This window comes from Coffea arabica, chromosome 11e (assembly GCF_036785885.1).
Source record: "Coffea arabica cultivar ET-39 chromosome 11e, Coffea Arabica ET-39 HiFi, whole genome shotgun sequence".
Taxonomy (NCBI): Eukaryota; Viridiplantae; Streptophyta; class Magnoliopsida; order Gentianales; family Rubiaceae; genus Coffea; species Coffea arabica.
Window position 1 is genome coordinate 14405336 of NC_092331.1, and position 72089 is coordinate 14477424.

At 36.9% G+C, this 72089-nt stretch overlaps 3 protein-coding genes across 4 annotated transcripts in view; 2 read left to right on the plus strand and 1 right to left on the minus strand.

Annotated features, from left to right (window-relative positions):
• Window positions 1-2414: 2414 nt before the first annotated feature.
• Window positions 2415-2864, minus strand: LOC140021148 (uncharacterized). Its single transcript, XM_072071919.1, has one exon. It carries the CDS (start codon window positions 2862-2864, stop codon window positions 2415-2417), a length of 450 nt encoding a protein of 149 aa, XP_071928020.1.
• Window positions 2865-10984: 8120 nt separating this feature from the next.
• On the plus strand, window positions 10985-40238 carry LOC113717768 (TATA-binding protein-associated factor BTAF1). Of its 2 annotated transcripts, XM_027242573.2 has the most exons (29): window positions 10985-11121; window positions 11814-12027; window positions 12296-12390; window positions 14921-15138; window positions 15246-15300; window positions 17688-17769; window positions 19489-19820; window positions 22705-22810; window positions 22889-23492; window positions 23831-23963; window positions 24060-24128; window positions 26240-26451; window positions 26783-27023; window positions 27196-27366; window positions 29911-30339; window positions 30460-30894; window positions 31009-31128; window positions 31214-31696; window positions 32308-32846; window positions 35076-35568; window positions 35655-35723; window positions 36552-36656; window positions 36781-37005; window positions 37079-37342; window positions 37468-37517; window positions 37710-37819; window positions 37908-37990; window positions 39389-39598; window positions 39720-40238. In XM_027242573.2, exons 2-29 carry the CDS (start codon window positions 11976-11978, stop codon window positions 39888-39890), a joined length of 6156 nt encoding a protein of 2051 aa, XP_027098374.1. In that variant the 5' UTR covers window positions 10985-11121; window positions 11814-11975; the 3' UTR covers window positions 39891-40238. The 2 variants fall into 2 exon arrangements, with proteins under 2 accessions (XP_027098374.1, XP_027098373.1); XM_027242572.2 differs by lacking the exon at window positions 10985-11121 and having other exon boundaries at window positions 11842-12027; window positions 22702-22810.
• Window positions 40239-70491: 30253 nt separating this feature from the next.
• Window positions 70492-72089, plus strand: part of LOC113719104 (aspartate--tRNA ligase 2, cytoplasmic) — a 4854-nt gene continuing 3256 nt past the window's right edge. The window contains exons 1-3 of the mRNA XM_027244141.2: window positions 70492-71188; window positions 71458-71568; window positions 71785-71898. Of these exons, the coding sequence (XP_027099942.1) occupies window positions 70679-71188; window positions 71458-71568; window positions 71785-71898 (735 nt within the window). The 5' untranslated portion in view covers window positions 70492-70678. The remainder of the gene's footprint in view (window positions 71189-71457; window positions 71569-71784; window positions 71899-72089) is intronic.

A 72089-nucleotide genomic window follows, 5' to 3' on the forward strand; every position in this document is an offset into this window, starting at 1 on the left:
TGAAGGAAAGACTCCTCGTGGGAGGAGCAACAATAGCACTGAGAAGGAAAGGCTACCCCCCCCCGACGAAGGGTAAGATCTAATGGCAGAAAATTATGTAAGGCACGTCACGAAAAAAACACGATCTTCAAAAGCAAGAAGGTACACCACACCGCCCTACATACCACAGACGAGTTCTTCTTAGTTCGAAGTAAGTCCCATGCTGATTTAACCGTAAAGAGCCCCTAGGAGGAAGGCAACCAAACCATCTTGTCCTCCAGATGCGGGAAGACCTGCGTGTCAAGTATCCGACAAACCACACGCATAGGCAGCCACTGGAGGAGCTTAGATACATTCCACTCGTTTTGGATAATAAATTTCACAGCAAACATGTGCGGGGGATTGTGAAAACCAAGCATCTCCGCCACCGTCTCCTCCCCCAACCATATGTCGTGCTAAAAGTCCACAAAACCTCTCCCCAAACACCAACGAATCTGCCTCTCCACAACATCTCGAATCGCGACCAACCTCCGCCAGGAGAGGGGAGGCCTGTGGACTGTCGCTTTGCTAGGATGCACTCCCCAGATGTATTTTTGATGTATGAAGTTGGTCCAAATCGAGTCATTCACCCTAGACTGCCACCAGAGTTTACAAGCAAATGCAGAGCACATGTCTTCAAACAATCTAAACCCGAGACCACTTTCCGCAACCGGAAAGCATAATTTATCCCAGGAGGACCAATGTACTCTTTGGGCGTCTACACCATGGTCCCATAAAAAACTATTACAAAGTCTCCCCAACTTGATGAAAATCGCCTTTGGCGGCTGAAGTACCTGCAGTATATACATGAGGAGGAAAGAAAGAACATGTCTGAGAAGTATTAACTTACCCCCTGCAAATAGCCCTTTGGAGCTTCAGTTGCTCAGTCTAGCTTGCATCTTAGCGAGAATCCCATCAAACAATAAACACATCGAACGGCCTCAGGAGATAGGTGCCCCTAAGTAAGTGAAAGGGAAAGATTGTCGCTGAAAGCCCAATGTTGCCGCCACCAAATTCCGTTGTTCCTGGGATGCCCTGTTTGACAGTAGGAAGGTACTTTTACTAGCATTAATCCGCAGTCCAGAGAATAGTTGGTATTGAGAGAAAAAATCGGAAAGACTCCCCACACAATCAGCGGAGCACCGTGCAAAGACCAGAACATCGTCCGCCAAGGCCAAACAAGGAATATAGGATCCAGCAGAGGCATAGAATATCCTCTCATTCTGCAAGAATAAGTGATGGATACCCCGAGTGAAGAACTCTGCCATGAGCACGAAAAATGCTGGCAAGAGCGGGTCATCTTGAAGGACACCCCTGGACGACTTAAAGAATCCCGACGGAGCTTCATTAATAAGGACAGAAAACTAGCAGTTGGACAGTGTACGGAATAAAAGGTCGACACACCATTTCTCAAAGCCAAACTGGCGAAGCATGAATATTAGAAAACTCCACTCGATCCGATCATGTGTCTTCTCCATGTCCAACTTTAGAATGAGGTTAGAATGATTCAGCCGTTTATCCAGATCCAATATGAGCTCTTAGGCAAGCAAGATATTATCTGAAATACTGCGATCCGGAACAAAACTAGCTTGCTATGGGGAAATGAGCTTAGGGAGGAGTTAGCTAATATGGGACGCTTAAATTTTTTATAGAATTTTAGAACTTACATTGCATAAGTTAATTGGCCGAAAGTCCCTCCATCTCGAAGCTTCCACCACTTTCGGGATCAAAACAATAGTTGTACTGGAGAAAACTCGCGGCTGCTGCCTACCCTGGAAAAAATTCTTGACTGCTAGATACAGATCTTCCTGGATAATAGGCTAACACGACTGATAGAACCCGGCATCGAAACCATCAGGGCCGGGGGCACCATCTACTAACAGGGAAAAAACGATATCTTTGATTTTCTCTCGCGATAGGATCTTCTGCAGGGTATCGTTGTCCACTGCCTGCACCCGTGGGATCGAAAAGTTGAGGTGTGGGGCTGCTTGAACGTCACGATCGAAGGAAAGGAGATTCGAGAAAAATTGGACTGCCGATTGTCTAATCTGGACATCACTCTCTAATCAAACATCTGAATAATTCTTAACTTGAGTAATGTAGTTGTTGCTGCACCTTTGTTTAACATTGAGATGAAAAAATTTGGTGTTGGCATCACCAGTCTAAATTCATTTAATTGAGGCCTTTTGACGCCAAAATTCACACTCGATGGAAAGAGCACAAGTGTGAAGAGCTCTTGTTTTTTCCAGCCTAATTATTGATGCAACATCCCTAGAGGTATTATATTCGGTCTCTCGGCACCGTAGGTCCTCCTCCGCTTGTTGTACTGACTGAAAGATGTTCCCGAACGAATTTCGACTCCAGATGCGCAATTTGGCCTTGACATGCATCAACTTCTAGAAAAATCGTTCCATTCCCGATGCCTGGATGTGGACGTCCCATGCCTCCTTAACAATTTGTACAAACTGAGGATGACTTCTCCAGACATTTAAAAATCTGAAGGAAGTACCCCGCGAAAAACTCGAACCACATTTTAGTAAGAGCAGCGCATGATCTGATCGTCCCCGATCTAAATGCGAAGTTTTCGAAACCTCAAATAAATCTCCCCATTCGTCATTTATCAAAGTTCTGTCTAGTCGCTGCCACAACACCCCATTCGTCCAAGTATGAATTGGACCATCAAACTCTAATGAAGACAGGCCACAAAGGGATATAGCTTCATTGAACTCCTCCATATTCCGGGTAATAGGAGGAGAACCACCTGACCTTTCATCCACTGTAGTAATTGTGTTGAAATCCCCCGTTACCATCCAAGACCCAGTGATAAGATTTTCGATATTCTCCATAGCAACCCACAAAGCTCACCTAGCCACTATTGTATATTTCGCATAGACAGCAGAGAAATGGAAAGAATACTTTTGGAGGTAAGTGACGGACAAATGGACCAGTTGATCACCAAATTCTTGAAAGGTAATAGAAAAGTCGTCAAACCAGAAAATTCAAATCCTTCCGTCTAAGAAACATCGAGCTTGGGAAAATTTCAGCAATCGACGAATCATGTCGATTTGTGATGCATCAGTAATGGGGTCAATTAAAACTAATATACGAACATGGTACTTGAAGCATAATCTAACTAGATACCACTGGGAGTCACGGCGTGACACCCCACCGACATTCCACACCAGAAAGTTCATAGGGTTAATCATTGGATAGATGGAAAAGACTTAGCTAGAGAGAAGAATAACTGCAGCCTCTTATTATAGTTTGTTGATCTGCCTCCTTTCTTGATACGTATGGCCGCAATACTGTTTAAGAGTTCCATATCCTTAATGCCCAGAAATGCACCCCGAGGGTATTCGTCTCCAAATAATTCTAAATGCAAAACATGAGTATCCAGAATAGTTTTGAAGTCACGGAGCTGCCCCGTGTTGATATCCACATCGCGAAGATCAGATGTTAAATGCCGCCTTCCGAAGTAAGCATCCTGCGTACGTGGGGACGAGACTGGAGTTGCCCCTGCAGAGCGACTAATCCCCTTTCCAGTCGTAAGGACCACGTCATTCCCCGTTTCAGCCAAACTTGTCAGTGCAGCAAATAAATTAGCAAGGTCCAGCGTGCTAGATACCACCCCAGAGCTGGTAGAAGCGATCCCACCCTGATCGCCCTCGCAAATGGCGAGGTCAAGTTCCGCCAGATGTCCATCATGCATAGCCGTATGAGTGATCATGGGCAGAGCCACCATTGCATCCGTCGATCTGAATCGCTGCAGCGAGGGGTCGACGCGTCTCTGTCTATCGCAGGGGACTATCCCCAACTCCGCAGCAATGGGTTCATCACCTGGTACAGGCTGATGCGTCGCCCTGGGTTCGGTGAAGTCCTTAGCAGGTGTGCCGAACACCTCCAGCACCTATCCCTCCTTTAAAGCCTTATCATTCGAAGCCGCTGTCTGTGACACCTCGTGCCCCTTGTCATCCACACCTGTTTCCTTAGACATGTACACCAGATTTTCAGCTCTCCTACCACTGCTCACCGCTCGTAGGGGTTTCAGGGAAGGGTTTTTCTTGAAGCACTCAACCTCCGAGTGTCCAATCCTGGTGCAAAAGGAGCAATACTTTGGCCATCCCTGATATTCCACCATCTGCCACCAACCGTGAGTGTCGTCCGCAATCCATACTCTACAGGCAGGACTCTTTGCCACGTCAAGCTCCACCAGAATTCAAGCCAAGGAGGGTCTTTTAAGGACTGTAGTAGCTAAATTCACTTGGAGCGGTCTGCCTAGCAAGAAGCCAATCTTGCGCAGCAATGGCTTCTCGAAAAAAGGCAGTGGCAGTCCTAGGAGCGTAACCCAGATCAGGGTAATGGAGGACTCATGACGGGTGTCAAAATCCAAGGTCCATTTGGCGATAGTTATGGGAGAATTACGTATGAACCAAGTGCGTCTGACGAACAATCAGGTGTAATCTTCCTCCAGAACGGGTCGGATGAACACATGACTAGCATCCAGGAGCCCTACCGAGCACTCTTCTTTCAGCTCAAGAGCAGTGAAGAATTTACGGATCATTTCCATGGCGGCTTGCTGAACGCAAATCTACCCACCAGGACATTAAGGTAGGGAGCTACAATGTTGTCCAGGTCTTGCCGTGAGAGAATCAGGGCCGGCTCTCCCCTATAAGAGCCAAGTTTGCCCACTGCCGCAGCGCCGTCTTCCATCATTGTGCCGTCAATCAAAACCTCCGCAGGAGACTTGTGTTGCATAGTTATTAAACCCAGCCCGGTCCGGCGGTTCGACCGGTCAACCCGGCGAACCGGCCACTAAACCGGGCCGGTTCTTCAATTGGATCGTTTCTGCATATGAACCGTTGACTTTTCAACGGACCGGCGGTTCAACCGGATTAAACCGGAAACCCGGCCGGTTTTGTGGACAGACCGGGTTTGAGGAAAAAATGTTTGTCCAAACCTTTGCTTGGATTCGAACTTCAGACCTTCGATATTGTTTGTGCATAGCTCACCACCAGGCCACTTTGTCACTTGTTCATTAATGGCCATTCTTATGCTATATGAATGTTTTGTTAATTTCATCTTTATTTTTTTAAACTCTCCAAAACAAATGTATTTGGAATCTTTTAATAAAACTTATGACCCTTATATTCTATAAATTATAAAATAGATTTCAAAAATAACATATTACATAATTTATTTTAAAGACAAATATTGTTTTTTAAATATTTTTTTGCATTTAAAATTTGTAAATAACCTAGATAATTACAATAAACATCTACACTTGAAGTTTGGTGGATTACTAATTAAATTTATGTTTTGTTGATTCTTATATGAATTAAATATTCTATAGTAAATTAAATTAAATGAATATTTGTTATGACATTATTTATTACAATTTATCTCATATATCCTATATCAAAATTTATAAAATATAATATTTAAATATATGTAGTGACCCACTGGTTCAACCACTCACCCACCGGTTGAACCAGTGACCTGTTGACCCACCTCCTTCGCCGGTCTCCTCTCCGGGCCGAGTTTAATAACTATGTTGTGTTGTGTCCCTCTAGATGAGGAGGCTGGCGGCCAGTTGGCCACCATGCCAAGGCTCAAAGAAGAAACCCTAGAGAGACCTAGAAGAAGGAAACCTTAGAAGCCGGGTCAATTGTTTCTAATTTATGGTAGTGATCATGTTATCATGTTGTACAGATTGACTTGAAAACAAACTAATATACTATGCACTAGACAATTGTTTATTGCTTTTCTAAAGGTTTATGTATTAATAAATTAAAGTTAATAAATAAAGGTAAATAATATAATATGAAATGAAAAAGATTTAAGATCAATTTCAAAATAGTGATAAAAAAAGAAGAAAAAATTGAATAAACAGTCAATTAACATGGCTTTCAATTAAAAAAATTTATTAGTCAATTTTTGTTAATTTTGATTAATCTTTTTTCTACAATTATATAGATATAAAAAAAGGAAAAATTACACCAATCGTCCCTCACATATTAGCGATGAGAAAATTTCATCTCTCAAAATGAAAATAAACGATTTTAGTCCCTAACAAATAAAAAACATTCACTTTTAGTTCTTGGCCATCTCTCCGAAAGAATTTTGACCGAAATTAGCCACGTGCACATCACGTGATTAAATTTTAAAAGATAAATCTAGTAACTCAATTAACTATTGATCCAAAAATTAAAAAAAAAAAAACATATGCACCACTTATTCCCTTCCACCACCACCCTCCCCCCCATTCCCACTTCCTTTTATTGGCATTACCACCCTTGAATCCTCATTACAGTCCCTTTTTTTCCCCTCCTCATCTTCTTTCCTTACTTCCTTCCTCTCTCTCTTTCCTCTACCACTACCCGCCCCCTTTTCCCCTCATTACCACTTCTCATCCTTTCCCTATTCAAATAAAATTTACATATTCATACACTATTGAAACAGTCTACTATAGCTTTTTTGTTTTTGAAAAAATTCAATAAAAATAATCTTTAATTAAATAAGTAGTAATCTAATGGAGCTGTAGCTTTATTGGTTGAGCTTGTGCAACAATATAACAAAGACCCAAATTTTCTTCCCTAAATTTTTGCTCAACATAGTTATAGAGCCTTGCCCCAACTTGAAATTGACCAAAAAATAGAATGAAATAAAAACTTCAAATAGTTAAAAATGAGGCCTCATCTAGTTTCTATAGATCTACTTGCCTCCACTGGCAGTTTACTCACCCTTCTTGTTGTGCTTCCTTGCATTCCTCTGGTTCTTCAAGAACTTAGGATCCATTCCTTTGGCGGAAAGTGTGGCAGTGCTTACTAGGCTTCTTGATGCCATTTTTCTTAGCCTTATAGGACTACATACGAGCATTGGAGTGGATAAGTCAACGTCATTTGGTTTATGAGCATTGGAGTGGATAAGTTAACATCATTACTAGTGGAATAAGTCTTGTGTTAAGGGATTCAAGTCATGTTTGCTACCTTGCAATAGAGATTTCAAAAATACTTATTACTTTAGCTTCCCACCAGCCATAGCTTTTGAAATTTTTAGTTAGTTTAATTTGAGGAGGGTAAGAGTAGAACCCATTAGGGGCACCACCAATAGGAGGTGAATAAGAACCAGAAGGGAGCATGAATAGGCCACAGATCAAATTAGGATTGTTAGGATTTTGGGAATTAGAAGAAGGAGAAGAAGATAAGGGTTTGAGACAACAGTAGGAGAGGATAGTGAAGAGTGGTTTGCTATTTTTTAAAAAAATTAGTCATGTGATGTGCGTGACTAATTCCGGCAAAAAAATCGAATAGAAAAGTGATCAGGGACCAAAATTAATCATTTTTATTTGTTAGGGACTAAAATTACTTATTCTCATTCTGAGGGACTAAATTTTCTTATCAGTGATATATGAGGGACAATTGGTGTTATTTTCTCTCAATAGTAGGACAAGTTTTAACACAATCAAACACGTGCAATGCACATGATCTTTCCTAGTGTTTCCAAAATATGTAAGTGACATACCTAGATTTGCTTGTGTTCTGCAAATGTGATTATATATTTGAAATTAAAGTTTTGATTGGAGATATATTTGTCTTAATTTTGTCTTCTGTGAGTTGGGAGTTCCTTGAAATTAACTTTGTTTGCTTCACTAAAGGAATAAAATTTTAGAAATGCAAGATCAAGGCATAGTAGATGTGTTTATTGTTAATGAATTAAAGTAGCAAGAGAATGCAATTATTGTGTGAAAAGAAGAAAATTATGAGGAAAAGTATTCATTATCAAACATTTGAAGGACTATAATTATTTTTTATGACGTTCAAACTTTGAAATTCAAGGTAGAAAATGTATTATAAGCCGAATCTTCCTTTTATGTTGCCATTTGAAGGAAAAGTTTAATGTTGATTTAACTTAGTTTGTAACATTAACAACAATTATCATGTGTAACATACCCGGACTATGACTAGTTTAGTTGAAATACTAGACATTCTTATTATTTGCTATCAAGCTACCAAAAAATTTTAGCCAATCATAAACTTTTTAATAGTGGACAAATAATTTCTAAACAAGTATTATTGTCTCAACTTTACAATTTTGTATCAAATGCTAATAATTTCAACTTAATCTTTATATGAATTATGACTAATATTCTTGTAATTAAAATTTACAACTTAAGACATGTTGGAATTTAATTTGAAAGCTTTTGAAGTTTTATGGATAATGTAAACAATATCCAAAATGTAATCAATTTATATAAACCATTTCCAAGAGAAATATGTAAAACAAAATATCAAATATATAGATAGCATGAATTTTTTTTATCCTCCTATCTCTCCCATGCCCTTCCTACGCACAATTTACCCTCCTACCACTCCCATGCCCTTCCTACCCCCAACTACTGAGAATAGGATTTGAACACTGAACCTAGTAGCGACAAGAATTTTAACAGTCCTGCCTTAGTTACTAGATAGATAGCATAACTAAACACTAAAAATTCAGCAAAAATAAAATACAAATATTTTATTTTATGTTAGTATGACCAAAACAAACCAAGAACTTCAAAATAAGAGATGAAAGTACTGACCTAAAGAAAATGAGATTTTACAATAGCAAATTTCCAATAACATAAGAACCAACTAGCAATTATTCTAACATTAGATGAGAAGACATAAACTCAAAATTAACAAAATAAATGAAAAATTTTGAAAAAGTATAGTAAGGTAGCTCGGGGAAGAAGGAACTTACCGCAAAAGAAAAGAGCAATATCAATGACCAAATCCAAAATTCTTACAAAAAAAAAAAAGAAAGAAAAAAAAGCTATAAAGCAAGTAAATAACTCATAGACCATGATGTTGAAATGACAACAGTATGGGCAAAAGGTGAAATAAGTAGAACATGAGGTTTGTAACTTCCTAGTTAAATGGCTACAAAAGATTTTTGAATGTTGAATTGGATTATATACATTTATATCCTCGTAATTAGAAAGAAAAGGAAATAATTGACCACAATCAGCCTATAAGGGTGTAAATGAGCTTTCTAAGTATAATTTTGGAAGACTCCTAGAGACAAAACTTATTATAAAATGTATTACATATCTAAACACACCAAATATTAAATCAATTGTATTGCCAATGAATTGTAGTAATTGAAAAAAAGAATTTCTCCAATTTGAAAGTGACCAACAACTAAAACTATATACATATAAATGGATTAGATTAGAGTTAAAAATACATATATACTAAATTGAGGGAGGGCTAAGGAAGAGTTGGGTGGTTTGGAGGGAAAAAGTGTAAGTGAATGGTTTCGAATTAGAACCCTCCTGCTTAATAAAAAAAATTTAAAAAAAAAACCAAACTAAATGGTCAATCTTAGTGATAAAGGGTTACACACTAAATAAACTCCAAAACCAACTCTTGTAGCATTTGTACCAAAAGCTTCAATATTAGATCATGTGGGCTGCTAAATTGCCAAAATCTACACCTTGAGAAAAAGACAAAAAAAATCTTTACCTTAGAGCAAAAGTACTTTTTGGTTTTATATCCTAACTATATATATAAGAAGCACTTGCACTTTTAACTGTTCACCAACTTTCATTCTATCACTTGTGCTTTGAAAGCTTGTAGCGAATTTCATATGATCACTTTCATTGTTTCGAACACTTGTACGCTGTGCCATGGATAAGAGGCCACGGAAATTGTTCAATGCATGTGCTACTATTTTTCACTAATTTACTTTGCCGTCCTCTTTAGATCCTTTCTTTTAGTCTGCAGGCAGTTTATCATTGGTTTTTTGGTGATTTCTATTGGATTTGATTGGTAGTTAATTACTAGACACCATAGTGGATTGTGAAATTATTCTTTTGCCCAGATAGGTGGTATTTTTAATGCATAGCTTTATGGTGAACTTGTGTCTTTTAGTAATTTCATATGAGATTATGGTGGATTAGCTTTTGGAAACCATAATTTGTACCCATCACAACAGGTCTTGTCTGCTGCCTTAGTAGTCTATGCTTTTGCACGAGTTATTTTCTTCTATTTAGATCATCATCTCATAGTTGCTTTGCTGGTCTCTGGAACTTTCTCCCGCTGGTATGCTATATTCTTTTTTCTTTTATTGCATATTTTGCCTTTTGTTTCTTAACATATTTTGTTGGTCTTGGGCAAAATTTTGTAACGTAGTTTTTGCGCTATGTTATCATTTGCTGTTTGTTTGGTTTTCACTCCTTTTGTAGTTTGTTTTTTGAGCTTGGTTGCTTTGAAATTTTTTGTATCCTTTATACTTCACCATGTGCATATGAAGAAACCATGTGAACAAACTATAGAAATGTACACTTCTACTTCTGACACTTAGACCAAAGAGTTTTACTACTACAAATTCTTCACAGGCACCATCGCCCGCGCATCCCGTTGGACTCCCTATGAGTGTATGTATGTGTGTATATATATATGTATATATAGGTAGGATTTTTCTATTTTTTTTTACATCACCCAAGTCAATTTTATATGGCCCACCCACTAATCAAAACCCATCTCGGAACCCTATTTACCATCCTCCAATAAACTCTTAGCCTTCGTTTGGGAGTTGAGGATTTGGACAGAAAAGAAAGGAAAAGAAGAGAAAGTTTAGTTTTCCTTTGTTTGTTAGTTTTTAGTAAAAAAGAAAAGAAATGAAATGAGAGGATTTAGAAGGATGAATAGTAGCTAAAACTTTTCCTCCCAAATTGGACGGAAATGGAAAGAAACTTTGAAAAAACTTGTCAAAATTTTTAAAATACCTATTTTGTCCTTAAAATGGTCTGAAACAAATATATAATAACTTTCATATCTAAAATTATTCCACTAATTTTCAAAACTTCCAAATAACATAACAATTCTTTCTCTTCTCAAATTTTTCCTTCTTTTATTTCCTATCCTAAGCTCCCAATCTATGCCTTAAGCCCACTAGCCCAATCCCAATAGCCCCTTGCCCACTTGTCTCAACTAGAGTCCAACCCAACTGCTACCTCCCCAATTCTTCTCCAACAAAACGTCCACTCTCCTGAGCGATAACTTTCTCCTTCGTTCTATCGAGGGTTTTTGTGGAGACAATTTTGGCCTGAAAAAATTGGTATGCAGATTAATTTTTCTTTGGTTTTTGGTGTATTTTAATTTAGCATTGATAAATTTGTCCAATGGATTTTGCTTGTCGATTTTTCTTGGATGTTTTCGAGGAATTTTCATTGTATTTTCGTTAATTCTAACAAAGCAGAAACTTTCGTTGATTTGGTCCTGATTTGAACGACTTAGACGATTCAGGTGTTGTGTGACCCACTGAGTTGGCACACCGCGAATCGTCTGAGTCGGATGCAGCCAAGTTCCCATGACAGCTCGTCCGAGCTAGCTCTTACTCAGACTGGTTTGGGAACCATGGTTTTGTTGGTGTTTGGTAGGAGATTATTTAGAAAGAATATTATAGTTTTAGAAGAACGTTTATTGCAAGCTTTTTTCTGGGAAAATTTTATTCACACAATGAAAATAGACATAGATACAAATGTTAATTTGTGGATAAGAATTTCTCGCTTAATATGCTGAAGAATTTTTGTTGTTTATCATCATATGAATCTAAAATTTGTTTTAGATTCTCGTAATCATTACGTGAGCTACACAGCAGTCACATTTTTTTTTTGGTTTTTAGTTGATACAAAATATTAATTTGTGATAGTGGAGATGTGGTTTAGTTTATGCAGCGTGATTTTTTTTTCTGGGAAAAATGTTAGTGTGATTGGTTTTTTTTTTTTTTGTGATAAATTGCTCAATTAGGTAATTTATTGGCGGTGCTGATAAAATGTTGTTGGTGGCATGAGTGACGTGCAAATGGTTGAAATAAGTTCCCAATGTTGTCCGTGGTTCGCCGGGTATTGTTTGCTATCATTGAGAATTTAATTGAAGTTATGATTGAGGTTAAAGAATTGGAGAACGAATATGGCTCAGCAACAATCATCACGTCTTCACCGTCTGCTTACTTTGTTGGACAGTATCCTATGGTTCATTTTCTGCTGAATAATGCTTGGTTTACGTTTACATTGAATGCAAGATATTATGTGTTTATCAAGTCTGTCTTGCTGATATCAACTTGTGGATGCATTTGATTTTAATTCTGGGCTGGCATTCTAATTTTTCTTAGGTGTATTTTTCTTCTTCTTTTTCTTTGGCTCTGCTTTATTTGATCGTAAAATAAAATAAAATTCAATATGGGTTTCCATTGGCTATTTGGGATCTGTGTTTCTTTAACAAATTTTAAGCGGGCTCGACCCAAGCGACGAGGTTTACTGCAGCTAAGCAAATTGGGGAAATTGCAAAATCACATCCACAGGACCTGATCCCTCTGTTGAGTAAGGTACGTATTTGATTTTCAAAGTTCATATGCTTTTTGAAAGCTAGTCATGCTACTTTTTCCTTGTCATTCATCACCATATTTTTTTTCCTTTTTAGTATCATCTTTTTGCATTTTATGTGTTTTCAAAATATTCTTTTAAATGGATTATAGATATTTTGGTTATGCTTTTGTGCCTTGTTATATTTCTTGCCCTGGAAGTAAGTGACTCTTATGAATGTAGTGATTTGACAATTTTTTGCTTCATTCTTGCAAGTATCAGTTTTTCGTATGGAAATATCCTTCTTGAATTTTTGGACGCCTTTGTCAGTTGAATAAATGGAGCCCCTTGTAGCATAAGCTTTATTTACGGCAAGGCACTTGACATCTGACCATATTTCAAGCAAAGAAATCCTTTTGCCTGGTTAGCTCCATAGCACATACAAATCAGTAGCCCCCAATTCAAAGAACATTGTACTGTAAAGTTGATACATCTAGAATTGATATTTGTGGCAGTAGGCACAAGTACTTGAAGGGGTAATTCATGTCGCTTTGTAATTTTCCAGTTTGCCTCAGAATAGGTTATCAATGGTTGCATACACATTATACATATAAGCAAGTGGTAGAATTGGGTTTGGAGTAATGGTTGTTAAGCTTAATAAGAAAGAGAGGAAAGTATGGTGAGGTATACTGTTATCACAGTTTGCAATAGTTGGATTTTTGAAGAGGAATAAATAAAGGTTTTAGGTGTGCTCAAAGATGTAAATTGTCATTTGGAAACTGTTTAGCGGAGCTCCTTGGAGCTGTAGCCTGCTGCAGAATTGTCTACCTTTGACTCCTGATTTTTTTTTAACCAAACTCACTCAAGTATAATCTAATACCCAAGAGTTGTATTTCCAGTAAAAAAGTTGTTTAGTAAAATAAGATTTGTGTTGTCTTAGTATGCAGGCCTCCTAGATATAAACTTATACCCGAAAAACCCCAAAAGACAACAAAGCTTTATCACCAAATGGAGTTATGTTCAATAGGGATTCCACAAAAGTTAGGCACTGCTTTTGTTTAAGGAAGGGAAACATGAAGACATGATAACTTATTGAGAAAGTAAAGGAACACGTGCGGAAGTGGCATTCATGTTCCTTGTTTCCTTATACATTGAAGTGTAAGAAGGAAATGTAAACAGATTTTTTGAAGAGGAGAAAACAAAAAACAAAAATGAAAAGGAAAGGTATAGATATGAATCAAAAAAGAAAGGAAATGCAAGATACATCATTTGGACATACGAAGGGAAAAAGTTAAAGCGACCTTGTGTCTTTGCCCATTGATTTAAGAAAATAGTAAACCAGGAAACATTATCTATTTAATTTGAAATATATTTTCTGCCTCCCCCTGCTCTTTTTGTTTTCTAAATAAATTCAAAAATTTCCTTGAAATGATGTTCTAAATAAATTTGTGAAACCATAGGTAAGTAGTCATCCATTTTACAGCAAAAGAATCCCTCAACAGTTTTCTCCTGTGATATGCCCTGTACAATTGGTTTATCTTTTAGATCATACGCTATACATGCTTGATTCGGGCGGCTTTTCTTTTTGAAAGTTCAATTTATTTCCAGCAAAAAATTTGTTTTATACATTATAGGACAGTACATCTATGCCTTTTTTTTCCCTACCATTTGCTTCCACATTTTAAAAGGAAACATAAGCTGAACTTCAAAGCTTAAGAATTCCTATATTCCCTTCCTTTTCCCCCTCCTTTGTTAAAAGAAACTTGAACCACACAAGTTACCCTGTGGTTCTCCTTTCCTTCTCAGTTCCCTGTTTTCAGAGGTGTGTTTAAACAAACTAATTTCAAATGAAAATTTTTCTTATGTGTAACGACATGTTTTTGGTAGTAAAAGCAGTGATACTTATGAAGCTGAAAATCTAGTGCTCTTTTGCTATTGACTTGTGAATACAGATGATAATTTTATTGTTTGTTTTTACAAGCAATTGTTGTAACACTATCTATTCAATCGAAAGTAAGGTATGTGCTATATATGTTGAGGTTAAGTTATTTTATGTTACAGGTATTAACATAAATAATTCAGTTTCTTTCTTGATTGAGGTGTTATGGGCAAAGCTTGACAATTGTTCTTGTTTATTGGATGAAGGGATTATAGTCAAATTTCGATTGTTTTCTAAACATGTTGAGGTTTGAATCTAAAATTTCCTCAATCTGGATTCTTTTTTTTGGTCATTATCTTATGCAGATTTTCAGCTAGCTAAATTTCATCTGAAGTTTGAAATTTGTCAATAATCAACAGCTAAAATTAACAGAGCACTTTTAATTATTCATTTACATTTTGGTTTCTTTCTGAAGGTAAAAATTGTAAAAATTACTCAAATGATACTGAATAAGTGTCTCGGAACTTAAATATGCCTGTTTTGTACCTTGACTTTGTAGTTGCCATCTTTATGGAGCCATTCTGTTGTTCATTTTCTCTTTCTTATGGAGTGAAGATAGTTACTTCTTTCACCAAAATAACTCGTTCAATTTGGTAATGCTTGAATATGTGTAGGTTTCTCAATATCTTTGTAGCAAAAGGTGGGATACTAGGGTTGCTGCTGCTCATGCCATTGGAGCAATTGCTGAGAATGTTAAACACACATCTTTGACTGACATAAATTCATGCCTTGAGATGAAGATGTCAAAGTTGGGGGTTTCTTGTCCTGTTGGCGATGTGCTAGCGTGGGCTTACTGTTACCCTAAATTTGTAGCAAATGCTTCATTTAGAAGGTCATTGTCTTACAATAGTTTTTCCTTGTTATGCCTATGTTTTGTTTGGTGGTTAGTTTTCAAGCCATTTCAATGCAATTAAGAAAGAAAAATTGCACTTATTGCAGTTTTGATCTGAACAAAGTATTGGAGTTTGGAGCTCTATTGGCATCTGGGGGGCAGGTACTTTTAAAATTGTTTTCCCATACCTTGCATTTCTGTATTTGGAGTCAAACACGACCATGGTTGTGATGACTTACAATTACTTTGCATTCCTCTGTTTTGTAGAACAAATTGATGTGCCATTGTTCCTCATTGGCTTTTCAAAAGTATAAACGCCTGGGAAACAAGTTTACCATGAGAAAGATACTTAGCTTAGCTGTTTAAAAAAAGGCTAAAACAGTACATATGCTATTTTTGTTTCATCGTTACACTAGTGGGCCTTATTTTCCTTGGAGCTATAGGGACTCCGCATGATGGGTCTTGTTGAAACTGGAATATTTTACTATTAAAAACTTATACATATGACTTCTTATTTTCTGATGAACAACAATAGACAAACTGTGTCATAAAACTGTCAACTTATGATTGTTGTACCTTTAGTTGGGTTTGATAGGCATTTTAATATTGTCATGTTATCCTGTGAAATATCAATGGTCAAATCTGGTTTCTTCTTCACCTTTTCTTGTTCAGTCAAGATCCTGATAGAATGACTATGAGCAGGAGAGGAGAGGTGGGGGCCATTTGTATTCATTAGAAGTTCCAAAGAAAAATACATCCTTGTTCTGAATACATGATTTAGGGGCTGGTTGATAAGAGGGTTTTGGAATCAAGAATTGGAATCACTACCATAATTGTTGCTTGGCGAAGAGGTATGGGGATTGAAAAGTTGGAATGAAATCTAGAAATCTGGTGACTCTCCATTCCTAACCATATTGTGAGGTTTTGGTTGAATACCAAAGTTGACTTCCAAATGAAACACAATTTTTTTTAAAAAAGCAGCAATTTCCTCTCTCCCAGATATCTTCTCCTTTGGTACTTATCTGTCCACCTTTCTGTATCTCCACTGCCATCTCTCCCTCACCATCCCTCCCTTATAATACACCACCATATTCCACCTTCGTTGCCACTGACATGTGCCACCTCCTTGCTCGCTCATCTTGCCCTCCCATCAAGCAGCAAGGAAGTGCTTTTAAAAGCATGACTAGCAGCAAAAATTTCGATCTAGTCACAGCAGTTGACAAGACTTCTGGTGATGAGGTTTGGGGGTGATTTTGACTGTAAAAAGTATTTACCCCTTCTCAAACCGAAGAAGATGATTAACATTTTGTCATTTTGGATATCTAGTTTCAATTTACATCTATCTTTGATAGGAAAATCTGAAAATCTTGGGATTAAATATGATTTCAGGAGGTTAAAGTAGTGATTAGGTCTGAATTTCTCTCGAGTTTGAAAGTTGATTGGTGGTGGTCAAGGAAGAAACGTTGTCTGTCAATGGCCAAAGCAGGTGGAATGTGCAGGAAGGGGGAAAAAGGGGGGAAAAAGAGGAAAAACTGTTAAAAATATAATATCTTATTCTGATACCCAAACCTAAAATGATTTTCCCAAGAAATACATATTGTAATGATAACATAAGGCTATACCCATGCTAATTATTTGTGTATGATACCAATTCCAATTCCAGAGCATGAACCAAGCACTCCTTAAATCTTCATATTTTATTACAAAAAGAAGTAGCTCCTGAAAAGGAATAGGACACTCTAGTTAGTTTAATATTTCCTTAACTTGAAATATTTGAGTATAAGACTAGGCATGATGTTAAGTGTACAAGACCTAGTGACATGGATTCCAGAACAGGTACCAAATTTTATCATGAACGCTTGTTCCATACATTTTAAAGTATGGGGAACTCCAGTCTCTGTGTTGTACTGGCATTTTTGTGTTAGTGGCCTGTCTTTTGTAGCTTTTGCCAATTTTCGGAGCATAAATCATGCAGGTGGTTAGTTTTGCTTTTGGAAGTCCTGCCATTTCTTTTCTGCCATGTACAATAGATAGTTGTACCGGGGGGGGGGGTCTCTTTCTCATCCTGCTTCAGCAATACTCTTTATGGATCCAAGTTGAATTAAACTTGTATTAAGAACTTTTAATTGAAAATATTGCTAAAAGGAAAATTTACTACTAGAAAACGAGAAGGAACATTGTTTGTTTTGGAATTGAGATGTGATTGGTTTTATTTATTTATTGTCTATCTGTTTTATCATATTCATCCATTGCACCATTACTTTGTGGAGTGGGAAAACGACTTCTATCATCTATAACTTGACATCATGCTCATGGTATTCATTGTGTTATGGCCTGATCCTGGTCATTACGGGTTTCGCCCCTTTTATGATCTAACTTGACATGCATACTTTCGAATTGAGATGTGATTGGTCTCAATCTTCTATAACTAGACTGGGTGCTCATAGCTGGTCTTACAACTTGGAAGAGATAGCACCAATATGGGTGCACTTGCTTCTTGTGCTGATTTTGACCTCCTAATCTGAATTTCCATTTTCACATGATTTTAGGAGTATGATATTGGGAGTGAGAGTGGCAAGAATCCAAGAGAGCGATTGGCTCGACAGAAACAAAATCTACGGCGTCGTCTAGGTGAGTTTGCAGATATAATTCTCTTATTAAATCTGTGTTCTGAATTTTTATTGTTGCTTGTTTATTTATTGTATTTTCTAGGCCACAACTAATGACTTTGAGATAGTACCACTTTTGAATCTCTATGGTGATGTCAGACTTTGGCAGCTTGATGCCTAGTGTGAGTTTATGCTACTCTTTCTGAAGAAAGCTTCATTTCAAGTTAAGTGGTTCTGCAGTTCTACTGTTGACCAAAAAGCACTCCAAAATATATCGATTGATGTCATATATTCTCTCTTTTGGTATCGCTCCTAACCACAGTAGCACAAGGGAATAGTGATGGCTCAGTTGGATTTTGCTATGTTCAGGCTTTGTACATTGTTGAGTTATTTGTACATGAATATTTCCTGAAATGGTACTTAGTCATCTGTGACTAGGCAACAATTGAAATGGCCAACTTTGATGCATGAGCAAGATACAAAAACACACTAGAAGTAAGCCACAGGTTTTTTAACTAAAGAAATGAAAAAGAAACAGGTATAGTACACGCTCCAACAGAAGCATGTTTATACATGTGTATATTCCCTTGTGCATGGACGTTCATATTTCTTCAAATGGTGCTGGGAACTTGTGTATTATTATGAAAATAGCTTTAAACCTATCAGGGTGCAGAAAATTGTTCTCTGTTGAATAAGTAACTGAAGAGAACTGAGCCAAAGAAAATAGAGACTTGGGATGAATGAAAGTTGTTACGTGGAGAAACAAATGAAGTATTATAATCTTTGACTTTTTTTTTTTGGTTGGTGGGAGGGGTTGGGGCTTTATTGGTGTGGGTAATGGGCTCCTTTTTTTACCTACACCCGTGATGGGAAATATGCATATTGTCCTGAGGGATGATTTGAACCCAACTGTGGAAAATAGGAGATCTAGGACATGGGAAACCATGTAAATGAGGCGTTGCTAAGGCTTGAATATATTTGACTGGAAAGATGAACCATCTAAACCAATAGTTGAGCCACTAAGTAGGTTTTGTGAGGCCGACTAACTAATGAAACATAGAGGCTATTATTGGTGCATGCAGCAATAGTTTGTAGCTGTTGTGGCTTCTTTTGTGACATAAAACACTATAGGTTGGTTATTTTATGAGACTACTTCCTAGAATGTGTCTAAGTACAGTTAGTTTGGTACTCCTTAATGTTCTCTTATGGAATGACTCAGATGGACAGGTGCGCTTAAGAGTTTGTCAAATTACCATGGACTATTAGCTCACTCTCCGTACAAATTTGATTTCAATTTTGCATTAGGAGGTGGTGACTTTTGTGGGGGGGGGGGGTTAATACCAATACTTCATTGTAGTTTGGATTTGTACCCTTTCTGCAGCACTTTAATGCAAGTGATTGTTTTGAATCTTTTAGTAGCAGTTATGTATTGAACTCCTATTGCTTCTTGATTCAAGATGGAAGTCAATTGATCCATTAATTCATTGTTGGTCAAAAGATTGCTACAGGTTGACATTATTAATGATCTCTGAACCAAACAAGTTGAAATGCAGAATTTTGTCCATGTTCAATGTTTTATTGTTCATTTTCGATTGGTTTCTCTGTTGTTTCAAGTAAATGCTAGAAACTACTGTTTAATGGTAATGCATTCTGGTTATCATTCAGTTTTGTGCTGTCTTTGATATTTATTCACTGTTTTTTCTAGAATGATTTTCACAAGCTGACTATTATTCATCTGCAGGTTTAGACGTATGCGAGCAGTTCATGGATGTTGGTGACATGATAAGAGATGAAGACCTGCTGGTGCAAAAGTTTCACTCCGCTGGCAATGGTCTTGCCCCTCAATATAGGTCTATGTCCAATTTCCAGCAATTTGTGGCAAACATGGTCCCTGGTGTTAAATCTAGGAGGCCAAGTGCAAGGGAACTGAATCTCCTAAAACGCAAAGCAAAAATAAGTTCCAAAGACCAATCAAAAGCATGGTCTAAGGATGGAAATGCTGAGGTCCAACCACAAGAGCTGGATATGGCATCGCCAAAAGGCCCTTATCGTGACATCTTGAGCTTGAACAAGGTAGAAACAATATATTCTTCTCATCTATTCATATCTTCTATGCATCTAGGCAACTGGTTTTTTAGGTACTCTTGATGTGTGGTTGTACATATATGGTTCTCATGCTTTGTTTTCACGTTACGTTAAGTGAAGATCTTCTTTGATATCTTTCCTTGAGAAAATAGGCAAACTTCTGCTACCTACATTTCCTGTTAGCTTTCTGCATATGTGTAAGTCTTAATGTTTTCGCTTCTTATGTATTGGATCCAAAGTCCTATTAGGTCCGTTAGCTCAATTACTGGAAGTAGACTCTTTTAACTTCTTGTTCAAATACCAAAATCCCCACAAAGAACTTCTGTAATTTGCAAGAGGCATGATAAAATACTGTCCAAAACACTCTTATTGCCATGGGAATAATTGAATTCAAATTTTACTAACTAGTTTATCTCAGCTAGGGGTTCTAGGGGTGTACATATGGAAGTGAGTTATTGGTGTCTGGTGGGAATGCTTGGCTGCAATTTGGTGGGAGAAAGAGGGCTGAAGTTTGCAGAGTGGAGGTAGTTTCAAGAGGTTTGGGAGCTGGTAAGAGGTTAGTTGTATTGGCAGGTGGGGAGAGGTGGGATAATGCTTTAATCCCACGTTGAGCTTGCAGGAATAGCCTAGAATGGAAAGGCCTTTCCAACTTATCTATTCCATTCTCATGTTTTGTATGGATCTTTTAAGTTGGAAAGCCTGTCCCTTTGAAAGTTCATTCCAACTTCTTCCTGGAAACCCGATTCCTTGACAAAACCTACCTTTCCAGCTTTGTTCTGGAAAGGCCATAATTTTTTTTGTTGGGGGGAGGGGGGGTCAAGTTTTATCCTAACTTGGGCGATTCAATTAATAATTGAATGTAATTCGTTTTAATAACAAGCTGTATTTTTTTCTGCTATGACAATAAATGTTTAAGACACTGCACTTTATTTTTAGATATTGTGGAAATGTGTATGAATTTAATTAAGTTTCACATAGATAATTTAAAAGATAATGATAAATTGGGAACATGGATGTTTGACTTTATTACTTTTTTCTACAGTGATTTATTTTGCTAATAAATACAAAAATTTTATATTGTAGACTTACTTAGATATAACAATTAAATTATTGCAATAAGAACAACCAAGTTCCTTGTAGGTACACAAATAAAAGCGTAGCACAAAGAAAGAGAACAGAAGTAGAGACATGTTATGTTCTACAAAGAATCCTGCGCAATTAAGTGAATCTTGTACAAATTTTATTGCTTTGTGACATCTAAATATTCAGCATTCCAAACATTGGAACAGGAATGTACATTCAATTTTGACTTGGTTACCAAATAGTGGAAAGACAATTGTTTTTCCTGCCCATTCTATGTGGAAGGGTGTTCTGGGTGGAAAGACCTTTCCATTTTGAGTTATTCCTGCATACCAAATGCGGGTAAGGTGTCTAGCTGGAGGGTACAATTTTCTCCTCTGTGAATGGGGTTCTTACGTTTATAGTTAATATCAGAATCCATGATCCTCTAGTGGTCTCAGGTCATCCTCGTACCCTCTTCATACCAACCCGTTGCATTAAAACTTCTACTTAGTCTATGCTTGTTTTCTCATTGTTTAGAATGTTCTTTGAAGCAATAGAGGAGGGGACGGAGGGAGGGTTGTAGGCAGTGGCGGTGGTGGACGGGGGTAGGGAGGGAGGGTTGAGGGTCGGTAGGGGTAGTAGTGGGGCTAAGAGGCAGGGGTGGGTTGGAAGAAGCAGGTGTGGTAGAATTGGGTTTTTTTTTTTTTTTTGGGTTTTTGGTGTTTATCTTGGGGTATTGCTGTAGATTTTGTGTGTAAAACAAATGTTTTTTGTTAAAAGGGGATCCAAGCACACCAAGTCTGTTGGGATCTTCCATTTGCTGAATGTGTCAAAATTTCATTATGTGTTCAAGAATCCTGTTATTCAATTGAAGCTAGAAAATTAACTATGGAAAGGATAATGTTTAGAAAAGCATGGATACAGTTAAGAAATTTTGAACATTGAAAATTAGCTCGCTATGTTGTATGCTGAAGCTGAAACTTCTCTTGTTTATTCTTTCTTGTTTCACTTAGAATAACTAAGAATAACATGCATAACTGTAGAATAACAAAGAATAGTATGTGATTTTCATAGGATTTGTGAAGGTTTTTCCTGAGCTGGAGCGTGCTTTGTGCCTTTAACTACTATCATGTTTGTTAGTCTCATTACTATATCTTTTGAATAAATTAGAACAATAAATGCAACTTGGAACAAATTTGAAAATGTCAGTCGAAGACCAGAACATAACTTTTTCCAATATAATGAACTTTTTGCGGGAAATATATCTGCTGGATAAAAAATATTACGTTGGCTCCCCATCATCTGCAGTTTTCCATGCAGTCAGATCTTTCAAATTCAACTTTAGACCTGAAATAGCCTGAAACAATTTGAGATTCCCTTAAAGTTTTGCTTCTTTCCCATTACGGTAGAATATTGCCTCATCCGTGCAATAACAAAGATTCTTGAATTCCTTTCTTGCGTCTAGAGGGAATAGGGTCATTTGATTGTGTACTATAGTTCTGTGTTCATAAATGAAATTCTCTTGTCATATTGCCCATTTACTGTGTCCTTATATGGATTAATGAAGAAAGCATCCAGCAAGCAATGTCTTCAGTAAGTAGGAAGATGGTGCACTCTCTATGAGATTAGGAATATCAGTTAGCTTCTTAAATGATTCCTGTGTAGGTGAACCTTTTGTGCTTCTCTCTCTGTAATATTGAAGTTTTTCCTCCCATTGTTAAAAAATTGCAGTCTTGTTCAATTGGTTTATTATTTTTTCTTTGGTGAGCTTTTAAATGCTTTTATCTGAAAACATATTTTGCTGCAGCAGTTTGCAGATGCTGTTTCTGATGATGATAACTTTGATAGTGATGGTGATGGCGGTTGGCCTTTTCAAAGTTTTGTTGAACAGCTCCTAGTTGATATGTTTGATCCTGGTAAAGCACTCATCCTTTAGTAGTTCAAACTTTTGCAAAATTTTTTACTTAACAATATTATCTTGTTTTATTTCTCAGTCTGGGAGGTCCGTCATGGAAGTGTTATGGCTTTGAGAGAAATATTAACCCATCAGGGTGCCAGTGCTGGAGTTATCATGAATGACCTGAACTTTGATAGTGCCCTGAGTTCTAGTTTCAATGATATGGGTGAAGAAAACACAACTAAGAGGGAGAGACAGATTGATCTGAATATGCAAATCTTGTTTGAAGAGTCCCAACCTGTTTTGAAGAGACCAAAGCTTGAAGGTGCATCATCTCAACTGACAGATACGATTGTTGATTCCACCAAAGATGATAATCTTGGTATTCATGTAAAAGTTGAAGCCCCTGGATGGGATTTGCCTATGGGGCATGCAAATGGTGAAGTTGTTAGTTCTGATAAGGTGGAGGTGGGGCATCAATCTCACCTTAGTAGTGCATCAGATCCTAATAGTTATATGTCAAGTGCAAAGATCTGCTCTGAGGATAAGGGGTCCATGGAAAAAGCAGATCTATTTAAAGATCTTCCTAACAGTCCTGAGCTGCTGAACTTGCTTAAAGTGGCTAGGCATTCTTGGGTTACAAATTGTGAATTTCTTCAACATTGTACAATCCGATTCTTGTGTGTCTTGTCACTGGACCGGTATGATCCTCTTTTGGCATGAGATTTTAGTAACAGCATTTAGCTTTCTATAGGAGATAGGAGCCTCTACCTAGAGGTAGAAAAGACTAAATGGCATTAATTTAGGAAATGAAGAGTAATAATTGAAATCGCTAGTATACTAGTAAATGCTTCTTGTACTTTCTACCGCTGTACATAGACTTACTTGGCTTTTACAAGGTTTGTTAAGTGTTACGTTTGGTAATTTTTGTTTCTGTTTGGTGATGACTCGTTATTTTACTGTTTATGCATTTTGTGCTTTTAAAATATCCTCAAGCAGTTTCGATGCGGATCTTAACTTTTTCATTTTTCTTCTACAGTTTTGGAGACTATGTGTCTGATCAGGTAGTTGCTCCTGTTCGGGAAACCTGTGCACAGGCTCTGGGTGCTGTCCTCAAGTATATGCACCCATCGTTAGTCCATGAAACTTTAAATATCTTGCTTCAGATGCAGGTAAGTATCTAGTGGAACTTGTTTTGGTAGGGATCTTTTTTTGTAAATATTCTTCCTTTTAACATCCAATTTAATTAGCGCTCCCGTTTCTTTCAGCGTAGACCAGAGTGGGAAATTCGTCATGGAAGTCTTTTGGGAATAAAATATCTGGTTGCTGTGCGCCAGGTGAAATTTGTTCTGTTGAATAGTGTTTGTTAGACAACAGTTGTTGCTGACATATGCACCTCATTTTTTGGGTCATAATCTGCACAAGTTTCTGGATTTTTGTATGTGATATAGGAAGCTTTGGTTGTACGAATTAAGATGCTTTAGCTAATTGGAAGTTTCTAGAATTTTGTCTTTGTATAACATTTATCTATTAACTACATCTTGTAAAGAATAGGAGAATGAGATTATTCAGTGCAAATACCTTGATGTAGTGGGGTTATTTCACCATGTTGGTCAGTACTCTTTTCTTCATATGATAATGGCGCTCCAAAATTTGACTTCTTTGCTGTGTCTCTTCTTGTTTTACCTGGGAAGATCCTTTTATAGACAGAAGGAGAAGTTTCTTTTTTCTTTTGGAAAATCATGCATTTTATGATTTTCAGGAATCAAGCTTTGTTTCAAAAGAAACAATTGACTGTTTTGAGTTCCTCTGCCTTTGAGGAATCAATGAACTTTGTTTTGGTTTCCACCCCATTTTTAACTTATTTGCGCTTCTAGTACCATAAAGATTTTTTTTTTGGGGGGGGGGGGGTGGTGAAACGTTGCATGAAACTTTGAGGTGAATGCAGAATCCTTGTTCTGATGTTCTCATCAATTAAAAGTTTAATTACTTCTTTTCGATCTACCTTTCTGGTTTGATGGCCTTTGATACTTCCTCCTTGTTAATGAGTACGGGCATGCAGAAAATTAGTTATTATCCATGTTTTCTTTTTCCCTGATTTGGTTACTTCTCTATATCAACAATGATGCATGAAGTAAGTCTGGACTACTATGTGCCCTCAGAAATGTTCATATTAGTCAGTGAGCCAGAGAGGTTAGAAGTCTCTTTTGCTTTTGTGGTGATTCGTCAATTCAGCTTACCAAAGGTTTTAGCGGAAAGCTCATTTGAACATCTGCCCTTTGCTTTGACTTTTTGTAAGATTTCCATGGGCCTGCTTCTGTAGTCTGCAGCTTTTTACTCTGGCACTATCTTTTTAAGAATTCAAGTGCCAATTTGTGGCATTAACATTGAGTAGATCTCATATATAGGAAGATATGAGATGAGTATAAAAATTGAGTAGGGATTGCTTCTAGTGTGTGTTCTTTGCCTTGCTTAAGCTTTCCATATCATCATAGAAGAGGAGACCAGTAAATTATGTCCTTATAGATCTCTTGTGGCTTCAAAACATGCTTCAAAAAGAAGAGCTAACTGGCCAATTTGTCTTTCTTCCTACGTTTGGTGTGATGGAATCAAAATTTCCTTTTTCAAGTAATATTACGATATAAATAGATTGTGGAAGATGAGGAAGCACATATACAGATTGATGTACATGTATTCCTGAAAAGTTGTGGATTTCCTTTCTTTCCCCTCATCTTGATTTTTAAGGCACCTGTATACCCACCATGTTAACATTTTTGTTGAATTGAAAATCCTTGTATAAGAAAGGGTTTCATTTGCTCTTGTTAATGGAAAATCTAGCCCACTTCTTGTGTGCTCTTGTGATAATAGACGTCTCTGGCTGATATTTTTCCACATAAACTGCATTTTGTTGTTGTATTCTTTACAATTGCTCCAGGAAGTTAGATGGAAGATTGTTATGTTAAAAATTTCGTTATTGATTTCCTTGATCATTACCAAGGAGGAACTAAGAGATATGCAGTTAGAGTGGAAATCTCCTAAAACAATGAAACATTATGGGATATAAAATGCATTCATATTGATGTAAATGAATTTTATATGCTTGAAAGGACAGAATTTCTTGTTTTATTTCTTTTGAGTATTTGTTAATCTCGCTATACTTGGTCCTTTATGAGGCCAGAATATCTTGAGAGAGTTAGTGTTGTTCAGAAGCCAAGGGCTCTTTCTATTTGGTCAAGTACTGATGAAACACAAGTGTTTTGTGCTATTCTGATAGCTAATTCATCTTTTTGATTTGCTGTTTTGTCTGCTTGATTAGCACCTTGATTTTGTAATCTCCACATTCTTTTCTTGAGTTTGAAGACTTTAGATGATATTCTGGTGCATTTATGAAGTATAGTTTTTAGTGTCAGCTATTCTATCCAAGTAACTATCCTTCTGTTGGCTCCAGGAAATGCTAAGCGATTTGCTTGGTTTGGTTCTCCCTGCCTGTACAGCTGGGCTTGAGGATCCTGATGATGATGTAAGAGCTGTGGCTGCAGATGCCTTGCTACCTGCTGCAGCTGCTATTGTTTTTCTAAAGGGCCAAACTTTGCATTCCATACTTATGCTACTCTGGGATATATTGCTTGATCTGGACGACTTAAGCCCATCTACTAGCAGGTAGTTCATGATGTTGGTATGATCACATGTCATCTTGCATTTCAATCTTAATGACCCGTTGATTCTTTTTTTTTTTTTTGCCTCGTTGATTCAAGTAGTTTAATAAAGTTTTATCTATGCTTTTGTTGCAACCATTGCTATTATGTTGTTTTTGAATATCATGATTGCACCACGTGTAAAAGATTAGGAGGCTGATTGTTTGGCTCTTATTTCATTGATTCATCGATGCATCTCTTTTGGTTTAGACCAAATACTTTGATGTTTTTCAAATTAATGGTCTACATGTCTTTCAAGTTAATGAACATAATTTGATGTTTGTTTTACATTGCAGTGTCATGAATCTCTTGGCAGAGATATATACTCAAGAGCATATGAATCCAAAGTCACTTGGAACTGTCACATCCTGTGAAAAACAGGAATTTGATCTCAATAAAATTGGTCGCCTAGATGACTTGGGAGAAGAAATAAATTATCTTGAAAATCCTTATATGTTATCAACATTAGCACCAAGGTTGTGGCCATTTATGAGACACAGCATCACCTCAGTCCGCCATTCAGCCATTCGAACTTTGGTAATTTCTGTTTTTTGTGCTTTCTTTTAGCATTTTGTGCATGTGAAGGTGCTTATATCTGTTGAATGAAATGCAGAGATTTTATTTTCCTTTTCAATCTTTCTGGTGACAAATTCTTGCAGTGAACCTTTTATCACAATCAAAATGTTAAATCACTGGAGTTCATGTGCAGGAGCGTTTGCTTGAAGCTGGTTTTAAGAAGAGTATTGCTGAGTCATCTTGCTCGTTTTGGCCTTCTTTTATTCTAGGTGATACACTAAGGATTGTTTTCCAGAACTTGCTGCTTGAATCAAACGAGGAAATTTTGCTTTGCACTGAGAGAGTTTGGAAGCTCCTCCTTCAGGTGGTACTTAGACTTGTACAACCTTATTGCCTTCTTTACACATTTGCTGTTAAATAGTGTTTTTTTTTTCTTTTTTTTTTTGGTTGTTGTGGGTGTTTTGGTGTGGGGGGGGGGGGAGAGAGAGAGAGAGAGAGAGGGTACCATGTGGAGGAGCTAGGGATGATGGATAAGGATTAAGCAGGGAAAGGGCAAGGAGGAGGCCTCCAGGTTGGGGCAGTAGATAGAGGGAGAAAGGAGAATAAAAGTGTGGTAAGAGGGGAGTGAGGCTGTATATGGCTTTGTAGAATGGGTGACAGGTGACTGCAGGGGAAGGAGGGGGAGGACAGAGGGAAGAGAAAGGTGGCAAGGTAGCAGGAAGGGGCTTACTTAGAAAAATGGCAAGGATGTTGGGAGGTGATGCATTTCTGTCTTTTCTTCTTTTTTCTTTTCCTTTGTTCTTTAATCGCCTTATCAACTATTGTATTATTTGGGTAACTATGTCATTTAACTATTGCTTTTATTTAAAAAATAATTTAATTGCTATACTTTAGAAAGCATGTATATATGGAGCATTTTTGTATGCTCTGTATCATTTATTGACAATGATGGAGTTCATGGAAAGAGAGGGGAGGCTAGATAGCAGAATGGGACTCACTTAAAAAATGGCAAGGATGTTGGGAGGCGAAGCATGTGTTCTTTTTTCTTTTCCCTTTCTTCTTTCATTGCCTTATTAACTCTATTATTTGGGTAAATATGCCATTTATCAATAGATCCTTTCTAAAAATAATTTAATTACTGAATGTTTTGAGGAATAATTTATCATGCTCTATACCTTAGAAAGCATGAATGTTTTGAGTGTTCTTGTATGTTCTGTATCAATTTCCTGACGACGATGGAGTTCGGGGGTTCTTTTGGTATGTCCAATTCTGAGGAATAATGCCGGACAAAAACCTTGGAAACGTGAATGTAGTTAAACAGATTCTATATTTGAATGCATGCAAATGGAGGAATAGAACTCTCTAAGGCTGTTTCGTTTGCAACGGTGTTTTCTTTTGGTATTTTCCATTTCCTCTTGTTAGTGCAACAAATCATTCTTTGTTTGTGGAAATTACCAGTAACCCTTCATTTTTGGTACCCAATGTGCATTAGAGTAAAAAGAAAATCCAATTTAACAGTGTTTTGCAGTCTTGTACCTAAAAAGTGAGTGATCTAATGTAAATTTTTGTGTCCTATTCTCTGCTACTCTCTCTTAATCTTGGCTGACCAACCTCCTCCATTTCCTTTCTTCTTCCATGCCTACCTGCAACTCTTTCCTGCCCTTTCTCTGCCTAAACAAAGTACAAGTATCTCAATTCATTTCTTAGCATCACATTTTTTGATAAAGACTGCAATAGAGCAAAGAACTCGAGCACACCTCCATAAAAAAAAAATTCTAACTGGGCTGCTAAATAGGATCCTTGGGCTGGTTGGGCAGCATAACCATGGATTGCTTTCACAGAGATTTGCTTTTCAAATTTTCTTGCTCTAGGTTTGACTAAAACAATCAACGGATGTAAGTGGTACAGATGTTTTTGTAAAACTACTTGGACGGATTTACTATTGTAAATACTAGTGGTTGTGCTGTAATAAATTGTTTTAAATTTTTTGCTTCTGCCTTACAAATGGATGAGATGAAAAATGGTAAATAATAATTGAGGGAGAAGACGAAGTGGTGCATTCTATCTTTTGGCTAGTGATATAATCACCTGAGAAATCAATGGCCGTCATCAGCAAGCTGATCTCCCTACAAATCAACGTGTTACTTGAGCGATAACTCTATGGTTCTGCAGATGTGTGAGCAAAGGGGAGGAGAAGCATCTCAAATGCGTTTTTTCTTTATGGGATTAAATTAGTCTTTGTGCAAAGAAAGTTTATTTAATGTTTTCCATCCATCTTATCGTTTACTCTAAAGCACATGGGAGTAAATGGTGGGGTTTGAAACTAAATAGTGTTTATGGTTTGCAACGTGTTGCAACATGGGGTTTATTGTTTTTGAACAAATGACAATTACTTCCTGGCAGATTTGCAATTTTTGTTGTTTTTCTTTTCTTCAGATGAATTTCATCTAATATCTGCCATAAGAAGGATACTTTTGTTTGTCCTTATTGCTTCGAACAATTAATGCTTATGAAGGTATAGGCATCCAGATCTGATTTAGGGACACAAATTTGTATAAATTCTCTAGATTTATGTCGTCGTGAATCTTAGTTTCAGAGAAATAGAATTGTTAGTTCCTTCTTACACAAGTTTACACTTGTGACTTTATTTTGACTTTTGGAATGTAGGATCTTATGGATATGCACTTACATATTTATGTATTTGTGGTATTCTTTTAACGTACCCCAGTTTTATATAATTTCTTTTTCCCTGGCGAATTTTTGCTCTTAATAGCTACTTCTCTGGTTAAAGAGTAAATAATGACAATGTTAGCTAATTTCTCTCCAAAGTTTTTGCTCCTTTCTCTATACTAATATGCTTCCCTCTGCCCCTTTTTTCTGCATAAATTACATGTTCAATCAATATCAGTGCCCCGTGGAGGACTTGGTTGGTGTTGTAGAGTTGTACTTTTCTTCTTGGATAGAGCTGGCAACTACTCCATATGGTTCACCACTGGATGCCACGAAAATGTTTTGGCCTGTAGCGCTTCCTCGTAAGAGTCATTTCAGAGCTGCAGCTAAGATGAGAGCTGTTAGGCTTGAAAATGACTCTTATAAGAACACACGCTTGGATGTTCCAGACAGTGCTATTTCACAGGATAAAGTTGGAGATCCTTCTTTCTCTAGCCCTGCTAAGATAGTTGTTGGTGCTGATGAAGACATTTCGGTCACTCATACACGGGTTGTTACAGCAACTGCATTGGGCATTTTAGCTTCTAAGTTGCATGTGACAACCTTGGGATTTGTCATTGATCCATTGTGGAAGGCACTGAACTCTAAATCTGGTGTTCAGCGGCAGGTACAAGTCAGTTCATTCGAATAGGAAATGCTAGCCGTCCATTGTCATTTTTCTTTGCCCTTCCTCTTTGATGTATAGTGATTGGTCTGCATGTTACCTTGAAAATAATTTGAATATCAGGTGGCAGCGATGGTCCTCATATCTTGGTTCCAGGAGTTGAAAATGAAGGATGTTTCTGTGTCTTCTGAAGTTGGTCCTTCAGCTTTGATTGGTTTCAGGAATTGGTTGTTAGATTTGTTAGGTTGCACCAATCCAGCTTTCCCGACAAAGGATACACTTCTTCCTTATGCTGAACTTTCAAGAACATATGCTAAAATGCGGAATGAGGCTTCTCAACTACACCGTATCACTGAGGCATCTGGCATGTTTCATGATCTGTTGGCTTCAACCAAGTTGGATCTAGAAAATTTGACTGCAGATGATGCAATTAATTTTGCATCAAAACTGCCTTCTCCATCTAGTGCTGAAGCATACACTGAAAGGGATGCTTTTGACGAACTGGAATCATTAAAACAAAGACTTTTAACAACATCAGGATATCTGAAATGTGTTCAGGTATATTTAATAGATGATTTGAAATCAATGGCATTTATTATCTGCGAATGCTTTATGTTTTTCCTTTTCATCTCTGTGGATGGTTTGGTTTTTTATTTCTACTAAAATATGCAGGGTAATTTGCACATCACTGTCTCTGCTTTACTAGCTGGGGCAGTTGTCTGGATGTCAGAGCTTCCTGCAAGACTCAACCCAGTTATATTACCTTTGATGGCTTCCATTAAAAGGGAGCAGGTAATATTCACAAGGGATCGTGTGTTTTGTGAAAGAAATACTTCAATTTGTTTCTTACTTATTTTCATGCTGCAATTATTTGCAGGAGGAAGTGTTGCAAAGTAAGGCTGCTGAAGCCCTTGCTGAACTTATTTCTGGTTGCATCTCACGCAAGCCTGGACCCAATGACAAGTTAATTAAAAACCTTTGTGGTTTGGCCTGTTCGGATCCTTGTGAGACACCTCAAGCTGCTGTCCTTAGTTCCATTGAGATAGTTGAAGAGCAAGAATTCCTGTCTTCTGGAAGCACTTGCAGTAGACAGAAATCAAAAGTTCATATACTTGCCCCTGGTGAAGACCGATCAAAGGCTGAGGGCTTCATCAGCCGCCGTGGTTCAGAACTAGCACTCAAATATTTGTGCCAGAAGTTTGGTGGTTCATTGTTTGACAAACTCCCAAAGCTTTGGGATTGCCTTGTGGAAGTCCTTAAGCCTGGTAATCTTGATGGGTTGACTCCAGAAGAAGAAAAGTTTATTGATGAAGCTATTGATTCAGTTGCAGATTCACAAGTCTTGATAAATAATATTCAGGTGATGACCTTGTTTAGTCTTTGATAAATTATTAATGGCATAATTTGAAAGTATGCCCGTGCCCTCTGTTTTACTTTATCAAGCATCATTAAATTCTTCCACATTCTATGCAACCATTGCCTATTTGATTGGAAAATAGATTGTCCCAGAAAAGGGCAATCTATTGTCCACTAGCTACCCTCTATTCAAGCTTCAAAGACTCTGAAATTAGTGTCTTTGAGACTCCAAAGATTCAAAGAGTTAAAAGGTGGTACATGATGACCAGTATTAACTATTGTTATTTGAGTTCTGATATTAATAAATTTTTAGACAACTTGAATGTGGGCAATAAAATGTGTTGGTGGTTTTATAGTTTGGCAAAGTAGAAAAAATGTTGATAAATAAGCTATCGACAACCTCCTCTGTTTAAAAAAGTAATACTTCTTGTATTAACTATACAGATAATTTACCTCTGTTACTAATTTATGCTTTAGTTGGAATCAGGGCCTCCTTTCTACTGTGTGAAGCCTAGCCAGTTGCCACAGAAAACTGGAATAAATACTTATTTTTCCTACCCAGTCTTTTTTAGTTTCATACTTCATAGTTCATTCCTTCATCTATTTGTATTGCAGGTGGTTCGATCTCTTGCACCAATGTTGGATTGGACATTGAGACCAAAACTGCTCACACTTCTTCCATGCATATTTAAATGTGTTCGTCATTCTCATGTTGCTGTTAGGCTAGCTGCGTCAAGATGTGTGATGACTATGGCCAAATCAATGACCTCAGATGTCATGGGTTCTGTAATAGAACATGTCATTCCTATGTTGAGTGACATGTCATCTGTTCATGCTAGACAGGGTGCTGGCATGCTTGTTAGCTTGCTTGTTCAGGGACTTGGTGTGGAGTTGGTTCCTTATGCTCCTTTATTGGTGGTTCCACTACTGAGGTGTATGAGTGACATTGATCATTCTGTCAGACAGAGTGTAACACATAGTTTTGCTGCCCTTGTGCCTCTTCTTCCACTTGCACGTGGTGTTCCCCTACCTTCTGGCCTTAGTGAACGTTTATCTAGAAGTAAAGAAGATGCACAATTTTTGGAGCAACTGGTTGACAATTCTCACATTGATGATTACAAGCTCTCAACTGAACTGAGAGTTAATTTAAGGAGGTAAGCCAGGCTAAGTGCTTTGTATACTAGCTTTCTTATGTTCAAGGTTGGATATTTCTCATCACATCTTGGTTTATCATTTGGTTGCCTTTAGCTCTGATACCAATTGCTGCAGGATTAAGGCAACTTAGGTGGAAGCTGGAGATTAAGGAAAATTGCTTTGATTTATGAGCAGAAGTTATGTTTTCTTAGCAATCTCACTAGACCAAAATGGATCGACTACCCATCAAGTTCAATAGTATCCACATTTCAAATTCTGTAGGTTTTAATCTGGTGAAGTCATAACTTGAAAGACTGATTGTTGATTACTTTCTTCAAAGTAATCAACAATCAGAAGACGATGTGGTCTAGTACTAGCTTGAACTTCAGAGTTAGCATGTTCACGGGCATCGTAATAAGAAATAGATCCTGGTCCACCTCCAGGCTGTGTCCCCATGGACCCAAAAAGCGTGAGGGGACACTGCACTTTAAGGTAGCAACTGACTGACCTCCGGAGAGATGATAGAGAAACAGTGTGTGATCCTTGTGTCAGGGTACCAACTGAGGATGGCTCGGGGAGTCATCCTAGTGGAGGGAGTGAAGGGTCTCTCAAGGAGAGGCCCTAGCCACTGACAATACATTCCTTTCAGCAAGCAGCTTCAGGCGAAATGTGACAACAGCCATCCACTGAAAAGACAAATGGGTCGATAGTGCTAGATATCGGCTACTTGAGATAGGAGTGAATAGAATTCCAGGAAAAAGCAGTAGAAATCTGCTTAGGGGGCTAATAAGCACAAATCATTGGAAGTTCTATTGGAAGAACTTGAAGGAATAGATAATTGTCATGGATGTCAAAAATTGGATTAGTGTACAAGCTAGACCTGAATATTCAAGGTATAAGATAAAATCTTAATCTACTCAACATCTCATCCTAATTCTCTAGTTTATTGAATACCAGACTCAGCCTTATCCTACACCTGCTGCAGTATTTATCCTGCATCATTTTGTCATCTCATACTTAAGTACAAAGATGATGTCCTCTATGTAATGTAGGAATCAAGAGAAATTGGCTTTTACCCATTTTTTGTAGACATCCAATTTGAAAGGCTGTCCTTTGATTCATTGGCATGCCAATTAAGTTAATGGCCGAGTAATAGGTTCTACAAGGGTGAGCTCCTTTTTCAGGGCCTTGAATGTTTTGTCTTTATAGAGTATCCTTGCCCATGAAACACTTGTTACCGTATGTCTTGCTTTTTTTCCATAAGGTCTCCTGTATGAGCATTCTCTCTTATGAGCAACTCAGGAATCATTGCAGCTATTTAGATAGCATAGCTTGAGGGAATCTGTCACTTAATCGTTGCAACAACTTAAATAGCATGGGTTGGATTAACCATGGGCGATAGCTGCCGATTAAACCTGTCAAATCCTTCATGAAACTGAAATACCCACATTTAAATGGCTTAAAGAAACTTGAAGCTAACATTTGTTGAACTGAAATCTTAGCACATCAGATAAAAACACTCCATTAGGGTGTAGAATTAAGAGAGAGAGAGAGAGAGAGATTGATTTCAACTATGATTCAACAATCCCTGGCAATAAATATACATGCCACTTGGAATAAAAACATCGCTACAAAGAGTACTAGCCTTATGGGCTGACTGTACATATCCATTGTATTTAACTCTCAGATCAAATTGCACTGGGTCAGTTTCTCAGCATATCCATTGTATTTAACTCTCAGATCAAATTGCACTGGATCAGTTTCTCAGCATTTCAAACTAATGAGCACTAATTAGTAAAGAACCTTTGTCCTTCCATTACAGTTTCAATCACCTCTAGTCCAGAATATAACCTTTTCAATAATCTTAAATTTTAGCTTGAAAAATCACCAGGGATAAACTATGTTGCTAAGTGCATCTTTTGCAAAGTCTTCTCATTCTCTGCATGTAGCTAATGTGCTTCTTTCTCACAAGCAATTGGATGTTTTAAATAGCTCTAGTTTGATGGTTAATACATGATGTTATTCCTAGGTTGAGTAATACATCACGCACTTGGTTAAGTTGCATAATGATAGTATACCATGTATATTTTGAAATCCTTAGAGGCAGAGTGTGTTGACTCATTAGCTGTTCTTATGATTTATCAAGTGACTCAATTTACTGTACTTGTGCTCTCGTTTAGTGTAATACACATGTATCCAACAAAGTATTAGTGATTTTGAGCACGGATTCCTGTGTTTTCTGCTTCTAGGTATCAACAAGAAGGCATAAATTGGTTGGCATTTTTAAAGCGCTTTAACCTTCATGGGGTTTTGTGTGATGATATGGGCCTTGGTAAGACCCTCCAAGCATCAGCGATTGTGGCATCTGATATTGCAGAGCATTCTCATGCAAACAAAACTGAGCAGCTTCCACCATCAGTTATAATATGTCCTTCAACACTAGTTGCACACTGGGTCTATGAGATAGAGAAGTTTATTGATACTTCTCTACTGACTACCCTTCAGTATATAGGTTCAGCTCAAGATCGTATATCTCTCCGTTCTGAATTCGACAACCATAATATCATTGTGACATCATATGATGTCGTCCGCAAAGATATTGATTATCTTGGGCAGGTTTTTTGGAACTACTGTATTCTGGATGAGGGACACATCATAAAGAATTCAAAGTCTAAAGTTACAGCTACTGTGAAACAATTGAAGGCCCAGCACCGCCTCATACTGAGTGGAACACCCATCCAGGTTACCCTTCATGCAGATCATATTATGCTCATTAATAAAGTTTTGCTTTTTGTTTTTATCTTACAATTGCCTACCTCAAATTGCAGAACAACGTTTTGGACCTCTGGTCACTTTTTGACTTTCTCATGCCAGGATTTCTTGGAACAGAAAGACAAGTATGTGAACATAAGCCAATTTGAAATGTCTTGATGTTCTTTATGTTTTGGTATTCTGAATAGACCTGTTTGACAGACCGCTATATTTTTAGTTGGCGGAACTTTGTTTTCTTCTTTAATGGGCTAGAAAAGTTTACCATGAAAAGTTTGTGTGCAGCATACCTTGTTTCTTGTACTGATTCTGCTTTTATCTGATTCTTGGATTGGCGTGATTGGAACATGTGAAAGTTCATAAATAATTTGAGTGCATATTGAAGGAGATTATGGGTCAGATGTTTATGTTGTGTCATTAGAATTTTCTTTATTTCCAGATTGATGGATCTTATTTGCAAGCAATATGCAACTTGGAGGGTTGAGAATGATGTTATAGGTTTCCCTTGAAGGCCTGACCATCTTTCTTTCGAAATGTTTTGTATGTGGGGTTTACTGCTTTTCTGTTCTAATCGAAGTATTTGCTTATGAAATTAGAAAAAGGAATGAGTAGTTGACTTAATTAAGTCAGAAAAGTAGGGCATTGGTTATTCAGCACAAAACAAGGATGATAACTGGGGATTAAAAGACTCTTCAAATCATTATTGAGTCTATTTAATGCTGTCAGTTACCCTTCTCTTTTGAATGTTTGGGATATTCTTTCAAATAAACATCTATACAAATCTGCCATTTTTTCCTGTCTTGGCTTGTCTTAAAACTTTCTCATTGCTGTGTTAGAGGCAGCAAGGGTTTAGAGATGGTGCCAACTTTGTTTCCAGATTATTGGGGTGTTATGTGTACTATTTTATTTCTGAATTGCATTTTATTTACGAGTCTCATGCTATTGCCGTGTAATAGTTTCAAGCCACTTATGGGAAACCGCTGCTAGCAGCCAGGGATCCTAAATGTTCTTCAAAGGATGCTGAGGCAGGTGCACTAGCCATGGAAGCATTACATAAGCAGGTACGATTTTTTGGCTTTATTGTCGTTTTTTAAGGTATTTGATGAACCAAAAAGAAGGGTTTTGATGAGCTTTTCCTAATAGTATTATGGATCACTTGTTTGCTGAAGGATGGCTTTTTGACAGGTCATGCCTTTTCTGCTACGCCGAACAAAAGATGAAGTCTTGTCTGATTTGCCTGAAAAAATAATCCAGGATAGATACTGTGACTTGAGTCCTCTGCAGCTAAGACTTTATGAACGATTCTCTGGTTCACACGTAAAACAAGAAATCTCAAGTATTGTGAAGCTGAATGAGTTAGATGCTGGAGAAGGAAATCCTTCAACCAAAACATCATCCCATGTTTTCCAGGTAATTCAGAGGCATTCTTTACCATTTCATTCCAGTACTGTGGCCTGATGTCTATCCTTGTGCAATTTTTCAGGCACTTCAGTACTTGCTAAAACTTTGCAGCCATCCATTGCTTGTTGTTGGGGAAAAGGTTCCAGAAACAGTCTCAACTGTTTTGTCGGACCTCTTCCCTGGTAAAGCTGATTACATCTCTGAACTTCATAATCTCCAACACTCTCCCAAACTTATAGCCCTACAAGAGATTCTGGAAGAGTGTGGAATAGGAATTGAGGCTTCAAGTTCTGAAGGTTCCATTGCTGTAGGGCAACACAGGGTTCTGATATTTGCGCAGCATAAAGTAACCTTTCCTCTTATCTTTTGGCAACTTATTTGCAAGTTTCTTTATGAACAACTTATATTATCTATTCATGGCAACATCTGTCTATCCTGTCTTCTGGGATGTAATTGTGACTGCTGATGCAGGCTTTTCTGGATCTAATAGAGAGAGATCTGTTCCACGGTCATATGAAAAAGTGAGTCTTCTCCTCATTAAGCTGTTTAATTGTCAAACAAAAGCTCTAATGATGGAGGCTTTCGTCAGAAATCATCATTATCCTTTGATGCTTGTGAAGCTTATTTCCTGTAGCTTTGTAGCATCTCTTTGTTTCATCAAGGTTGCACTGTTGTAATTGCTTGTTTCAACCAACTTGCTTGCCTTTGAACAGTGTTACATACTTGCGACTTGATGGCTCTGTTGAACCAGAGAAACGTTTTGAGATTGTAAAAGCCTTCAACTCAGACCCTACTATTGATGCGTTGCTGCTTACAACACATGGTGGGATTCTAAAATTTTGGTCTTTGTTAAAGATACAAGTTGGTTTGGATTCTTTGCAGTTAAGAGATAAATGGTCACTCTTTTGCAGTTGGTGGGCTGGGATTGAACCTGACATCAGCTGATACCCTTGTATTTATGGAACATGACTGGAATCCCATGCGAGATCATCAGGTACATACACTCCAATAAAGTTTTTTGTTGAGCATCCTTGGCATTGATTGCTATACCTGAACTTGTTTTTGGGAAAAAAAAACCTAAAAAGAAATAGAGGAATTACCAGTGGCACGAAAGGGTTTCTATGTTTAATATGGATATCTCTCTTTTTTTTTTTATTTCTCAAGTGGAGGAAATAAATACTCTGACAATCAGAGGAAACTAGTAGGTCGCCTACTTGATAGATGAAAGCTTTGCTGCAGTTTTAAGATATTAATCATGAAGGTTCTCCTTTTCATTGCCTGATTAGACCTACCTTTTAACCTTTATTGTTGGAACATGTCAGAATTTACTGTATTGTCATCCGGTTTCATCTAAGATTTTCAAATTAGCTTGCATCAACTTGTTTGAACTGAGTTCTTACTTGCTGTGTCTTGCATACCCTCTATTTCCTCCAAACTAGCAGCATCCTTCCTGCAATATGGAAAACTACAAATAATTTCTGCTTGACCTGATAGTCAACTATTAGACAATTGCTAGTGATATGTGCACGCTTGTATGAGTCTGTGCTTGAGAGGATGAACTTAAATGGTGTTTTGGATGAGAAAAGGATGTGGAATGATTTGAGAATGGATTTTGATTTTTTTCCTTGGTCAGTATTACTGCCCTAGGAATGTTAACATTGACATCTGAAACTTCAAATATCCTTGATGGATTTGTAGTAATAAAAATTTAATGAGGGCAAAAAAGAAAATGTAAAAAATGACATAAAATGATTATCAAAGCCCTCATTTTTCGTCATACATACTATAAATATGGATACAGTAGAGATGTCCATTGCATTTGAAAGTATACATATAGAAACGTTTTTTTTGAAATACAGTTGTATAATTTTGCTCCATCTTTTTACTAGAAAAACATTCTGAATTACTTGTGACATCCCTCCATTCAACCAGATGCCAGCCTTAATCAGTGCTCTTCTCCCATGTCTACTATATACAACAAATAAAAGTAGTCAAATAGACAGAGAGCATACCATTAGAAAGCAAGGTGGTGCATAGGTAATTGCGGGACACAAAATGCAGAATGTAGTGGGCTTCAGCGAAAGGAGAACTTAAGAACTGTAAAGCAACATTGTTGGCCTAGACTTATGAAATACATTTGGCTTAAGATTTTCTATAGTTAATGAAGCCAGGAATTATTCTCCCCTGGCAACCATTGGGACAGGTAGAGAGAGAGAGAGAGACCTTTTAAATGCTGTTGAAATAGGTGTACGTTCTTCATTATTTAACTTCCACTCTCGTTTAGCTTGGTTTTCTATTCTGCAGAAGCACAAATTTTGAGAGATGTATTAAAGATAATGCCAAACCTGCTTTTGTTGTCAAAGTAACTGTTTCCCTACTTATACGCTTGCAGGCAATGGATAGGGCACACAGGCTGGGACAAAAGAAAGTAGTCAATGTCCATCGTCTTATCATGCGAGGAACATTGGAAGAAAAAGTCATGAGCCTCCAAAGGTTCAAAGTCTCCGTTGCCAATGCAGTCATCAATGCAGATAATGCTAGTCTCAAAACAATGAATACTGATCAGTTGCTTGACCTATTTACTCCAGCGGAGAATGGAAAGGTAAAACTTTGAATTCTTTTCTGAGTTGTATTAACGTTATTTCATGCAAAAGTGTCATTTTATAATTAAGGCATCCCTTTGACCCACTTTACCTTGTGAACAATGCATCTCAAATATACAGGGACCTAGGATATCACGGACTTCTACTGAGAATTTGGATGGTGAAACCAAATTACCAGGTAGCAGCAGGGGACTCAAAAAAATCCTTGGCGGACTAGAGGAGCTTTGGGATCAGTCTCAATATACTGAAGAATATGACCTAAGCCAGTTTTTGGCAAAGTTAAATGGCTGAGTTTTGTTTGCAGCCCCTATGCTATGGGAAATTTTGAAGCAGGTGGATTAGTCGATTGTGTGTCTCGGTAATGCCAAAGGGTTAGGAGTTCATAGCAGAACATGTACAGAATGTATATTCTTGTGATATCCATTGATTTTGACAATTTGAGAGAACTTGGTTCTCTCTTCATGTCTCTTCCTTTACCTTTTGTGCACATTTTATTCGGGGGAGGGCATCGAGAAGGTCCAGTAGTTAGTTGCATTGAGTTTGGCCAGACAGAGACCAATCAATGTCGTAGAGGGAGAATTGTAAAATTTTGAGATATTTGTACATATTGATTTTTTTGTCATAAGGGAGTTTTTCTAATTGCAATAGCAAATCTCTAAATAACTCTAATTGCGTGTAGCCTTCCTTAGTCGCGAGACTGGGCTTGAATTATGTCTGTTTTTGCGGTATATGGGCATCACATGTAACTATGGTCAATCTAATTGTACCTGGCTTGAGGTTCAGTCAAATTATGAATCTGACCCTGTATTTGGTCAACTAACAAAATGACCCTTCAAGCTCACAAATTTATCGCTCAAAGGGACACCTGCTGTTGTTCAACACTTCCAACTGTTGGTAGACTTCTATTTTCTTAGTTTTGTCAACATAAACAAGAATTATTTCTCCGTCAAGTCAACAACAAAAACATGCAACCACCAAAATCTTTCAATTGACTCTTTCATTCATTTACTTTATGAAACCCTAGTAATGAATACAGCCAAATCTATGGCCATCATTTGCTTTTCTTTCAAGGCACAGGCCTTAACCCATACTAATTGCTCCGTATCCTGTCAAAAAAAAACTTTAACCTCCAAATTCAAGGAATGCAATGAAAATTGAGAGAGAGAGAGAGAGAGAGAGAGATAAATGAGGTACTCTCTTCCAACTCCATTACGACTAAACAAGTTTCATTACTCGGGCATAATTACATGATAACCGGTCCATCTGCTTATGAAAATGCCACCTAAGTTGTTCAAAATTAAGCTATAACCAATCCATGTTATTATTCATAAAGCTTATGAAAATGCCACCTAAGTTGTTCAAAATTAAGCTATAACCAATCCATGTTATTATTCATAAAGCGACTGACACTTTTAGCATACTTAAGATATATCAAGAATCAATGGAAAGAAAAAGGAACAAAGATAATTGGTATTTGGAGAACAATATTATGAGTTCTCTATCGATATTACCTCAATTCATGTGTAATAGGAATTGAAGAATAGCTGGTGTTTCTTTCATCAAATTTTATCTACCCGAAAAAGATTAGAATGTGTTTGAATTTTGCATTAATTGTAGCATTCATGTTATAATTTAGACAAATGTTAGGGAGGTAAATGTAAACTCAACTTGCAAAAGTGTGCTTTAAAGCTTTTAGATTTTTTTTTCCGCTTAATTTCACTTAATTGCACATCTATTAAGAATGATAAAGGACTACGGGTGATATCGATTCGAGTCTTGAGTTAAAGTACAAGATACAGAGAGCTGCAAAGATTGAAAGAGGAATTCTATCAAATTTGAAAAAGAATATTTTATTAATTATTTATGTTATTTTATTTTTCTCTTTTAAAGTTCCTCGCCTACAATCTTGACAAAAAAGTTTTGATCTAATTGAAAGTAGGGTTTTGACTACTCAAGTAAGGATTTTCTCGGTAACTAATAATAATTTTATCTTTTGTTTATATTAAAATTATTTTTTAATTTCTTTGGGCATGTGTAGATTCAAAAGATCCCTTTTGCTCTAAATAGTTTGATACTTGGATGGTACTTTCGTACACAAAATAGACTCAGAAACCCTTCCCAAATTAATCTATAATTTTAACATATGACATAAGATAAACTGATTAATACAAGAATCTTTTGACAAGTTTTTGTTATTAGATCGTCCCCTTTTATTAACAAGATAACATAAAGTTCTAAATTAAATTAAACATCATAATATATTACAGAATGATGGAATTACAATTCACACATGATGCTAGCTTGTGCTAGAGGTTTGTGAAAATTCTAATTGAGATACAAATATTACTACCAGATTATAGTATTGGTGATTTCTACAATCTGAGAAGTGTCTTCAATTGACCTACATGAGACTAAGAGGCTCTTGAACTTTTGATTGTGGATTATTTTCCTTTGTTGTGTTTGCCTGATGTAGTGATGATGTTGATGCCTTGCCAGTCGCCTCTGATTCTCTCAATCTTTCTCAGGACGCCCTTCCATCCTAATTTTTGGATCCTTTTACATACACTAATAGTTCCTGTTACTTGTTTGAATTATTGCTTCTTTCTATTCTCGATAAGGTTTTGTATTGCAAGCTGAATCAGAATTATAATCAGGGCCAAATACTTATTTAGACTTTAGATGCTATATTTTCTTCCTACTGGAGTGAAGCCTGAGTCATCCAATACTGAATCCTACCCAATTCATCCATGACTCTAGTTGAAGACTTTTTATTGAAATCTTTATTTTCTTTTGGGCCAATGGGCCATACATAATGTCTTGACTACTAGTCCACTTATCTACTTTTTGAAAGACATTACTAAGTATTGAATATTATTTTTGATTGTCAGCGGCTTTTTTTTTTTACAGTTCAAGCATGTTTTCTAGATTTTTCATTCTCTCATCATCAACAATGTCTTCTAATTTTTTTTCCGTCATTTTAATTTTTTTTCCATGTACAGATCTTGAATTTCCTAATAAATTTCTCAAGAATTTTATATCAGAAAATTTACACCCATGATAGAATTTCTGAAAGTCATCTTCTATTGCAATTGGAGGCTACTAAACCCGGGTTTCATTTTCTTCAATTCTATCATATGTTAGCTGTTGTGCTCTCCAACAGTCTATTTGTTCTTCAATTGTGAGATTTTTTCAAACCCAAGAATAAATTTTGAAGGGTATTATTGGTCTGCTTCTCTATTCATCCAACGTAATATGATGTTGAGTCGGGTAGCATGCTTCTTGGATAAATTCGAGGTCTTTATTAAATATAGTGGCTTTTACATATTTACACTAATCTTGGAAGACTAAAGAATTGACTGCATATGCTAATTTTCTCCCAAATTGGTCTATTTGCTTCGAATCAGAAAAGGTTAAAGGTGTCAAAATGGGTGATTCAGATGAGTTATGGTGGGTCATAATTGACTAATAGATATAATTGGGTCAACCCATTTGACGAGTGCACGGTATGCATATAACAATTAGTTCAATCTACAGTCAAGTTTTACATTTATAAATTTCTAAATACCCCACACGCGATTTTCTGCAAGTATACAGGTCGACATTGAATATAGAATACTAAGGGTCGAACCCACAGGGAAAAATGGATAACTACTAGCACTACTAAAGCTCCTATATTATTTAGATAATCAGCAAATTAAAGGAAATAAAACTATGCTAAACTATGCAAGAAAATAGCAAATGAAAACTCCTTAACTTATGGTATTTCTAACTACTCATGCAAGTGCAATTTTTGTTTTAAAATTGAATGGATACCCATTGATACCCATTTAATAAATGGATATATGTATATCTAATTAACCATTTATGAGTCACTTAAAATTCTACTTTTTTTTCTGTTTTTTGCATGTTATTTGACAAGAAGTAAAGGTATTTTATTGTTCTTAGATTGGTAAGAAATTTAAATTTATTTACTTAATACTCACTAAGAGTTGAGTTTAAATGTATAATTATTTTTTAAATGAGTATAAATGGATAAACCGAATCAACTCACTACCTACAAATTAAATGGGTTTAATTGAGTACCCATTTAGATCTATTCAAAATTAATTGGTGGGTTTGAATGGGTTATTGATGAGCAGGTTTGGGAGGGTCAACATAATTGGGTAATGATTGACACGTCTAAAAAAGATAAGTATATTTTGTGAAATCTTGTGAGACTGATGCTTTGTCTTTCCATGTCTAATTCTAATGGCTAATATATGTCTAAATATATTGAAACTCTAAAAATGCTATAGGTTAAGTGGCATTTACAATTTTCTTTTTCTAATGAAAGCACCTAGCATAGAGTATCAATTTTCAGACAAGTACTATGACTCCCATGATATGACTCTCAGGTGAACAACATTCCCTGTGGATAAAATCTCCTGTACGAATTCTTGAATTGTGATCATCTTTTTGATCTCACTATTTTAGGACTTGGAGATGATCAATTTTTGGATTTCGAAAGCAAGTGATGCAAAAGTTTTTGTCAGAAGAAGAAAAATCGAGCATAGGTGTGTAAGCGAACCAAGCATGCTTTCAAGTAACTTGATGCTTGACCCAATTTTATCAAGTTCGAATTCGAGCTTGAGCTACATGAGTAGTCAATCATGTAAAGTTCAAACTCTAAAATTATAGAATTGAGTACTTGCGAGCTAATCAAGTGTCTATATTAAATATATAGTATATATTTTTTAATTTATGAAACTACAAGCTTGTGCAGGTATAGGAAGTGGAGTGTACAAACCGAATGGATTAACCTTTGACTTGGAATGATGACAAACTCCACAACATTCTACCATACGTTTGACATCCGTTCTCATATGCAGCCAATGGAAGTGTTCCTGCAAAGCAGCTAAAGTCTTGACGACACCAAAGTGTCTTATTAGTCCACCTCCATGTGATTCCTTAATTAGTAAGTCACGTATCGAACCATGTGGAATGCATAACTTATGAAGGTAAACAAATAACCATCATGCACATAAAACTTGCCTTGGGCAGTTGTGGTACATGATTTGTAGATCTCTCCAAAGTCAACATCATTAGGATACAATTCTTTCATCAACTCAAAACCAAGTAACTTAGCATCTAAAGCGGTTAGTAAAGAGTGTCTATGTGATAAAGCATCAGTGACAACATTCGTTTTACCTAACTTGTATTTGATGACATATGGAAACACCCCAATGAAGGCAACCCAATGAGCATGTCTCTTGCACAGCTTAGTTTGCCCTTTCAAATGTTTTAGAGATTCATGATCGGTGTTGATGACGAACTCCTTAGCTCTCAAATAATGTTGCCAAGTCTCTAATGCTCGAACTAGGGCATATAACTCCTTGTCGTATGTCAAATAAATAAGAGTAGCCTTGTGTAACTTTTCACTGAAATAGGCAATTGGCCTTCCTCCTTGCATCAACACGGCTCCCACTCAAACATCTAATGCATTACATTCAATTTCAAAAGTTAAACCAAAGTTAGGTAATGCTAAGAGTGGTGCATGTGTGAGTTTGTATTTGATCAATTGGAAAGCCTTATCTTGTTCATCTCCCCAAGTAAATTTTCTATCCTTCTTAAGCACAGCTATCAAAGGTGCAACAATTGTGCTAAAGTTCTTGACAAATCTCCAATAGAAACTTGCCAAACCATGGAAACTCCATACATCTCCGATAGACTTAGGAGTTGGCCAGCTTTCTATACCTTGGATGTTGTCCTCATCGACATGTATATCCTGTTCACTAATCACATATTCTAAGAATACAAGATGGTTAGTACAAAAATTGCACTTTTTGAGATTAGCAAACAACCTTTCCCACCTTAGCACTTCAAAAATAGTTTTGAGCTGTTCAACATGTTCCTCTTGACTCTTACTATAGATCAAAATGTCATCAAAATAGACTACAGCAAATTTACCCAAAAAAGGCCTTAAAACATGGTTCATCAATCTCATAAATGTGCTTGGCGCATTAGTGTGTCCAAATAGCATGACTAACCATTCATATAAACCATGCTTAGTCTTAAAAGTTGTTTTACACTCATCACCCTCTTTCATTCTAATCTGGTGGTATCCACTTTTAAGATAAATTTTGGTGAAACAATGGCACCATGCAGTTTGTCTAACATATCATTTAATGTAGGGATAGGATGATGATACTTTTCTGTTATAGCATTGACTGCTCAACAATCAATGCATATTCTCCATCCACCATCTTTTCTTGGGAACAAGGATAACTGGTACGGTACATGGACTGAGGCTTTCTCGTAGCCATCCTTTCCTTAGCAATTTGTCCACTTGCCTTTGCAATTCCTTGGTCTTCTTAGGTCCCATTCGATAGGTAGGTTTGTTGGGTAAAGGTTCTCTAGAAACCAAGTTGACTTGCTGTTCGATGCCCCATAGAGGTGGTAGTCCATTTGGTATTTCCTGGGGAAAAATATCTTGGAATTCCTGCAAAAGAGATGAAATGCTAGCAGGTAAGTATTAGTAGATTCATTAGAAACATCCAACTCTCTCTTGTACACAAGTACATGCAAGGGTTGGTTACATCCTAGAGTTCTTTTCACATCATTGGCTTTCGCTAGAATATTGTGTTTTCTTTCTTTCATTCCTCCTTTGGCAGAGCTCTCAAGTGTCTTTTTCTTCTCACCATTCTTAGCCTCTCTCTCTTTTTTTCTCTCTCAATTTTCTCTTTGTTTCTTCTGTCACAATCTATCTCATATTCCTTTTTTAGCCTTACTTGATCGTCATAAACTTGCCCAGGGGTAAGGGGAACTAATTTTTCTATTACAATGCATAAAGGTATGTTTCAAAGTTGCTAACTTTATCAAATTGTCAAGGACGTCCCAGAATCACGTGATTGGCTTGCATTGGTACTACATTACATAGTATTTACATAGTACTTCATCTTCATATTTACCAATACGGAATGGTACCTTTACTTGCCTATACACACGTACATCACCACCTTCATTGAGCCATTGTAGTTGGTATGGCTTGGGATGTTTGTAATAGGAAGTGCCAACCTTTCAACAGTGAGCAAACTAGCAACATTAGTAGAGCTTCCACTATCAATAATCAAACTACACAACTTTTTTTTGATATGACAGTGAGTGCAGAATAGATTATCCCTTTGCACATCCTCTTCATCCTTGGCTTCTACTGCTAGTACTTTTCGAACAACCAAAAAACCCACTTCCTCATTTGTAGGCATTTCTTCTTCTTCCTCTTCTTCAATTAAAGATGGCATGCCCTCATACACAGCTTCATCATCCGTTACTACTTCCCTACTTGATGTTATGATCATGGCACATTGCTTTGCACATTGAGATGCTATATGACCAATTCCATGACACTTGAAGCATTGTTGTCCCGGTTGCGTGGCTTAAGAGCTTCTTGGCCAGTCTTAGTTTCAGGTTTAGGTGCTAGTTTTGGAGCATTGGATCTTAGGTTTAAAGGCTTAGAAGGAACCGTGGATTTATCCTCCCTCCTTGGCTGGAAATTTCACCAATTTTCAGCTGGGTAGTTAGTGTTTAGGCGAGTATTACCCCTTCTCTTGAGGCGCCTTTCCACTTTCATAGTTTTCTCTAACATCTCGTTCATATCCATGTAATGTTGGAGTTCAACAAATTTAGAAATTTTAGGTCTCGACATTCAAAAATCTTGCCATTGTCACTTCCAAGTCTTCTTGCACGTCTGCCCTTATCATGGCCATCTCTATCTCTTTATAGTAATCTTCCAGTGACAAGTTCCCTTGAGTAAGTGTTCGCAGCTGATGGTGTAAATCATGATAGTAATAATTAGGTATAAACCTTTTCCTCATCAACCCTCGCAATTCATCCCAAGTTTTCACTGCATGTTCACGATTTTGTTTCTTACTTAAGTGCAATTGATCCTAACAAATCATGGCGTAATTAGTGAATTCAATTCTTGCAAGTTTTACTTTTTGCTCCGCCATGTAGTTGTTGCATTTGAAAATCATCTCTATCTTCCTCTCCCATTCCAAATAAGCTTCTGGATCAAATTTATCTTGAAATGAAGGAATTTTCAACTTTATTCCCTCTCCTATTGTTGTTTTGGGTAGCCCTAGGCCGTCTTTTCTCCTCATCAAATTCATCATTAGATACTTCAGTTTCGTCCCTATTATCCCTTCCACAGCTTGATCCACTTCTATTGCGGGAGTTCTCAAGGTGATCTATCCGTTCATGCAATAGCTCAAGTTCCGACCTCATCAATCGCTGAAACTCACTCATCATGGCTTCCATAGAAAGTTTAGGATCAGCAATGTATGATTCCTCTCCGTTCGATAGGTTAAGGAAACTTGCAAAAAGAGTAAGCAAAGAATCAAGTATATATTTCCTCACACACTCCCTTAGTGTTTACTCTCAACGCTCGTGTTTTCACTCAATCACTCTAATGGGCTCACAATCAGGTTCTAATGGTCGTTACTTGCTGTCATTGAATAAACTAGAGCTTTCCTCTAGGTAAATTTCAACCCACCAATCGCAAACACCAAATTGTAGCAATTAGAGGTTTTGGACTTAGTAGCAAAACGAGAACAATGATGTGGTCAGGATGCATTGGAAAATTTTTAGAATTTTGAACACTAAGGCTTTGTTTGGATTGCATTTTTCTGGACTTTTTGTAGAAAAATTACTGTAGCGATTTGATATATGTGAGGCAAAAAGGTGATTGAAAAATGTATCCACGAAAAACGTATCAAATTTTCTTTAAAAATCTGCAATCCAAACACATCCTAAGTATGCTGGAAATTTCATGTGAATTTTCCAGAAATTTAGACAAGAATCAAACCAACAAATTTGGAAATAAGTTCGGGTTTTTGTAGTTTGCAAAGTTGATTTTGCTTAAACTTGGAGTGATCAAAATTTTTTTGGTATGCTATTCGTTTCCTTGCTAAACAAGGATTTGTGAAGTGATTAGTTGGTTTTCAAGTGGAATTGGTTAACAGAAATCGGTTATAGCAGTCACACAACTGAATCTGATTTTAATTTTGAAGCCTAGTTATGTGTGGCTTTTTCTTTTCACACTTGCACACGTCTTTTTTTTTCTTGTTTCCAAAACTGAATTTCAGGTTTGTTGCTAGTAGATTCAAGAACGAATCAAGGCTGTTTTTTTTTCATTTAGCCTCAGTTTTTTGTTCAAGAATTGGTTTCGATTTCAAGAAGATGGCAAATTTGTTCAAGATTCCCAAAACCACCAATAAAGATTTCAAGAACTTCAAGAATTCCAAACTTTTTTTTCATGAAACTCAAGAAATTTTCAAGGAAATTTCAGACAGCAAGGAATTTCTTCAAGAAACTTCCATGACTTCAAGAATCAAGCACCAACAACTTTTGCAAATCAAGAAACAACTCAAGACTCAACGAAATCCTAATCAAGAACTCAACTTCTTGAAGTAACCCTAGGTAAGTACTTCGGATTTCTCAAGAAAGACTCAAGAATAGATTTAAAGCAAAAAAACACACGACTATTTTTTTAATGATACTCAAAACTAGAAAACAAGACACGAATTAAGGAACACCAAAAACAGCAAATACTTAACTGTTGGGAAAGGGATACCAATGCAGGCGCACAATATCAGAGTTAACTCAGGATAAATTACTCTTTCCCCAAGTATTAATTAAAATAGGAATAAATCAAATCACCAAGTAACAATGCCAGTAGTGATAATAAAATGCAGGAAAAATAAAAGATACAGGACACAAAGATTTTTATGTGGAAAACCCAAATTGGGAAAAATCATGGGACATATTCCAGTCAAAAATCTCCACTATGATAATAATGAGAATCCACAAGTCTACCCGAAATATTCGGGTGACAATAATATCACCAATATCAACCAAACCAAATTGGTACAAAGTCACCCCCTAAAAATTACAACAGTCAAAGAAGTGGGTTTGGAAGGATATTACCAAAGGAAGAAGAAATCCAAAATCTGAACTAATAGATGAGTAGAGGTTGATGAGAGGATCGCGTGTGTAAATTCCGTCTCAATTGGGTTTCGAATCACCCTCCAACCAAGACCTTGATGTTTCTCTCTCTAGCTTCTTTACTCTTTCTCTCTCTTCATTTTTCTCCAAGCAAGCAAAAGTGACGGCTATAGCTTTTCTCACAAAAAGACAGATTGCTTCTTGCGGCTGCTGCACCTTTTTTCTTCCAAGTCAAATTTTGACTTAAACCTAAAAGGGTTTTGTTTTGTGGTTTGGCCGAAAAATAGGCTGGCCCACAAACCCAACAATCTCCCCCTCCAGTTCATTTGGGGGGCTTCACCAAACCTGATTCTTGTCTGTAAAACAAGAGTTTCTCCTTAGACAATGCCTTGGTCAACATGTCAGCACCATAATTATTTGTATGTACTTTCTCAAGTGTCAACAACTTGGAATCCAGTACTTCCCGAATCCAATGATATCTCACATCAATATGTTTGGATCGAGAGTGAAATGTAGAGTTCTTACACAAATAAATAGTATTCTGACTATCACAATAAAGACTATATTTCTCTTGCTTTATACCCAACTCCTGAAGGAATTTCTGCAACCAAAGAGTCTCCTTGCATGCTTCAATGGTTGCGATATATTCTGCCTCTATACTGGAAAGGGTGATACACTTTTGTAACTTACTTTGCCATGACACTGCTCCCCTATAAAAATCATCAAGTACTCAGATGTAGACTTCCTATTGTCAAGATCACCTGCCATATCTGCATCGGCGTACCCATCTAGCATAGTTTTACCATTGCCGAAACACAGACACAATTTAGAAGTTCCCTTGAAATACTTGAGAATTCATTTCACAGCATTCCAATGCTCTTTACCAGGTTTGGAAAGATACCAACTGACTACTCCAACTGCATGAGTAATATCTGGCATGGTGCAAAACATAGCATACATCAAACTACCAATAGCCGAGGCATAAGGAACCTTCTTCATGTCTTCTTTATCTTTTTCACTTGTAGGACACTACTTGATACTCAGTTAAAAGTGACCTGCAAGTGGAGTAGAGACTTCCTTAACTTTACTCATGTTAAACCTGTTAAGCACATTCTCAATGTACTTTCCTGAAACAACCAAAGCTTTCCATTTTGCCTGTTTCGTGAGAATTTCATCCCAAGAATTTGTCTAGCCAGACCCAAATCCTTCATTGCAAAGGATTTACTTAGTTCCTTTTTCAGCCTGTTAATCTTCAGCCTATCAATGAGCATAGTACCCTCTACTTGATGCAAGCCAAGTTGAAGAAGGGAGAAGTGAATGAAGTTCGTGATTCCTCAATTGACCTTTGATATAGGCGACTTGGGCACATGGGTAAAAAGGGGATTCAAACTCTTTGATGGCTTTAGTTCATGCGGTACAAGATCACGTTGGACCCTTCAAATGCATAGAAGGAGTTGGAACTGAGAAAAGGAGGGTTACCACGTTGCTTTAAATCTATTCTTGAGTTTTTCTTGAGAAATCTGAAGTACTTACCTAGGGAACGTGGTAACCCTCCTTTTCTCAGTTCCAACTCCTTCTATATGTTTGTAGGGTCCAACGTGATCTTCAACAGCATGAACTAAAGTCATCAAAGAGTTTTTAAACTTCTTAGAACACGAACGAGTGATCGGACCAACTGGAACTTTGACAGGATCAACACTTGTAGAAACTTGAATCTCTTGGATAGCTTGCGATCCTTCAACACCCAAGCTCAAGTACAGATCTATTCATAGTATTTGGGTTTCTATATCTATATTCTGGGTAAAAATCTTCAAGAATTTGTTGTATTGTGATTTTTGAAATTATAGATTTGGGTTTGCTCTACTCTAAAAAACATACAATTAGCTCGAAATCATTTAGATTTTGGTTCAATTCACTAGAAACTTGTATGAAATTGATTTTGCAAAAAAAAATTTTAGGCCCTTGATTGAGCTCGAATTCGAGCTTGAGTAATGCTCGAATGGAGCTTTAGTCTATATTTAAAGGGCTTGACGAGACTGGAGCTCAAGTATATAAGAATTCGAATTTGACTCGACTCGATTACACCCATAATCAAGCACTTATTTTTTCTTTTTTTCAAGACTGAAACATAGTTCCTACGTCAATTTTTCTTTCTTTTTAAAGGAATTCACAACACTCGTCTTTTGATCAAGATCCAGTGAGGACGTGATCTTTTGCCTTTAGCTAGTAGGATTGAAAGGTTTTGAGTTTTTCTATTAATTGTTCTTTTCCTTAATTCAATTTTCTACATTTATCATTTAATAATTAAAATTTCTAGACATTGTTTGACAATGATCGCAAAATTCTACTTTGCTAACAAGTTTTTCGGGAGGAGGGATGAGTTAGTTGGTTTGGGAGAAGAAAGTATAAGTGGAAGGTTTTAGGTTTTGAGCCCTCCCACTTATACTAAAAATAAACTAAAAAAAAGGTTTTTTACCTTCTAAAATATCAAATCTTTCTCCATCTAGGTGAGTTCTAACTATTCTACTTGCGTAGAAATTAATTCCCACATTTTTTCTACATGCATCCAATGCTTATTGAAAACTATAAAAACCTTTAAATCAAGGGTTTTGAAAATTTTCTATTTGTTCTAAAACTTCTAACCATTAAGGATATATTCCTGGATGATATCCTCGGAGTATAGCACAATAGGTGAAAATTTTCTCTTGGGCTTTTTGTTCTATTTTTGAAAATAATGAGTTTATGCATTTAAATCTCTTACTACTTTCGTGGCATCTCCTCTATCATTGCATATATTATCAAGCAAACACTACTGACTATCATCTAATGCTACATTTGTTAAAAATGGTTTAAAAATGAGATTAGTTCCTTTGACATATTTGAAAGTAAAATTTGACCAAAGATGAAGTTCTTGCCTTCTATCTGCAAAATCATAACAAATAAAGTTAGCAACTTTTCTGGATAGATAATCTGTTAAACTATTATCTTTACCTTTTATGTGTTCAAATGTTACTTTATAACCATTTCCTGCTATTGCATTCATGAAATTCTGCCATCTTTTACTACTTAATTTTTTCTCATTAATTTTATTATAAAATTTTACTATCACTTTACAATCGATTCTAACTGTAAACGATTTATTTAGAAATAATCTAAAAGGATTTAAAACATTAACTACTCCTAGAATTTCATAATCTAAACTAGCTAATCAAAATTCTTTATATTTTTTAGATGCATATTTACAAATTTTTCTTCACTTTTACTACTATATTTATTGGGTATGGCCTAATAATATGGCTCCCAATTCACTTGCATTTTTTTCTATTAGTATAATCACTTGTTAAATGTAAATCTAATTTTGATAAATCTTCACATATTTCTATTATCTTTCTAACTAACGCAGGCAACTTTCTTAGTTTAATGACAAAAAAAATTTTATTTGGCTAATGTAGTTATTGGATTGTGTGTTCTAAAACTAACGTTGTTGCATAGTTTGTGTGCAACAATGGTGCAAAATTATTTTATTATTTTATTTTTTTTCCACTTATCGTTGCCGCACACAAGCTGTGAATTTTTACACCAGAACTTTTGTTTAAAAGACAAAAAAAAAAGATGTGCCTGTTGCCATTTTATGCGGCAACAAGGCACTATTTTAATATATATATATATAAATAGTTGTCTGTTTTGCCTCACATGGATTGTACGGCAACAGAGACACAAGACAATTTTTTTTTTTAAAAAAAAGGCCATTTCAAACGAGCTATTGGATGCAAACCATTGCTGTATCCAACGGCTAATTCTAACCACGACCATTTATATAAACCCGAGGCCTTGTTGCCAGTAACCCGCATCACACTCTCCTCTCACTTTCATTTATTCACCACATGTTCTCCCGAGGGTTTAGGACCAGAGGTAAGCTTTTTGCCAACTTGTTCACTCGTTCGATTACCCCGATTATCGAAGCAATTTGGGATACCGAACGCAGTACCGTGGAGCTGAGGTTCTTCCTGGGGTGAGGTTGTCGCACATCTAATTTGCGGAGACTCCAATAAGTACTCTTTCTTTTAAGTTTTTAGTTTGACAGTTGTTTAGTTACAATTTAATATTTCTTTTATTATAGCTCATTTACTTTACTTTAAGTAATTATTTTATTACAATTAAGTATTTGATTGTTTAAGTGCAATTAGATATTAATACATGTAATTTATAAATTAATAAAATATACTTACACTTATATAAATTCATTATACACCACTTGGTATATGTTTCATTATAAGAATTTAAAGATTTATTGATAGAGTATTTAGTTTAAGTTTAGATATTAGTACATGCTACTACAAGTACAATCTTGTACTTACATTTCAAACACTCAAACATCTACGCTTCATTAACTTATTTTTCTATGCCTTTTCTTTTTTTTTATTACCTTCCAATTTAAGCTGTGGGCATAGGAGCGAATGCCAACTATTCGTCCAACTATTGTCATCCCTATGGGTCCGGGGGTTGACCCATGATGAGACAAATAGGCCACTAAGCATACCTGGATTCACGCTTCACAAAAACTACCTGGGATATTATCGAGATCAGCTATTGAAGGGGAAATATGAGGTAATTAATTGAATCATGTATTATTTGACCTAAGTACACTTGTTCCGCATATGCCATCCAATTAACATATGTTTCTTTCTACTCCTTACATGCAATTCATTTGGGAGCCATATACGGCTGATGTGTTAGCATCTCTATCTCATTACTGCACCATCAATGCAAATATATGACGAGTTAGGGTTCCATTGATTTTTGTGGCACATTGTAGAGATAAATCTTCCTAATCAAGTGCTTCGACAGTTTGGAACGCTGCAGAAGATTTCTGAGCCACACGAAACTCACACCTAGCTACACGAACTGGGTTGGTCAGGACACTCAAGGACAAATTGGGCTGATTACCACTCCAGTTGGATCCACTACTGGAATGAACGGACATCATCCATGATTGATGCACCTCCAATGGATCCGTACTTACTTGGGGCAATATATATGGACCGATATACAGTACATACGGTCTGCTACATTACTCCTTTGGTGATGTAACAGCCTCAGCATGACAGGCTTCTTGGGACTGCAAGCCGATATGATTATTTGGTAATGTTCCAACATTTTTCTTTTTTTTCTTGGTTGGGTATATTCAAAACTTTTTTAATGGTCATCCCCAACTCAAAAAACTGATATCGTCAATTGCACGGATGGATACCATTACATGAATAGGATGGTTTGCAGTTCAAAGTCTCATAGAGTTGTCACAGCAGGGTATGCATGCATCTCTTTAATCCATCCATGATGAGGCTTTTGGGTGCATGAACTACATCGGAAGGTATGCACAGTGGACATGGCCCCATCGACTGACAGGAAGCGGGTACATCTATACATCATAATGTGCCATATTAGGAGCCCAAGTGACACGTCCCCAGTAAAAGATGAGACACGTTCAATCAAAAAGGCATGCGTCACCAACGAGTCCAGATGCCTTAAAATAAAGAGGCTACCCTAATTCCAGATGTTAGCGCTGCTCAGTTTTCGAGACCCATTGAACACAATTCCACTATATCTACTACTGTTTATTCCTTAGTTTATATGTATGGTGGGCACGATCCATTTATCACTCCTATTGCAAGTACCAGTATTTAGTGCACCGACTCCCTTTTTCCCATTGACCACCGATGCACATTTTGGAGATGAAATTATTTTTAATTTCCTAACAAATTTCGCTGCAAATTTGTCCCCTACTCCTTAGATATCTGAGGGCCAAATAGCTAGTGGCGATAGGGTTAGTCCTTTTGTCCCACCATCACGTTTGCAATGCACCTAAACTCCTACTGCTACAAATTTGAGTGATGATGATGAGCCACCACCCCTCCAACTTGATCTTAGCCTGAGGAGATCTTCTCGAAAACAGGCTCAGCAGCACTGCTGTGCAAGAGAAGGCACCATAAATGTGGTTGCCCAACCACCCCGAGGGAGAGGAGCAAAAGGGCCAAACATATGTAAATGGATAGTTATTATTCATCTTAGGCCAATTACAATAAATCAAATTTGTATACATAAAGTTTTCGTGACATAATTTTTTTATGTGTTTATAATATTTGGGTTGTTAAAATAATTAGTAATAATTAGTTTTCATGACATAATTTTTTAACATGTTTATAATGTTCGGGAGGTTTAAAATATTTAGGATTTTCATGACATAATTTTTTAAGTATGTTAGACATATAAAATTTTTCTATGGAGAAATTAAATAGGTTAATAAAGAAACAGAAGCAAATATCGCTCTTAACTTTGTTGTACTAAACTACTTAAACATCTTTTGCTAGATAAATTGAGATTACCATTTTACATTTACACGTACCTTTTTTCAACTGAAAGGGGCTTTTTTATGAATTTTCTTGTATCTCTATTGCCACACTCTCTATGTGTGGCAATAGAGACAACTATACATACATACATCTATATATATATATATATATAGTGCTTTCTTGTATGGCAACAAGCACACCTTTTTCTTGTCTCTCAAACAAAAGTTATGGTGTAAAAATTTCTGTTATTTAGTCCTTGGTTGCTGCACAACTTGTGTGTGACAACGATGAACGAAAAAAAATAATTAAAAAAAATAATTTTACACCATTTTCGCACACAAGCTATGCAGCAATGTTAGTTTTAAAATAGACAAGCCAATAACCACATTTACCGAATAAATTTCTTTTGTCATTAAACTAAGAAATTTGCCACTAATGTTGTATCTTATTTATTAAAATATTTTTTGTCCTCCTGACTTAGTTTTACCATACAATAGTCCTATAATTTTTTCAAGTCTATACATTCTACCATAATTTAATATTCCTAAAAAGGTTTGCAACTGTTTAGTTTCTTCCATTTTATCTAGAAATTCTAATATCTTTTTTATTATGTGATCCTCGAGTTTTGTTTTTCTTTTTCCAGTTTTCATTCCTAAAAATTTTATGTATTCTTTGGCTACTCTATTTTCTTTTTATTAATAATTAATCAATTTCTTTTAAAATTCATTGAATACTATATATAAATGTTCATAGTGTTCATCTATATTTTTACTAAAAACTAGAATGTCATCAATATATACTAAAACAAATGATTTATATTTATTAAATATTCCATCCATCTTTCTTTGGAAAATAAAAAAATAGACTGATTATTTTTTAATTTGAATGGCAAAACTATCCATTCAAAATGGCCTTTAGAACACATAAAGGTCATCTATGGAATAGATTCATCATCCATTTTTATCTACCAAAATCCAAATTTACAATCAAATTTATTGAATATTTTTGGTCCTTGTATACAATTTATTAATTGGTCTGGTATCTTATACTGGTATTCATAGGTATTATCATTAAGTTTTTTGTAATTTATTACCATTCTAGTTTTTCATCTTTTTATCTCATCATGATTTTTTACCATAAATGTTGTATTACGATGTCTATTACAACCGGATCTTATTACTCCTAAATATAATAATTCTTTTTTCGTGTATGCTAAACTCTTTTTTATCTTCAAGGCTATAATCGTGTTTAGCTATTTTAATAGTAAAATCTAGGTTTTTAATATCTAAATGTGCTAGAAATTTATTTTATCCCAATATTTAATTGGATTTTTTCCTAAAACTTATTCTAATTAAATCGTCTACATCTTTTTTCCTATGTTTAGGTAATCTTTTATTATCTTCTATTAATTTGCTTTTAAGTTTATAATCCAGTATATTTTCTAAAATTATGTATTTTTCTAACTTATTTATTTGTAACTATTTTAGGAAATTGTTATTATTTTTAAATTCTTCCAAATCTATTGAATTATCTTCTTCTATTATGTTATATTCAGAAAAACCAAAATTTTTGTAATCTAAGTTAAGGTTACTAAATTTTCTAATTTTATAAAATCTTACCAGTGCCATGTCTCGCGGGTAACTCTAATGCTAATTGATATATATAGTAATCTGTAGGAGTGAAAGAGACTCTTTCAAAGAAGCTGACGAAATTAGTGGAAATAAACATTCTTCTTGATAATGATTGAATAAAATTTAAATGAATTATAATTTTATATTGGTGAGGGTGGTTACTTATCCAAGTCTAAGTAAATGGGAATTTTCTCCAAATTGTCCATCAAATGTCTCGAAAGAGATTTGGACATTTCAAACACAATGATTATATCTAATAAGAGTTCCATCCATTTGTTCACCATGCATGCTATAATTTAATTTATGCCTCTACGTTTCTAGTACTAAAGATATATCAATGTGATATTTGGTACATCCAATATCTATCATTCCAAATTCTTTTATGACATGGCTGTTTTCAACTTTTATTTGGCAAATGACAATAATTAAAGCGCTCTTAGGTATTATTGGGGTCTTTAAGATATTATTTGCAACTTCTGCTTTTTTTTTTTAAGAAAAAATCATTTTATTGATAAAATGGCAAAGTACATAGATCTACGGCCTCGGCTGCAACAAAGTAACAGCAAGAGGGTCTACGCCCGCCCAACCTGCGTACGAACACAGGGAACTCCCCTACTATCCAACAATACAATTGCTCTAACCTCCCGCGGGAGCTGTAGGGACGACATGCAGAAGAAGTCGTCCTCGAGATCCATCGCTGCTAAATTATCCGCCGCGGCATTCACTTCTCTGAAAATGTGTACCGTTGTGGCATTAAAGCTTTGAAGAAGGGCCTTGATCTGTCGTAATGAGTTACATAACGGCCATTTTGCCAAGCCCCCTGGATCCAGCAAACGGACCAATCCCTCCGAGTCCACCTCCACCAATAACCGTTGGACCCTACCCCTGTTACAGAAGAGTAGCCTCTGCAGCAATGCCAAACTCTCAGCAGTCAGCACATCGACCTCCCCAAACTCCTTGTGGAACGCGAAAATCAATCTACCCTTATGATCCCGCAGCAAGCCTCCCCCTGCCACTTTTTTCCTTGCCACACGGTCATCTGTATTCAGCTTGACAGCTCCCTGCGGTGGTGGCCTCCAGAATGTCACCACATGTCTCGCAACCCGCGGTCTCCAAGTCGCCAGTAATGCCCAAGGGTCATCCGAAACCCCTTTGAAATGTGCTAAGGAAAGCACTTGCGCCCTCCCTAGCTGCTCAACTACACTACCCACTGCCCAACCCTGCGGGTCCATCCGAGCCCTAAGCGTGCCTTATTCCGTGCTTGCCATATGCACCATAAAATCAAGCATGGCGTGACTGTTTGTATGTGATTCGCTGAGACCGAAGATGTGGAAGTGAACCAAGATAAACACTCTGCCAAGATTGACCTTGAGCTAGTGTGAAGAATACCGAACCGTCGTCGAAAGGACCGCCATACAAACTCCGCCACTAGCCCCCTAAGAAAATGATGGTTCAAGGATTCCTCCTGCAGAGAGCAGCAGCTGCATCGAGACGCCATCATCACACCCCGCCTCTAGAGATTCACCTCCACCGAAACTAGGTTACGCAGCACTCTCCAAACAAGGAAGGAGAACTTCAACGGGAGGAGACTATTCCATAGGAACCTATCAACCAGAGATATGTTCCTTCGTAGACGCAGGGCCTCCCACCCATCTTTCACTGCAAAGAGGCCCGACGTAGACCCCAACCACACCATCTCATCGTCCTGATCCGGGTATAAAGTAATCCCCTGGATCTGACGAACCAAGCCCATAGGTAACCAGGTCTGTAGTAACCTAGTATTCCATCCCCCCTCCCCAAAAAACTCTGCCACGAGCATGTGCGGAGGATCAACCACGCCTACCACCGCAGCCAAGGGCATCTCCAGCAACCACCTGTCATACCAAAAGTCAACAAATCCTTTTCCCAAGCACCACCGAATCCTTGACTCCATGAACTCTCAGACCTGCGCTAGCCGTCGCCAGATCCCTATGGGCCTACAAACCTGCACCTGAGACGGGTGCCCGCCCTTAATGTACTTCACATGCATGAATTTCATCCAACGGGATCTATTCTGTTGCAATTGTCACCACACTTGCAAGCAAATGCCGTACTCATGTCCCTAAATGACCGTACCCCCAAGCCCCCCTCTGACGTTGGAAAACAAATCTTGTCCCATGAGATCCAGTGAATGCCTTTTGAGCCATCCGTTTTATCCCACAAGAAGGCATTGCACAATCTACCCAACCTCTGGAAAACAGCTTTTGGCGGTTGAAGAACTTGCAGCATGTACATTGGGATAGATGAGACTACATGTCATAGGAGGATCAATTTACCCCCTGCCAAGAGCAATTTGGAGCTCCAATGTGACAAACGACTCTGCATTTTTGCCACAATGGGATCGAAGAGAGTGCACGTCATCCTGCCCCTGGAGATTGGGGCTCCCAAATATACAAATGGGAGCATTTGCTACTGAAACCCTAGTTTCTGTTGCACTAGATCAACACTATCCTCCGAGGCTCTGTTAGACAGAATAAACGAGCTCTTACCCTCATTGATCCGCTGCCCAGAAGCAGCCTGATAGCAAGTGAAGAAAGTCACTAGTGAGTCCAGACAATTCTCGGAACAGCGAGCCAAGACTAATATATCATCAGCAAAAGCGAGATATGAGACCCGAGAACCAGTTGAGACAAAATAACAACTCTCCTTTTGATCGAATAGATGCTGTAGCCCTCTCCTCAAGTACTCCGACATCAATAGGAACAGTGCCGAAGAAAGAGGGTCCCCCTGGCGGACACCCCAAGTAACCCTAAAACACTCACTTGGTGACCCGTTGATTAATACTGAAAACCAATTGTTTGAAACGGTTCGGAACAATAAGATGACTGTCCGCTCCTGGAAGCCAAACTGGCGAAGCATAAATATGAGGAAACTCCACTCCACCCTGTTGTACGCCTTCTCCATGTCGAGTTTCAACATCAAATTGGGATGCCGCAGCTTCCTATCCAGGTCGAGAGCGAGCTCTTGAGCCAACAAAATATTCTCTGTAATACCCCGCCCTAGTACGAAGCCTGTCTACCATGGAGAAATTAACATAGGAAACAAAGCCCTAAGACGATTTGCCAAAATTTTGGAAATCACCTTTGCGCTCATATTGCAAAAACTGATCGGCCGAAACTCCTTTCATTGAGCCGCCTCTTGGAGCTTTGGAATCAACACAATGGCTGCACTGGATAAATCCTGCGGCTGCCGAACCCCCTGGAAGAACTCCTGCACCGCATCCACCAAATCCTCACCTATGATTTGCCAACACGTCTGATAAAAACCTGACCTAAAGCCGTTAGGCCCAGGGACGCTCTCAGGAGATAGCGAGAATACCACCATTTTGACCTCGTCCAAAATGGGAAGGCTCTGTAACCTATCATTATCCTCTTGACTGATACTTGGGAACGAGAAATCCATCACCGGGGTCAACCTGTCCTGGCGGTCAGACATGAATAACTTCTGAAAGAACTGAGTGGCCGAACTCTTAATGACCTCCTCTTCCTCCAGCCAACACCCTGACTCATCCTTGATCCGTCCTATGAAGTTCGCATTCCTTCGCTGCTTGACGACAGAATGGAAGAATTTGGTATTAGCATCACCTTCATGAATCCACCGGACCGACGATTTCTGCCGCCAAAACTCGCATTCCACCGCCAGCGCCCTCGCATAACCTGGCCGAGCTTCCCCTAGATGTCCTTTGGCTACCTCATCCCATCTTGTATCAAACTCCTTCTCTCGCGTGCGAAGTAGCGCCTCTGCGTCCTTGACACTCTGGAAAATATTACCAAAGGTTTGTCGACTCCACTGTCGTAGTGTCGCTTTAACGTTGACCAACCTCCGATGGAATCCCACCATACCCCTAGCATCAATCGGGGAGGACCATGCCTATTGAACCACCTCCAGGAATCCTGGGTGTCGTTTCCATACATTCAGATACCTAAATGACGAAGTTTCGGGCCTAGAATATCCACTCCGAATCAAGAGTGGAGCATGGTCAGAGCGACCACGCATTAAGTGTGAGACTGTAGTAGTAGCAAATAACTCCGACCAGGCTATGTTAGTTAATGCTTTGTCCAACCGCTGCCAAAGCACTCCATTCGTCCAAGTGAAAGGTGACCCAACGAAGTTCACCTCTACCAGCTCGCAATTGAATATCGTATCGTTAAACTCTTTCATGTTACGGGTATTTGGTGGGGCCCCCCAGAGCTCTCTTGGGCATTCGTAATGACGTTGAAATTCTCCGCCACCATCCATGGTCCCTCAGTACGGCTACGAACTGACTCCATCACCTCCCATAAATCCCGCCTCCCTACCCGTGTGCATTTGGCATATATTGCCGAAAGAAGGAAAGAATAACCCCCCCAACTTATATCGATGATCACCAACTTATCTCCCATTTCGTGGAGCTGAGCTACCAGCTCATTCTTTCACAAGACCCACATTTTACCCTCCAAAACCGAAACAGCCTTTGAACAATGCAGCATACGACTAACTAAGGGCAATTGACTAGCATCAGTCATAGGTTCAATCAATACTAGTAACCGAACATGATTATCAACACATAATTTACGTAGATACCGCTGCGAATCCTTACGGGAGACACCCATATATTCCATATCAGCATATTAATGCGACTTATGATGAGAAAGGATAGAAGACTTAGCTTGAGAGAAGAACAGTTGCAACTTTTTGTTGTAGTTCACAGGCCGCCCCATTTTCCTGCTTAAGCTGTTCAGTAAAGCAGCGTCCCGTGCATCAATCACAGCACCCCGTGGCACGTGCACATCCAAAAGGCTTGAGTCGTGCATTCTTTGGTCTAGCAACTCCTTAAACTGCTGCAAATCATGAATCGAGCAGCACTCTTGTCGCTGCCTGCCCACAGATTGGGCACGCCGCAAGGGAGGCGCTCGCGGGGAGACCAAGAAAGAGGCGACCCCAACGGAGCGATTCCCTCCCTTCGGCGTTCGAGGAGGTGTTAGCTTGAGCCCATCCTCCATAGCTCCCAATCCAGCAAAGGAGTTGGCCAGCTCCACCTCTACGGCATGCGCAGGTGTGTTGCCCTCCACCCGATTTGTTGAGTTGTCTTTCGGAGGAGTAGACTCTGCGGCTAGCACCACCTCTAAAAGCCCGAAACCACTTCCGGATGTCAGCGCAAGAGCCTCCCTCACCTGATGATCCTCCCGCTGCCCATCTCTGTCAGTCTCTAGTTCCACCTCTACGGCATGCGCAGGTGGGTTTCCCTCCACCCGATCTGCTGTGCTATCTCCCAGAGGGAAAGGCGCTATGGCTAGCACCACCTCGGATAACCCCATACCACTCTCGGATGTCAGAGCTAGATTCTCCCTCGCCTGGCGTTTCCCCCGCTGCCCATCAGCGTCAATCTCCTCCTGACTCCCCAAAGATGCTTGACACTGCCTAGCCATCCCCCTGAGCAGGTCGTTCTGTGCGCCGCTAGCATTAGGCAAACTCTCCCGCTCCCTTGGCTCTTTCGGCATGTAAACTTGGCTGGGAATCCCAGCCTCCCTCCTTGCTGGCTTGTGCTCGGGATGTAGCTGATAGCACTCCTGCTCCCCATGTCCTATCCTCTCGCAATGCCCGCAGAAAGCTAGCCAAATTTCGAACTCCACTCTCTGCCACTGCCTATGTTCTTCATCACCCAACCAAAATCGTGTAATTGGTGGCTTGGCCACATCTACCTCGACTAGGAACCTTGCCATAGACGGTCGCCTCATGTCCAAGGTTGTCGCATTCACCTGCAGCGGCCGACCCATCAGCGAGCCAATCTTCAGCAGCAATTTCCTGTCAAAAAAAGGTAGAGGACGCCCCGGCAGATTCACCCATATGGGAACGATGGAACACTCCTGACCTACCTTGAAATCTATCGTCTATTTGGAAATTTGCATGGAGGATTGTTGAATAAACCAGGTGCGTCGGACAAATAACCGCGTGTAATCCTCCTCCAATTCTGGCCTAATGAGAACATGTTTAGCATCTAGCAGCCCCACAGAGCACGATCCCTTCAGCCCCAGAGTAATGAAGAAACGGCGGATGACCTCCATCGTCGGCCGCTTAAACGTAAATCTGCCCACTAACGCATTCTTGTAGGGCTCAGTCAGCCCCAACAGCTCTTGTCGTGACCAAACCAGAGCTGGTTCTCCTCTGTGATAACCCAAGGTCCCAATCTCCCTGCCCACAGAGAGTTCTCTGCCCGCCACTATATCCGCAAAGGATTTGGAGGGGCGGGGAGGGTCTCCTTGCGTTGGGTTTGGCGGCCATGCAGCCGCCATGGATTCTCCACTCCTCCCACGATGCACGGCTAGTAGAAATTAGGAAGCAAACCCAAATCCGAGAAATTTTAACTTTATTCATGAGTTCTTCTGCTTTGATTCCTTGGTATTCAGTTATTACTTGTTTACTTTTTACTTTGTACTAGCTTTTCAAATTTTCTTTTTAAATTTTTATTTTCCAAGCTTAACTTTTCTAATTCTATTTCAAAAAGAAATTTTTTTTTCTTTGTCCCATTCTACTCTTTCTAGTAACAATTTTTTTTCTAATTCTACTTGTGCTTTATACATTTCTAATTCTAATTTTAATTTTTAATTTTGCTTTTAAAATTTCTTTTTTGTTATACTGTTCCCTTTCTTTAGGAATTTCTATTTGAAAATGTTCATATATGCAATGCTGGCATATTTCTTAATAAAATTTAGAGCATTAAATCTATTTTCTAAAATTGGAAAATATTTACAGTGATGATAGGGTTGAGAAGAAAATCCTTTACCATATTCTCAATCATGTTGACAAGATTCTTTTTCTTCCATCATTTCAGAAAAATTCCAATTCTAATTATTCTTCTAATTTATTAGAATCTTCTAAATCTATATCGGAAAAAGGATGCTATATACCTCAATTTTACTGTTATTGCTGGCAATGTTTACCACATCTATTCTATCATCCTATTTGTCTAGAATTTTTACTCTATCTAAATTTTTATTATATTTATTAGGGCATTTGATAAGGCTTTCTACAAACATAACAATTACATTTTTTTATTCCTAGGTTTTATGACATATCTATTAGATTTTCTATCTTTTTGGTAACTTTTTGCTTTTTTTTTAATAAATTTTTCTTTTTATATTTATTTTTGTTATATTTATCAAACTTATCAAATATTCCTAATTTTTTGTAATACATTTTTCTTCTTCTTTCTTCTCTACACTGTTAAGGAGTATATATAACCTTTTTACAAAATCCTATAACTTTGCTTTTAAGTGTTTTTTGTCTATATTTCTGAACATTTTTTTCTAAGATAATTCATTGTGAATATTTCTTGAACTCCTACTCCTAGATTTTGTGGAAATTTTTATTTCTTTGCATTTGTTTTCTATTTCTCTTCCTAGATTTTCAAGTAATTTTCTAAGATGTCTATTTGCTATATCTTCATCAAATTCTCGTCCTATTTTTGAAGCTAAATTTAAATAGTCTTGACCAAATTCTTTTACATATACATATACATACATATATATGTACATACATACATACATCCATACACACACACACGCATATATATATATATTTCTAGAATTAGTTGTTCTAGTTGTATTATTGCAATATCTTGTAAATTTGTATTTTTTTGCCTTACTCGAGTCAAATTCTAATAAAATTATTCTGATTTTGTTAGAAAAATTTATTGGATTATTTCCGTAGGCTTTTAATCTTTCTAATTCTTCTGGTTATTTCTGCTTATATGCTAAGTATAAATTCAATGTGATTTCTCCTAATAATGTTTTCAAATAGCTACACATATCATTTGTTTGATTACGATGGTTGTGCCAAACTCTTATTGAAGCTGCTTCCCATCTATTTAAAACTTTAGGCCATTGAGGATCTCAAATTGCTAAATTAAACATTCTCTCATTATTAGCTGCTACTGGTAACATTATCTATTAGTTATCTTTTTCAATGGGGTTCATATTTATATTCATGTTTATCAAAAAGTTTTCCGGGGTTTAATGCAGTTTTCTTCCTCCTAAATAAAAAATTTCAGTACTGGGCTGATCAAGATTTGTAAATTCTGTTCTAGATCTTTTATAACTAGTTGTCCCACTTTGTGGTGGTGCATTGCTACTACTTCCTTTTTCATTTCTAGTTCCTTCTATTAATGCAACTTCTTTATTTGTTTTAAAAATCATGCATCTATTTTTTCTTCTATTATATATTCTATATATATATATATATATATTATGATATTTTTTTATCTAGAATTCTACTACTTTTGTTTGTTACCATTATATTCTATCATTAATTTGTTATATCTATTGTCCAATATCCTATTAATATTTGAATAAGTAAATTCATTTTTGCTATTCACCATAACAATTTCTATTTGTTTTAAATCATTGTCATCTTGTTTACTAGTACTACTCAACTGTAGTTTCCAAATCTTATACTTAAACGATTATTCAAATTTATTGTATATAATATTTTCTTTAGCGACTAATATATTAGTTTTTATGAAATTTTCTATTTTCCATTATGATCCTGCATTTATATCAACAAAAAACTTTTTAGCAGGCATATATTTTATTCCTTTGCTGCCTAATAGTTCAATCATTTGATTGTCTTTTGGGCGATAATTAGTTATGCTATTTTCACTAAATTTACTTAGAGCTCCTATGCATATTTGTAAATTTTTTTTAAAAATAAAGTTTCATTTTATTGATAAAATGGCAGAGTACATAGAGCTACGAGCATTATCTGTATCAAAAATAGCAAAAGGAGAGCTATTCCCTTGAATACTGCCATCACAGGAAGACATGCATATTTGTAAATTAGTTTCTCCTTGTTTCAAATTATAATATTTGCTTTTAATTCCTAATTTTATATTTTTAAAGAAATCTTTGCTTTCTACTAATTAGTTTGGAGTCAATTATACTAATCCACCTTTGTTATTCATATCTAATTCAATAATTTTTAGCAAAGCTTGCTATATGTCTCTGTAAAATAATTATCATATAAAGTGACCAATGCCTTAGCTCCTAGATTTTCTCTATGTAACCTTTTGATAGTGACTACAATCATTTTTATATGGCACTGCCTATATTTTTGAGTAATTATTTGCCTATTATTTTCTTTTTCTATTACATCTAATTTAACCATTTGATTCTCATGAATACAAGAAAGGAACCTTTCACTATAATGTTGATATAATGTAGATTTACTCAAAATATTTCCTTTTTGGTATACCCAAGATGGTTTTATTAATTCTATTTTATTATGTTTGAAATATTCTATTTGGGTTTCTACATCTATTAATTTTTCTAACCTAACTACCTCATTTTTATTTTCTCTGCTACTCATTACCCTAGCTATCGGGTTTATATTAATTTTACTTTGAGAAAAGCTGAATTTAGGATGTTCCACAATTATAATATTGCTTACTAATTGGTCTTTTTAAATTTTTGATTATTTTCTTTGGTCTTGATCCTTATTAAGTCCTTCCAGATCTTTATGATATTTTTTTGGGTTCTTTTAATGTTTCTATATATTCTAAATTATTCATTCGTCATGTGTAATTTTTCTAATTTTTTCTATTTTAATCCAATTTTATTTGCAAATTTCTAGATTATGAACTTGCCCATAGACTTGACAAATTTGTTTATCTACCTATTGCAAGGAATTTTTTTTTCAAATCCTAAAGTTTTAGGTGCCTTGGGTTCTTATTTAATCAAATAGGTACTACAAAACCTTTCTTCAAAATTATCCCTTTGATTAACTGGTTATTTTTGTTATTGAAATCTATGATTATTCCGACAATATTTAATTTTTTTATCAAATTGTTCTTTCAAATTGTCTGACAGATATATAAATAAATCTATTAATGTATTATACAGTCTATTTTCACTGTGAATTGTATGGCTATGTTTTCCTTCTACATTACAATCTAACTGGAAATTATCAACTAACAATTTTTTTTTATACTCACTTATTTCCAATTCTACGTATTCTATCTTTTTCATAACTAATTAATTATGTTTGTTGTCTAACTAATCTTATTTTATCATTTACTTCTTTCTTTCTCCTTAACAAGTCTGCTATAGTATCTAAAGGTGCTAGTTTTATTAAAATATTTATATTTTCTAATTGTGATTCTAGATTTTTAATCTCATCTTTTAGTTATAGTGTTATTATCATATTGGATAACCAGGCAACTCTGATACCATGAAGTGAGACCTTCTTGGCAAAATTTTTTTTATATGAACACCAGAGGTGTCTCTAGTAGGTGTCCGGAACTTTATTAGAGTTAATAGCTATGGTCTAGGGTTATTTAGGTATTTCACTAACTTATTTTGTCTTTAATGAATAATTTAATATAAACAGTCAATTTTGTTAACCTTTGAATAGTTTCCAAACAACCTTAGGATTCCTGGCTTAATAATGGAGTGTTTGGATACCTCAATTATTTCAAATAATATTTTACTTGCATCACAAACACATTTTCCAACCTACCTTTTTATATTCCCAATCACCTTTTTATCTCACATACATCACATCACAAAAAGTACTACAGTAATTATTCCAAATAATATTTCAAATAATACACTATCCAAACAAACTAGTGTTTGGACATCACGCATGGCCAATGGGCATATATATACATACATATATATATATATATATATAAATAGTCTTCAATTGGAGCCATGAATGGATTTGATAGAATTCAGTATTGGATAAACTCGTGCTCTACTCTAACAAGAATTAGGAGTGTGCAAAATCGAAAAATTCTGATTTATCGATCGAATTCGAATTGAATTTGAAATTTTTGAAATTGGTAATTCGAAATTTGGAATGGAAATCAGTTATTCCAATTTCGAATTATACGAAATTGGTTTGAATTCGATAATGAAGTTTTTGAAATCGAAATTTTCAATTTCGAATTCACAATTCAAAATCAAAAATCAAAATCGGTATTCGATTTCAAATTCATTTTATAATATTTATATGTATGATATAATATTTTTTTATAATATATGTAATGTAAAATTTATGTTATATTACATAATAGCAATACATCTAACAAAACAAAACTCCAAAAAGGACAAAAAGAGCAAAATCTAATTTTGTCCGAATTCGGTGAGAAGTTGTTTTACCAAAAAGAGCAAAAAGAGTAAAATATGAGAAGTTGTTTGAAAAAAGGGCTTTTGAACTCGGTGAAATCGGAATTTACTGAATTTCGAATTGAATTTTTGACCAAATTCAAAATTGAAACTGGTGAATTCGAAATCGAATTTGATCGATAATTCTGATGCCAAAATTTCGAAAAATTTCAAATTCAAACTTCCGATTTACTGATTTCGAATTCGTTGCACACCCCTAATAAGAATAAAATATAGCATCCAAAATCCAAAGCCCAGACAAGCATTCGGGAGTCACATGATGATAATTTTGACTCAGCCTACAATACAAAACCTTATCAAGGATAGAAAGAAGCAATTATTAAAGCAAGTAATAGGAGCAATTAACATTTGTAAAAAGGATTAGACGGAATGGCAAATCCTGAGAGAGATTGAGAGAATTAGGGGTGACTGCAGAGGCATCAGCATCATCACTACATCAGGCAAACAAGATGAAGAAAAATAATCCAAATTCCAACAATTAGAAATTCAAGAGCCTCTGAGTTTGTACAAGCCAATCTAAGACACTTCTTTTTCTTAGATTGTAGAAAATACTATAATCTAATGGTAGTATTTGTATCTTAATTAGAATTTTTACAAATATTCTGCCCAAGCTAGCATCATCTGTGAATTGTACATTACTCTGTCATATATTATTATGTTTAATTAACTTTATGTTATCTAGTTAATAAAAATGGATAATCTAATAACAAAAACTTGTCTAAGGATTCTTCTATTAATCAATTTATCTCATTTCATATGTTAAAATCATAGATTAATTTTGAAAGGCCTGTGAGTCTATTCTGTGTCTGAAAGTACCCATCCAAGTATCAAACTATTTTGGGGAAAAAGGACCTTTTGAATCTAAATATGAAGAAATTAAGAAATAATTTTAATATAAGAAAAAGATAAATTTATTGTTAGTGGCTAAAAAAATCCTTGCCTGAGTAGAAAAGCCCCTATTTTTATTAGATCAAAACTTTTGTGTCGAGATTATAGGCGAGGAACTTTAAAAGAAAAAAAATAAAATAATAGAAATAATTTATAAAATATTCATTGTTAAATTTAATAGAATTCCTTTGCCAATTTCTGTAGCTCTTTGTATATTGTACTTTAACTCAAGACTTGAATCGATATCGCCCCTACAAAGGACCAAGTCTTGCCGTTCATCTTCCTTAATCCATCCTAACATAAAATGTCTCCTCTATTTCATATCACCCTTGTGACCTTAACTTCTGCTTCTTAAGGGCTTTAAAGGTGCCCTTTGTTGATTCAATTTATTTCTAAAAATCAATTCAATATGCAACAATTAGCTGAATAACAAATTTCACTAAACATTAAATCACATTGGAGGAGAGATGGATTAGGTGGTTCGAGGGAGAGGGTGGGAGGATGGAGAAAGAGTATAAGTGAGAGTTTTCGGATTCAAACTTTCTCCGATTCAAGCCTTCCGACTTACATTTAAAAAAAAAAAAAAAGAAGACATCATTGAACTACTGGATCAAAGATGCTTTATCGCTCTGGGGAGAGGAATAATGTTCCTCTCCTTACCGCCACTTAGCACTTCAGTTGTCCTGTTTCCGTTCCAATTCTTAAATAGCAATTCTTAAATTCATCAGCACGAGGGAATATTGGTTAAATATTTTGAGGTTTGACCTCAATTTGGTCAAATTATAAATTAAAATTTGTAATTTGACAAACCTCAAGCGGAAAATGTATGTAAGTCGCTTGACAACACCAAACTGCAGCAGTTTGTGATATGTAGGGGAGACACATTATGCTTTCACAAACCTAAAGGACCTTTCTGCAATTATCATAAACTTGGAGTACAAGCAGCTGCCTTTCTTCTACCATTCCATTCGCAGAAAACACGAAACCCTAAAAGTTCTCCGATCGCACATTTTTCTCATTCACCGATAACTATGGCAGACGTATCTAAAGAAGGAGGAGAAGGGACAATGGGGGAGGAGGAGGCGGCGGCCGGAAAGAAGTTCTCCAAGAAGGAAGCTGCCAAGCTCGAACGCCAGAGAAAGCGGCAGGAGCACGCGGCGGCGGCGGCTTTGTCGGCCGTCTCGATTGACGAGACCGATCCATTGGCTTCCAATTACGGAGACGTGCCGTTGATTGAGCTCCAGTCCAAGGCCGTGACGGGGCGGAAGTGGACCGAGGTGGCTGATTTGACTGAGGAATTGAAAGATCAGGTGGTCTTGATCCGAGGTAGGGCGCAAACCATTCGAGCCGTCGGGAAAAAAATGGCTTTTTTGGTGGTGAGGGAAAAGGGTTTTACTGTACAGTGTGTGTTGACGGTGACGCCGGATGTTCTCAGCGGGCAGATGGTGAAGTACGCCGCAGCATTGAGTAAGGAATCTATAATTGACGTCGAAGGCGTGGTTTCAGTCCCTAAAGACCCCATTAAAGGCGCTTCTCAGCAGGTTTTGGTCTTATTAATCGTAATTTGGATGAGTAGAATGTGGAATTTTGTTAATTAAATAATATATTAGAATAAAGGGGAATTTTTTTAATTAGGTATCGTTGGAGGAAGTAACTTTCTCTTTTAAGATTAATTGGAATGTTTCTGCTAAAGTTGGATGAGTTAAGATTTTGTGGGTTTAGAATGAGGGGCTGAGTCGTGATGAGTAGCTGTTTCAGTCTTGTTTTCACCGTGGATGATTGTAACTTGTTATATTATCGCTCAATATAGGTGGAAGTACAAGTGAGGAAACTTTATTGCGTTAGCAAAGCTATCCCTATACTGCCTATAAATATTGAGGATGCTGCCAGAAGTGATGCTGAAATTGAAAAAGCTGAGCAGGTAGTGCTGTATTTGACGAATATTGTTGTTGCTATGATTCGCATCATTATTGCTTTTAAGCTTTTGAGCTTGCTGAGTTCTTGCCTTACATTGAGTGTTCTACGTTGATTGAAGTTGGACATCTGGGAATGAGTTTCGAGCAACTTCTTCCATGATTAATTTTGTGTATGGCTATAATTGATTAAGAACTCTGATTTAGCATTTTGAGTAGTGCAGGCTGGAGAGAAACTTGTTCGTGTTAATCAGGATACTCGTCTGAATAACAGATTTCTCGACCTACGCACACCTGCTAATCAGGCAATATTCCGCGTTCAATGTCAAGTTGGGACGGTAGGCCTCCATAACATTTTCTTTTCATGAACATGTTTCGAAACCTGTTGCAGAATACTTTGAGGGGGATTATAGGGCATAAGATCCTCTTCTTGTAGTGTGGTCAGTATAATTGGCTTGTATAGTTAGAAAATTTACAACTTATTAATTGTAGGTGGTAATTATTGCTTGCTGTTTGTCTCAGATAGACA

Coding starts and splice junctions, on each gene's coding strand:
- LOC140021148 (XM_072071919.1), bottom strand. CDS start 2,864: ATGGAGAATATCGAAAATCTTATCACTGGGTCTTGGATGGTAACGGGG.
- LOC113717768 (XM_027242572.2), top strand. CDS start 11,976: ATGGCTCAGCAACAATCATCACGTCTTCACCGTCTGCTTACTTTGTTG. Junction 35,724..36,551: donor TTCTTGGAACAGAAAGACAA/GTATGTGAACAT, acceptor GCCGTGTAATAG/TTTCAAGCCACTTATGGGAA. Junction 37,991..39,388: donor ATCCCATGCGAGATCATCAG/GTACATACACTC, acceptor ATACGCTTGCAG/GCAATGGATAGGGCACACAG.